The sequence below is a fragment of the Xyrauchen texanus genome, chromosome 1 (assembly GCF_025860055.1).
Source record: "Xyrauchen texanus isolate HMW12.3.18 chromosome 1, RBS_HiC_50CHRs, whole genome shotgun sequence".
Classification (NCBI taxonomy): Eukaryota; Metazoa; Chordata; class Actinopteri; order Cypriniformes; family Catostomidae; genus Xyrauchen; species Xyrauchen texanus.
In genome coordinates, this window is record NC_068276.1 from 46,173,528 (window position 1) to 46,245,616 (window position 72,089).

The window sequence follows — 72,089 nt, forward strand, 5'->3', positions numbered from 1 at the left end:
TGTCTCAGTGTCGTAAATCACTATATCATGAACATGAATTCAGACACTAGCAAGGGTGTTGTTCCACTGATGACTCAATTACCTGCAACACGATTATGAGGTTTTGCTTTTAAATCCAGCTGGTGTTAATCAGCAACTTTGCTGTAATGTTTTGTTGTAGATATTAAAACGTACAGTGATATTATGAAAGAAAAATGAAATAAATCAAAAACAAATATACAAAGGAGTGTATTTTAAATTTGTTATCAACTCTCAATAAAAAGATTATTTCCATTTCATGAACATTTATGGATGACAGCTAAGTCTCTTTTAAGAAAAATAAGACTTTGACACATTATATTTGCACTTGCACATATTTAGACGTCCACAGGAGAAAGTTTCCGATAAATGAACATAGTGAGCAGTGATGCTGCCTGGTTTTTATGGTGCATTCTGGGATTTTTTTGTAGTGAGCAAACGTATCAGTGCACTGTCTAGAACAATTTTGTGATTGGGACAGCTATATAAATGGATAACTTGCTGACCAGTGATCTGAGTACTGAGCTAGGGAGCTGATTGAGGTACACCCTCAAGTTCTCTCCCCGCTTTAAAACCAGGAAGCAATTGCGTTCCCATAATCAATGACGAGCGAGAGTTGGTGGCTCCATTTTCCCTATAAGGATACATTTTTACTCCACTGATGGTTGGGGTTTGGGGGTAAAGTTAATAAAAAATGCATTTGTCTTCACTGTATTACATCCTTTACAACTAAAAACAACTCACTTTACAACTTGCTTCTGGACCCCATCTGTGGATATTCCACCCAGACACTGGAGTTCACATGTGACTATATGTTCAAAAACACTTCTTGCTTTGGCCAATGTGGGCAGCGCTTTGAATATCGGAAAGGCAACTTATTGGGTGTAAATCAAACTTCACTTGCGCAAATATATATGAAACGCTTGAATATGCACATGTAAATAACTCAGACGAACGTGTATACTATGGAATGCTCTAACAAATGCATAAGAAATGCTTGCACTCAGCATTGTGAAATGCAGATCGATAAACCTATACATTACACTCACTAATACATACAAACTAGATGCATACACATTCACTTATGAAACGCTTAGGCTTATCTACAAACTCAGCACATGCCTACACTTATGAAAAGCTCATGCATATATTGTAATTCTATGCATGCACATCCGCTTATTAAACACTCACATTTTAAATGTTCATATCCACTTGACATAGAAATATAAAAAGGACATAAATAGTTAAGATGCATGTTTGCAAGAAACTTTGCAGGTTACATATATCAGTATTCAATCATTAGCATCAAGGATACAAATAACAATGCCTCCTCCACACACTGCGACTACCAATAAAGGCTTATACAGAACAGTAACTGGCCAGATGTTTGGCCTTCCATTTGAACATACCTGTAACCTGTAACCTCCTCACTACAAGCCTGTGGATATGGCCTAGGCTCCCACAAATAAAGATTAAGAGTTGACACTTATACCCAATGTTATTAATACACTGAACAAATGATTGATATTTAAATAGTTTCATGAAAAAGACCTCCTCTAGACTATGATCAAACACACATCCTACTTCATCTCGTTTACAATGATGACATCTGGGGTGTTTGCTGTTAAGTTTGAGAGTACATCAGGATTTATACCCATTTTAAACATGTCATATTTAACAGTTGAGTGTTTAAATATGCCAGAAGCAGAGGTAGCACAAGGTGCATTTTCAGTCAACAAATCTACAATTATGTTGAGTAGGGCGATGTAAAGGACCTTATATGCTGGACACTTAATACATGCCTCAAGGATTCAATTACTTCTTCATAACTGTGGTGATTGTAAACAGCTGGAGAAATGTCTGTCTGTAAACCATACAGATAGATTCAACATTGTTGACAAGACTTGTAGTCTTGCTTTTATTTTTAATCTAATAATGTCCTCATCAATTACAGAAGTTCTCAATATTGAGTGAGTGATCAGCTGAAGAGAGATATGCCAGTTTACCCTACAATTTCAGTTCAGTCCAGTTGAGCTTTTGCTGATGTTTGTGCAAGTCTAAAAGATGTCTACGTGCATTAATGTCTGGAAGCTGGTACAATTTTCCATTCTGGCTCACTGTTGCCCTGACAGAAGCCAATTGGTCAGTTATCAAGTCCTCTAAGACTTTCAACGTTTCCACTCCAAACTAACACCTGTCCAGCAGCAAATATCATTCATGTCAGGCCAGTCAGACCAGACTCCAGAGCCAGCAAAGTGTGTGTGTCTAGTTTACCACTTGGTTTTCTCATACACCCCAAAATGGTGGAATCAGGATCTCTAGTAAATGGGATTTCAAGGTGCTTATACGCTAATTTATCATGCATGCATACACATACTCTACGTATATAGTGTATGTGCATGTGATTTCATATGGGAATGGGCGTTAAATTCTCAGTGTAAACTGAAGGCTTTTCAGTGTAAAAGGAAGTCTTCATCAAAATTGTAAGGCAGGGTGCCAATGTGTTTGTTTACAAAATCAACATGAATTTAAGGGTGATCTTACTATTTTTAAAGATTATTAGTGCATTTTTGCATTTACAGGCTGTAAGGAGGATGATTAATATAGACTTCTTTATTGAGATTTAGATGACCACTGTTGAATTCCATTTTCGTTGGATATTCGCCCAGGGATCGAAAGGGATTGTCTGAAAACTCCACACACTGCTCTAAAACGACACTGGGATGTGAGCATTCATTAAATTAAATTGTATGTTATACCTATCCTAACAAACACTGTTATTTTAAATAAATACATAAATAACTAGCTGCCTGTGTGATGGCTGAACAAATGAATATACAGTTTTACATTTTTTTTTAATATTACACTGCTGGCTGGAAATTTGGAATAATACAAAGAAATTGGTACTTTTATTCACCAAAGTGGCATTCAACTGATCACAAAGTATAGTCAGGACATTACTGATGTAAAAAACAGCTCCATCACTGTTTAATAAATCTAGACAGGGCCCATTTCCAGCAGCTAAACACTTTATCCTTGAGTAATCATACTAAATTGCTAATTTGGTACTAGAAAATCACTTGCCATTATATCAAAGACAGTTGAAAGCTATTTGGTTCATTAAATTAAGCTTAACATTGTTTTTGTGATTGTTTTTGTGTTGCCAATTTATGCAATAGACTGGCATATCTTAAGGTCAATATTAGGTCAAAATAGCAAAAAAAATACAGCTTTCTCTAAAAACTTGTCAGTCAAAAGTTGTTTTGAGGAATGAATGCCATGCAATGCTTGCGAATGGACAAAAAAAATGAAGATTTCATACAAAGGTGTACACTATAGTCTTCAAAGGACACTGTTTCTAACAAGGACAGAAGAGACGTGGAAGGCCAGATGTACAACTAAACAAGAGCTTAAACTGAACTAAACTGACAGCTTCATTAAATTCTACCCGCTCAACACAAGTTTCATGTACAACAGTACAAAGAAGACTCAGGGGTGCAGGCCTCATGGAAAGAATCGCAAACAAAAATCCACTTTTGAAACAGAAAAACAAAGAGAAAAGGTTAGAGCGGGCAAAGAATCATGCATGCATGATAAATTAGTGTATAAGCATGTGTTTTTGTATGTGTGTGTTATATAAGCGTATGTACATGCCGCTTCTCTGCCATTATAAACAGTATTTCCTCTCCAATGTCTGATAAGAGGTAAGCGCCTTGAGTTTGTGTATTTAATCAGTCTGTTGTGTCTCTGTGCTGTGATGAGCCTTAATGCTGAAGTTGTTTAAAGCTATTTCCTAGCTTTAGTAGTGTAGTAGTAATACAAGAGATCATGGAGTGCTGTAGTATATAAACACTGACTGACGCAAATTCACGTCACCTAACTGGCTCATATTACACACTAAAATTTTCTTTTGCCACCACCTGCTGGCTAGGGTTAGGGTTATATAGGGTTATAAATACATTACTGTGCAAAATTATTGCGACCAAAAGTTGTTGGTACTTATGAAAAATGTTTTATAGTGAGGATGTCTTCAAAAATAATGAAATAGTTTTTATTTATCACTCAATGTCAAAGAAAATCCTGTAAACATAAAAAAAAAAGCTAAATCAATATATGATGTGACCACCTTTGCCTTTAAAACAGCTCCAATTCTTACTCCTGGTTTTCTTTGTTGTTGGCATATAGGATGTTCCAAGCTTTTGGATAATTTGCCACAGTTCTTCTATAAATTTAGGCTGTCTCAACTGCTTCTGCCTCTTTAAGTAATCTCAGACAGATATGTTCAGTGGGGGGCTTTGTGGGGGCCATGACATGCGTTTGTGAGTGTGACATTCATATTTCCTATTGACACAATAAAGCTGAAGATATAAATAGCCATCTTAAGACAAATGCTTTTGTGAAATATCTTATGTGCCTAAGACTTTTGCACAGTACTATATATATATATATCTTTTAAATGTATTTCTCTGCCTTCAGAGAACAACAAATTGTGTTTAATCATTACATCCAAGGTATATAGCTACTTCTTGTTTTTACTGAAAATAAGTGAAATAACACAGACCTATGGCTGACTGAACAGCCATAGTTGCATAGTGTGTGTTGCATGTCTTGGCTGTTTAATAATATTTATCATTTATTATAATTATATTTCACTTTCTCTTGCACATTTGTACTGGTGCTGAATGAAAATATTGTGAACTTCGAATGTACAACACACATCATGTTCATTACATGTTTGCATGTAATGCATGCGTGATCATTACACAAGCCAAACCTTAAATGTCTGTTTTTTCATCCTCACATTGGGATTAAAACACACACACACACACACACACACACACACACACACACACACACACACACACACACACACACACACACACACACACACACACGTTGGTCTACCTATCATTATGAGGACTTTCCATAGACATAATGACTTTTATACTGTATAAACTATAGATTCTATCCTCTAAACCTAACACAACCCCTAAACCTAATCCTCACAGAAAACCTTCTGCATTTTTACATTTTCAATAAAACATTGTTTAGTATGATTTTTAAGCGATTTGAATTATGGGGACACTAGAAATGTCCTCATAAATCACATTTATAGCATAATAACCTTGTAATTACCAGTTTGTAACTTACAAAATTGTCCTCGTAAATCACAAAAACACGCACACACACACACACACACACACACACACACACACACACACACACACACACACACACACACACACACACACACACACACACACACACACACACACACACACACACATACACACAATAATATTAATACCAAGGCCTATAAAGTATTCTTTGTCATTTCCTGTAGCTATTATTCATCAGGTTTTATTATTATATACATTTCCTATACACTCAATTCGTGCATATACCAAAAAAATTATAATTCACGCTAATGCATGAGCATATTGACCTGTTACATGTGACATCACTGTATGATCGCTCTATCTTTGTGACCAAAATTCCATTTACTTTCAGACTGTGTGCTGCGCTGTGGGATGCAACAAAAGCCAGCACATTTTTTGTTTCTATTTATAAATCTTGAAAGTGTTACTGCAGTTTACTTACCTGAGCCAACAATTTTAGTAATTACAAAATTACTGATAAAGTAAATGCGTGAGTTTATAAAATTATAAATACCATTTTCTCTTTCATTATGATGCCAAACTGAACATTGATCATATTGGGCATGTTGTAAAAACCAACAATTAATAGATAAGCATTTACTTTTTGCCCTCCATACATTTCTTAACATTGTACATACTTTAGTAATGTGCATTGGCTAGTAATATATTGCCTTATTTTATCAGGTTTAATCTTTCTGGAGCCAAAAGAACTCTGAGCCAAGTCAAAATGAAACATAAAAACATTCTTAAACTTCTTAAATTAATGTAACCTAAGTACTAATTGGCCAACCTTTTATAGGAAGTTTTCTTTCTGTTCTATGTAGCCAATAGGAAGAAGGCTGATGCCAAAAAAATCAGGTGGCGGACCACCACTACCTTCACTCACTCCAGCGAATCTGTGGTCGATGGGATTCCAGGGGTCAGTTCATCAGAGTCAGCTACCTCCCATAATACAAGTGGCTTAGTAAAATGTAGGTGTAGCATATTATTACTTACAATCTAAGTATTCAGTGTTTTTTATCCTTAGACCATCAACACTGTCAATATTTAAAAAACAAAGCATTCTGAATGCATTTACTGTTTCCCCTGTGCATTTTGCATAATTTATTTTACTGCGTATGGTATATACTGTAATATTCTTAATTGTTTATTAGTTGTATTTGTTTGATAATATACATTAAGTATCTTACTGGTTTAAATTTCTTGCAGTTGCTGATGGACACCTTGTATCCTCCTTGGACTCTCCTGCAACAGCACAGCCTGCCACAGTTGTAAGTGATAATTGTCTTTAGGTATTTGTTTGTTAGACCAAACATCCTTAGTAAATCGTGTCTGTGGTCCAGACTCAGGTTCAGTGTAAGGGGTCATCATATAGGGCAGGTAGGGGTACCCTCTGTCCCCCAGCAAGTAACCACTGACGTTTCCTATAATAGTGGTTTGTTAATACAAATATTTTTAAAAATACTAGAATTACAAAAAACAAACTATATATATATATATATATATATATATATATATATATATATATATATATATATATATATATATATATAGTATTGTGTAAGGCAAAACATACCTTGTTCAAATTTGTAGCACAGTAATGAATCCTGGAAAATTATGGCATCGTGCACCGACCCTGGCCATTTGGCTTCAACATTTGTGATGAGGTGGGATGCATCACATATTACCTAGTTAGTGTGGACCAGTAATGAGTGGCATTTAACGGTTTAAATATTGATTTAGCACCCAATATTCTATTGTTACCTGTACATTGATGCTATGGAATGACTTCCTATTAACATAGTCTCATTCATTGACTGAAGGAGCTTTAATAGGAATGTGGGATCCATCAATGCATCCAATGACATTTGGCAACCCTGAAATTGAAAGTTAGATGATTAGATACATTTAAAAATGATTGTGGATGTGTACATATGTAGAGTATGGATGGATAGATGAAGTAGTGCTATATGTAACTAAAAAGGTCTCTCATAGAATGTCATAGAAAGGATGAACCTGACACTCTTTGGGGTTCCTCTTTAAGGACTTTCAAAGGTTTGAGGCCAGGGAACTGCACAAAAGTGTGTAGGAACCGTTTGAGTGCAAGACATACTGTACAATCGGCCCTACACACAGTTGACTTTCCCACATGCTCTACATATTATACATAAAAACTCCCCATGGCCAGAAAAAAAAAAGAAGGGCAATGCTCAAAATGTGCTCTGTGTTAAGCGCCGATTTGCAATGTGTCATGTTGGATATGAAAGGTTTCAAAAGATTTGTTAAATAAAGAAACGATTCACGTGAAAAATATATATGTATATACGTGGCCTTATCACCCTCTCACTGTGGAAAAGATGTAATATAATCTGTTCTTCCAATTCCACTGGATCTTCTTCAAAAGATCTCTCTGAAACTGTGGCTGTGGCCACTAATTGCATGGTTGGTGGTTCGATTCCCAGCCCAAATGACTCCACATGCCAAAGTGTCCTTGGAAAAGACACTGAACCTCAAGTTGCTCCCAATGGCAGGCTAGTGCCTTGCATGGCAGCTCTACCATCATTGGTGTGTGAATGGGAGAATGTGATGCAATGTAAAGTATTTGGATACCGCCAAGGTTAAAAAGGCACTATATATGTGTAGACCATTGACCACTTTAGGGTTCGTATGTAGCGTGGGCCATTATTGTCTCAGTTATACTGATATAATGATACTTTAACAAATCTGTGTGGACTAATTAGGATGACTAAAATTTCATGCAAAATATCAATGCATCTTGATGCTGGGCGTCTCCTTTGAAACTAGAGTTGTGTTCCATTTTCATGCTCTATGTCGTGTGTCTGAAAATAGAGGGTGTAGAAGCTTGCTAATCTGTTACTACTTATGACCTGCAGGGTAGGTTCCTGACCCTGTGTCTGTGCACACGACAGCTTGTACGTGTGCTTGTGTGCAAGTATTAGGAAGTATTGTATTTACAGAGTCTGTTTCATGTTAACAGTGAAAGGGGGTTATAAAACACTTCTCTTGAAGTTGATCAAGTCTAGGCAAAGCTGCATGTCTATGCCTGAGGTATCTAGGCCTGTCTGTTCAAATAAAAAAAATACTCATGATATAATCTGAGGAACAATCAAACAGGATTCGTTTTTTTTGTTTAGTTTTTTTGTTTTATAACAGTGATATTTTGCTTCCTCCAAAAGATTAAACTTGAAAAGGCCTTTCTGTACACCTGGATTCTGTACAATTGCACTTCCAGCTCTAAGATGAGTCACTAATTTGCATTATAATAATGAGTTAAGGTTGCATCAGTCATTGCTTACTCTTTTGTAAAATAACACTGTAGGTTGCATTAATGTGTTCTCATGCAATTTTGTACTCAGCTGATTGGGATGTGGGAATGGTTTCACTTAAATAACCTAATTCACCTAAACAAGTAAGGGCTGAAAGTAAAATGATTATTATTAATATAATTAAATGATTTAGAATGTACAACAGTTAGCATAATGCATTGAAAAACATATTAAATTACACACTTAACATTTTTGCATCATTGGCTTCTGTAACATAAGCCAAGTCTTATTCAAGTTCTTGAATTTGCATGTAGTTTACTTTTTGATTATGCCCACTTGATGCATCACCCCTTTGCAATCCATGACTGAGCCAGTTTCACATTTTCGACCACTGACCTTTGTGTTGCTGTCAAGGATTTTATACAGTATGTTTACTCGTTCCCATAAGTGATCCACTATTAGGTCCTCTGATACAGTGTGGCAAAAGAGGAAGCCCAATCAATTTGGATTTGAATTGAAACCACCTACATATTTTGACTTAGAATATTTGAATGATATACAGTACTTTTTTACCAAAATGAAATGTATTCAAGTGTTAAAAAAGTGTTCAAATCCTTTCACTATAAGGTGTAAAATATCTGTATCAGGTGGACAACACACTAACATCACCCATGTGAGCCACCACATGCTTGTGTTGTAACTTACAGTATTCATGCTATATAAGTATTGGGAGTTACACTCTTGGTAAACTTTAGTGTTTTTGTCCTTTCGATCGCAATATTTTGATAATTTGTTTAAGTTCCTGTATTTACAATTCTTGCATTTTTGCATTTAAAATAGTTTCAGAGTATGCATGTCATTGCATGAACACAAGGTCACATAATCAATGTGATTTTAAAACCATAGATTTCCTATCCAATGATGTGTACCGTATAGGAATGTACATTTTGTCTGTATATGATAAGACATGTAAAGCTTGAAAGTGAAAGTGTGTGTACATTATGTACTCTCATCTGAGTATGTATGTGTACAATATTTGTGTGTGTAAACAATGTCTATGTATGTGGGATTAGGGAGGCTCAGAACAGATTAGTTAATTATAGACACCTGTCTGCTAAGCATGGAGACTGGAGTCAGGTGGATGAGCTTGAAGAGTGTGCTGGACAGCAGATGTGACACCATGTGCCTATGCACATTCCCTGCATGTGGCTACGCACCACACTCTTGGCTTTCACAAAACACATTTTTAGAACTCTGGTAGGCAAGTGGCTAACCAGCAGGTTTACTACAGATAGATTTCTACTAAGAATGCAGTGTTAGTATCTTGTGTGGTTGGATACAACTGTATAGCCATTGTTTTGTCATCACCAATTATTGAACATTTATAAGTGCATGTCTGGTTTTATGAAAATAGATTATTTGCTGCATCATAAACATGAAACATCTCTTAGAAGGCCTTGGTTCTCGTGCCACTGTTTGTTCTCTGTTCTGATTGGATGGACATGAACGAAAGCCTGAAGTGTCAGTGCTTAGAGGCCATGAGAATCCATGCCTATTTCTGTCATGTTGGACCTGCGTTTGCATGCAACTGGAAGGTCATCACAGGGCAAGATTGTGTTTCCCTTCAATGACGCAACATGTACACTAGTATGAAACCATGATATAATTTCAAAGAAAAGATTCACAAAGGCTATATTAATTACAACAATTTTGAATTTGTTGTAATTAACTGGTCACATATAAATTAATTCACCATATATGCACATGGGTTGAAAAAGTTTCTGAACTCTTCAATAATTGATTTAATCATTCGTTTTGAGTATCTACATATCAACAGCTTTGTAAACCCATCTTCTTTGAATGACTGCTTCCCCCGATTCTGTATTTTATGTCATGTATCACTCTTTGATTGCATTCCTTCATTCCAGAGGTCAATAGAGAAGGGGGGGATGAGTGAGAGAGAGAGAGAGAGAGAGAGAGAGAGAGAGAGAGAGAGAGAGAGAGAAAGAGAGAAGATGAGAAGTTTCAAACATATAAGATACTACTTACACATACTAATCTGTGTGCTAGACTCCTCCCTTCTGTTGCCCAGGGGAGCCCTTAGCAGCATCTCTTCATTCATTTCACTAGCACTAATGGTGGGATAAGACCAATTCATATAGAGAGGATTGAAACTGGAATGTTTTGTCTGTCAGTGTGATTGAATACATCTTGCAAGGAAGTTTTGGTGATTGCATTAGAGCCATCACTTTTTATACTGCTGTCCATCTGGTGCTTGGAGTTTTTATTGAAATTTCTAATAACCAGGACCAGATTCCCTGATGGATAAATTGTAGATTGACTGTCTATTATTCAAAGCTATTTGTATTGCTCATGGCTGTATAGGAAACTGTTGTGAAGCCATTCCCTGTCAATAACTGCTCTACAACAGGTAAGGTGGATTGATGAAAAGCCTCTCAGGATATTTTTCTCAAGATCTTCTTGATTGCTCTTGTATTGTTGCTGTTTTTGTTTTGTAAATTTTGAATAGCTTTGATGTAATGGGGATTTGAGCTTGATTATTACATTTGGTTTGCAAAGCTGTTTGTTTATTTAACTTTCTTTGGTTTGTGATAAGAATGTGGATTCTGCAGGTGGTTGCAGCAAATGCCTGTATATTTCTTTAATATCATTGCTTCAGTTAATTAAATAACATGAATGAACTGATTTCTAAAGTGATCCAAGTACCAAGCACTTAATATAGAAATAATTTACAACTCATTTTGTCACTCGCCAGTTCATGTCAATGAGATTTACTTTGTAATAGATACAAAGGACCTTGGTAATTGATCTAATGACATTGGTATCAAGTTTGTTTTATTCAGTGCTTTGCCCTTTTACCTTTATAATATCTGCAGCATTTTCACACAATAATATAATGTTTAGGTCTAAGCAATATATTTGTTGTCAGAACTAAGCAATTACCAATCAAATCTTTTTGGAGAGTCATATATGCTATTATTTACCATGTCAAACACAAACATGAATTGAAACCTTGAATTTTCCAGCATACTCGCTACTGTTGTGCAACTCAATTAGTTGCTCGAATGGCTAAAATTATCCAGTTACCAGGCTTATATCGCATTAGGGCTGAATCTGTTACTCTGAGAGTTCACAATGTACACAAACAATACAGGACATTATTTTATGTCATTATAAAAGATTGTGATTCTTTTCAAAGTATTTTGTTTTGAAAGATGGGGATGTAGTATTTTAAATCTAATTTATTTAATATTTCCATGCCGGTAATGATCATTGGACAGTACTGGTCAAAAATGGGAATAGTTAATTAATTTGTAATAGACTGCCTTTTCCATACATACTGTAAATTACTAGTCATCTGTGTAAACCATTGTTAGACAAGACATGCAACTTGGTTGATACTCAACTGGACATAAAACATTCTGCTGGACAGTTGCATGCATGTGCTTAATTACTGCTAGCCTAGAGGTTATGCAACCAAACAAGGTTATCTCTGTTGGGGAGGGAAGAATGACTTCTAAGAACCTTATAATCCAGACCACAAACAGTAAAGCTAAGCGACTGTAATATCATGTGACATGAGATGACTACCTGTACTAGTTGGTGGACAGCTGGTATAAGACAGTAAAGGTAATGGCAGAGTGTCAGATGTGTTAAAACCATGGAATTCCTGGAAAAATTATTCACAGTACTGCTGATGTAAACACACTGTATACTCAAACTTCTGCATGATCAATACAAATTGTCTTAAGGCCATTACTTGGAAGCTGATATCTGATATTATAACGCAGTATAAAAAAAAATCTCCAAACTCATGATTACACTCAAGTCCTCTTGCCTGTGCAAATAAATAAATAAAATGCTTTGATAACATGATTACAATATTCATGTACCATGGTATTTACATGGTACTCCAAGGTACTTGAATATCATGGTAGCCTAATGCCATGCTGTGACAGTAAATGTCTAACATTGTTAGTGAATTTACTATTTTATAGAACACACATTACTATCTAGAAAACCCAACCAGACATGCTTTTCTATTTTGTTCAGTTAGAAGTGTGCATTTGCTTTCTTGATTGATTGCATCTGTAAAATCAATGTAGATAAAAACGTTAGATCTAAATACAAGTTATTTGAACATCATTATCATGCTGTGTCAAAATGTCGACAGGACATACCATACGCAAACACATCTTGGTCACACATGCTGACAGCACCAACAATTTCTTTTTTGAACATGATTTATGAATTAATTTTGTTTGAAATGGTAATTCTCAGAAGGACATGTGGAAACACAAGCTAGTACCATACTGTACTGATGATGATCCTCAATCAGATCATTTATATACAGACAGCTCATGCGGCAATTGTTTTCTTCACCAGTGGCAACAAAATGCAGAGGCAAGTGGAGGTCAAAATGCATGAGAGTCATTTGGATCCCCTTCCACCACCTGAGGAATCCATGTGTGGAAGCATTTGTGACAAAATCACGAAGAACATGCTACTAACACTCACCATTCTCGGCAAGTTACTTTAGAGTGTGTGTCTAAGTGTGTGAGGCATTTATACATTGAGACACCCTGTAGTTTTTGCTATACTATTGTTGAATGGTACTGCTTGGTAAAAGTCTGCTAATGAAACAGCAGTCATTAGTGACTTTGTTAAAATAGGCATAGCTATAAGTTATTGAATTTTATGAAAGATTTTACATGTCACATTTGTCAGCAATACATAAATTTAACAACATGATGGTTCCAAGCTATCCAAGCTAACAGTAAGCCCTTTGTTCGGTTAGATGCGTATTGCTGTTTTTATGGATGTTTGCATTAATGTCTGATTTGATGAATATTTATGTGGAGATGTGCCATAAGATAGTGGCACAAAAAAACATGCAATAAAGCATATCCATTTATTGCACTCTGTTACTGTATTAAAGCACTGAATTCACTAGTTAATAAGCTGACAATGTTTTTTTCATTGCATTTTACTCCATGCAACTGGCATTTGACACCTAGCAGGCAATATTTGTTGTAGACATTTTAGCATATGTGGCATGTGCATCTGAAGAAATAGACCACCATTTGTTAATCAAGGTTATTTTTGCTTCCGTATTTGGCTATAAGAAATGAGCATCAAGGCCTTAAATTGTTATTTTAATAGTAGTAAAAGACATTGTTTATTTATCTATTTTACACTGATATTTACTCAGTTGGCTATTCATTTCTGATCCAAACAACATGACCTAAAGACAGATATCTAAGTTGTGCTCAAAAAGTGGAACATTGCCATTGGTTGTTTGTATTTACTTCTTATAGTGGTTTAGAGTGATTATGAACCCCTTAACAAGAAGTCCATAAATAAATCAAAATATGCTATATACACAGAAATAGATTTGCTTTTGTTTATTTGTAATTTACCACATGTTCTCTCATAGTAAATTAGAGTACACTACTTCTAGCAAAGCTCCATGGAACAACCTAAAATGCATCGCTCAAGGGCATAACAGTGACATGGGCACTCTTTGTAAATGTCCTATGGTTTAGAGACTTACCCACCAAGCAATAACCATTCAACTAAACTACATTTGTCAATGTTACAGAAATGGCAACACATTAATGCCGTTAAAGTTCATGTCTAAGTCAAATTTAAAAAAATTAGCATTTTGTTTCTTGTGGCAACAATGCATTTCTATACCAAGATGTTAATGGCTATTCTCTGTCTGTACTTCAGGTGTGATTACAGGCTCAGTAGCTGGTACTCTACTGCGGTATGCATCCCCACTTCCCGCCGATGTCATTATGGTTATTTCCTTCCCTGGTGATATTCTCATGAGGATGTTAAAAATGGTGATTTTGCCTCTGATCATCTCAAGTTTGATCACAGGTACTGCTACACAATTTGCTTAACACCTCCAATAGTGAGAGCAAATCAATGGCATTATTTTTACCCAGTTATACTGATAATATATGCTGGACAGGGCCGTTTCTGAACATATGGGGGCCCTAAGCGAAATCCTACTTGGAGGCCTTCAGGTCACAGAAAAATATGCATCTAAATTTTAATTCTCAGTAACAGTAATTTTCTAATGACTTAAAAATTTAAAAAAATAAAATAAAATTCCCTAGCAATTCAGTGAGAGGTATTTTCCAAAAAGCATGCCTGAAAATGTTGTTCAGTGGTTCATTTGAAGATTTTTAAACATTCAAGTTAAAAACAAACAAACATATGAAAGCTGAAAAATGTAAAGCACGTGATGTATCGAAGATGCAAAATTACATATTTCCAACTCATAACTGAGATTAAGAAATTTTGTAACAGAAATAACTTGCATGCAAAGTTTGATACATTTTCATTATACATCAGCTATATACATTATATATACAGCTAAAAAGTTATAGTTGCTTAAATAAGAAAATTGTAAAAAGAAAGAATAACAACAGAATTAAAGAAAAAGCTTTGCTGTGTGAAACCACAAATATACATTTTATATAACTACATTTCTTATTTACAAGTGTAGACAAACATTTATGTGAAAATACAGGGGTATTGCATGTTAGTACAAAATTTTAAATAAAAAATAAATGTTTTCTGTGTTTGTAGGTTTAGCAGGGTTGGATGCCAAGTCCAGTGGCCGCTTGGGTACAAGAGCCATGGTGTACTATATGTCTACCACCATCATCGCAGCTGTGCTGGGGGTGGTCTTGGTGCTGCTCATCCACCCTGGTAACCCCAAGTTAAAGGCAAACCTCGGCGAAGGGAAAAAAAATGATGAAGTCTCCAGTTTAGATGCCTTCTTTGATCTAATCAGAAATCTTTTTCCAGAGAATCTTGTACAGGCTTGCTTTCAACAGGTGTGTACTTAAGTATTCTTTTTATTTCAAATGTTTGTACCCCAGAGGATTCAGTTTCATATCTAATATAATGAAAATAATTTCAACTACTATAATAATAACCTGTATTTGTAAAGCACTCATTAGTCTTTCATTAATATTAAAAATACTTCTTTCACTCTTTATGTAGATCCAAACTGTTACTAACAAGGTAGAAGTAGCTCCTCCTCCTCCAACACGATTTGGACGAAATGCCACCAAGACTGCAACAAAATATGTGATCAAGAAATCTCTTCAATTCAAGAGCGGCATGAATGTGTTAGGTACTGTATTAGATGCCTTTTGATTTTTATGATATATGAAAACAATATATATCCTCAGTGACCACTTTATAAGGTAGACCTGTACACCTACTTATTATAGCGATTATCTTATCAGCCAATTGTGTAGCAGCAATGCATAAAACAATTTATATATGGGCCAGGAGCTTCAGTTAACTTTCACATTAACCATCCTAATGGGGAAAAATGCCATCTCAGTGATTTTGACCATGGCATGACTATTAGTGCCAGATGGGCTGGTTTGAGTATTTCTGTAACTGCTGATCTCATGGGATTTTTTTTTTACGCTCAAATTTACTGAGTACCAAGTGGAATGCAGAAAGCATAACATATTGAACATTGGGGCAGATAGTCTAAAAAAGCAGAAGACCATGTTGGGTTCCACTTTTGTCATCCAAGAACAGAAAGCTGAGGCTTTTTTTTTTTTTTTGGCACCATTATGAGTAAAATCTAGAGACTGTTGAGCGTAAAAATCCCAGGAGATCAGCAGTTACAGAAATACTCATATCAACCTGTCTGGCACCAATAGTCATGCCATGGTCGAAATCACTGAGATCAAATTTTTCCCCCATTCTGATGGTTGATGTGAACATTAACTGAAGATCATGACCTGTATGTGCAGGATTTTATGCATTGCACTGCTGCCACATGATTGGCCGATTATATAATCTCATGAATAAGTAGGTGTACCTAATAAAGTGCTCACTGAGTGTATAAATATCTGGTTAAAAACTGCATGTAAACTTGATGACCATGTGTGTTTTTATAGGTATCATTGGCTTCTTTGTGGCATTTGGGATTTGCATGGGAAAGATGGGCGAAAAGGCCAAACTCATGGTTGACTTTTTCAACGTTCTAAACGAGATCGTCATGAAGCTTGTCGGCATGATCATGTGGTAAGCTTTCTTCATTATTAATGACAAGAGTAGTTTACATAAGTTCCATTTTCCTCTTTTAGTAATGTATTTGTAAGTGGACAATCCAACCATTGACCGGATTTATTAACTGTAACATATATAAATTATGGTGATTGTAACTGTCTGCCTCAACCTGTATATAACTGGCTTGCTAATCAATTGTCTGTTGCATTTATTACCTGTCGTTCAATTACTGATTATTACCAACTGTTAGTTTCGCTTGACCTGAACATCTCTGTTATTTAACAGGTTTTCCCCCATTGGTATAGCATGTCTGATCTGCGGAAAAATTATTTCCATCAATGATCTGGAGGTGGTGGCAAGGCAACTTGGAATGTACATGGTCACTGTTATCGTTGGACTTATCATTCACGGAGCCATATTCCTTCCGTTAATATATTTTGTATTTGTTCGGAAAAACCCATTCACATTCTTTATGGGAATGTTCCAGGCTTGGGTTACTGCTTTAGGAACAGCCTCTAGGTAAATAATATATTTTTTCTACTTAATCATTGCACATTATTTTTGGACCTTTGGATTTAAAAAAAAAAATTGTCATGTGGGCCTTGAAATATAAGTTTGCTTTTAAGTTGGGTTATGTATAATGACAAGAGCTTGTCTTAATATCATTCTTTTGCAGTGCTGGCACATTACCTGTTACTTTTCGCTGTCTGGAAGAAAACTTGGGGATTGACAAGAGAGTGACCCGATTTGTACTACCTGTTGGAGCAACAATCAACATGGATGGTACAGCACTTTATGAGGCTGTAGCGGCCATCTTTATTGCGCAGATGAATGGAATAGAACTTGATCCTGGTCAGATTGCTACTGTCAGGTAAGCCCAAAACATTGGAATACATGGAGTACATGTATTTGAAATACAAAGAAATTATAGAATTCTGATGTATTTGCTGTATTCACGTATTTGCTGATTCACTTACCACTTGACAAATACTAACATAGAGCAGGCAGTTGCCAAGTGACTGCATAAACCCTGTTGAAAAAATAGCTTAAACCAGCCTAAGCTGGTATTAATCGTCCTGATTGATGGTTTTAGAGAGGTTTTGGCAATTTTTTAGCTGGACAGGCTGGTAGATCTGCTGGTCTCCCAGCTAAACCAACTGAACACCAGCTTGGCCAAGCTAGGAGACCAGCTTTAAGCAGCTAAGAATGGCAAGCAAACTTAAAAAAATTGGAAATTATTGAAACTTTTTTTTAACAAAAGTATCTAATAATAATTATTTATTTTATAAATTGAAAAAAAAAAATTATAAAAAAAAATAAATAAAAATATATATATATATATATATATATATATATATATATATATATATATATATATATATATATATATATAAAATAATAAAATATATCACACTATACCCTTTTCAAAGTAATAATGGGAATCTAATGTAATCAAATAATTTTTTGCTGCTGTGTTTTTACATAGTCTTACAGCTACCCTTGCCAGCGTAGGAGCAGCCAGTATTCCCAGTGCTGGTCTGGTGACTATGCTTCTGATCTTGACTGCGGTGGGATTACCGACTTCAGACATCAGTTTACTGGTAGCAGTCGACTGGCTACTGTAAGTAAAGTCCACCTCTTCTTTTAATTGCTGTTTCAATGGTCCACAATTTTTAGTTCAAGTAATGTTTTCAATCAAGAGCATAAATGGTCACAGCTTTAGAATTCTGCTGTAAAGTAAATTTCATAACATGTTTGGCCATTTAATGCACAAGCCCTAATGGTATATACATTAAAGTTGAGAGAGGTGGCACCTGTCTTTGTTTCCTTTTACCTTATCAAACAGGGATCGTTTCCGAACATCGGTCAATGTTATTGGTGATTCGTATGGGGCAGGCATTGTGTACCACCTCTCCAAAGATGAGCTTGACTCATTTGATGCCCAGCAAATGAGGCCCGAAGAAGACTTTGAGATGGCCAAGACACAATCCTTTTTTGAGAATAACAGTAACCATGGTGTATATTCATCTCGCAACTCCTGTCACCAAATCCAAATAGATGACTGCAAGGTACATTTCACTCTCACAGACATAGAGACTTGTATGTAGATGCTTTCTTTTCGTTCCCTATTATTGAATGTACCATTATGATTTTTTTTTATCCTTTTTGTATTATGGACATTTCTTATGTGAATGCATAAGATATCACAGAGATGAAACCAAATGAAGGAATAAATAAATATGATCTTATTTATTTGTTCTGGTTGTAGGTGAAATAGCAGTTTTTGTGCAGGATTTAAAAGTATCCATATCCACCTCAACGTTTGGAGATGGAACAAATTGGCATTATATACAGAGCTGTTCTATGTCTAAAGTTTCAAAATGTTTGTATTAGTATTAAGTCCAAGCTGGCTTTGGCTGATCTCATATTAAAATGAAAAGTGAGACCATATTACAGTGTATTAATGTGCACCCAATTTTTGTTTACCATCTTCTTCATTTGGGTGACAAAGGCTGCTATTTCTTTATGCTTGACAGAAAAGTGATTGTTCCATCAGTAGGAAACAAATCTCGAACATTTCATCAACCGCAGTTGTTGTTAAGACGTTTCTCTTTTTTTGTGAATTTTATACCTTTTTTTCACTGCAATCGAGTAGACTTTTTGACCCTGTGTTTCAAAAATGCATAGGTCCGTGTGGTAGCAAGCATGACACTTTTTCACAACCCCTTTAGAAGATCAGCTTTGGGCAGAGAAGTAGGAAAATGTCAAAGAAAATATACTTATATATAATATATAATCAAAATGATTTTTTCTATCTGTATTCAGTCTTTCAGCATTCTGTAAGGAATCCCGCTGCAGCTAATTAGTTGATCTTGTGGTGGGTACATTTCTGTAAATTTGGATATAAATTGTGCTGTTATTTCAAACTACCTGGATTCTCTGCTCCAAACCATAGACAGTTTAGTTAGCACCGGTAAATGCATTTTTACTGTGCCTTGGTCCAACAGTTAGTTGTTCCTGATAATTGCTTTCAGGTAACCTTGGCCTCAAATGGCTCCCCTGCGGACTTCTCACTTGTTGAGGAGGAACCATGGATACGCGGCTAACACAGCACACAGATCCAGCTCCGCCTTATCCTGAGTCCCACAAGCTTATCCTTTCGGGTGAAAACCAAAGCATATTGTCCGTCAGAAGTAAAAAAAAACTTTTCACATGCACAAGCACTGATTTAAAAAAAAAACATTAGAATCTCAGTACACTTGATTCACGCGGGGGGTTAGCTTGAGGTAGTTGGTGCTCTTAGGGTTCATCTGGCATAGTGTATAGAAAATGGTCAGCATTTTGAAAGTTTTATTTTGGGTGAGCGTGTTCTCAGCATGAAAGCACATTAACAAGCTCAATACTTGTAGTATCAAAGTGGCTTGCCCCAGCCTGGAATGCCAAACTGATTGTAGAGCACTACTAGTTGCAGGAGGAGAGAAGTGCAATTTGTTTGCTAAAGATACCTTTGACTGGTTTGGCTTAGATGGATTAACCCTTGGTGGCGGCACTCCAGATCAGCCTCTTATAAGAGCTTACCAAAGTACTTAAAGGTTCTGAAGTGGTTTGCCTCCAAATGCTGGCACTTATTTTTAGAGGCTGCTCGACGTAAATGCCACGTCACCAATTACATGGAGCGATTAGACATGCAGTATGACACTGAGGAGAGTGGCGTTTCTATCTGCAAGGACTGTTGGGTTACATTGATATCTTGGGGCTATAAAATCCTATATAGTGGACTGAATAAGGGGAAACACATTTTTCATAATCATTTATGTGTCCATGCGTGTTTTGGGGCATGTGTACTTGTTTATAATTGAAATAAGTTTTTGTGTTTGAGTGAGGGGACTTCCCTATGTGTCCGCATGCTTAAGCATACATTTAGGTTATGTCTGTATTCTGTGTGCTTTGATAAGTTGTTGATTTATGTATTTATTTGTTAAATTTCAATCTTGCCTTGAAGACAAAATGCAGACTGTGCAGACAGAATGTACATCGCAGCAGACTGTATGGCTCTAACATCAGATGCAATCACATTTTCTGTAATCATAGATTGCTAATCTTTGATTCCCTGTGGAGCCTTCTTGGAAACTCTGATATGAAGTCCAGTTGAATGGATTGTTAAATATTTATATTTTCATGCTGATAAGTGAGGCCCTCACATTGTTTGGCGCTGAGGTTGTTAAATGTAACTAACAGAAAAGAGATGAAATTATTGAGATCCTTAATTAAATCTGCAATATGTATTTGGTAGTTTTTGATTACGTTCATAGCAACATGATCAACATTCCACTTTTTGCACCACAATTTTCTCATTAAAGTGCCTCCTTGCACTTTGTGTAAATAAATACATATACTGTGTCATATTTTAGGTATTCATACAAACTAAAGTGTAGTATGAAAATTATACAAATTATGTTTTTATTTCACTTGGTTATATAGATTATAACAGGTTGTAGCTATCACTAAAATATACTGTACACATCACATGAAACTGTGAGAAATGTAAGATTGAGAAGTAAACATATATGTATATAAATCTAAGAATATGTTTCACGTGGAATCCACGATGGTTTTGTGTTCAGTTATTTTGTTTTGTTGAAGATTTTTGTGAGGGTTTAATACATTAGTGGGAGAAAAAAAAAAAATACTAAAAATTATGAACCAGCCTTGCTACAGATTAAACAGTCTTGCGGAGTGCAGAGAAAATAGTGTATGTGTATGAGTGTATGAAGTATCTTAAGAAAATTATACACAACCTAGATAACTATAATGTGAATGTGAGCACTATATTGGAATAGGACAGGCAGGGCCTGACAAAACTTTTATGTTAGTTGTGAGTATGATTTAGAAGAATATGGGTGTATATTAAATTAAACCATCCAGCTCTTTTTATTTGTGCAACCCTGTTTGGTTTCAAAGACATTGTACAACTTGCTTACCAAACTTGAATTTGTGTATACTTTTTCAATTTGTATTTTTCCTCTATTTTTCTATGAATGTCTTTAACAAGTTGTAAATAAAGGCAATGTTTCTTGTCTCATTAGTATGTTTCTTTTTGTCTTCCAAAGTCTTTGGGCAGTGGGTCTAAACCATATGTATATACACCTGTACATAATTTACATCAATAATTGTATTAAATATTTAATTGTTTAAATAATGTAAAAATACATATATATATATATATATATATATATATATATATATATATATATATATATATATATATATATATATATATATATCATTCACAAATTTTATTGAAAGACTCATCCCTCTATAACTGTGCTCGAGTGTTGACAAAATACATCTTTATTGGTACTTTAATAAATGTTTTTCAAATGCAAATATTCGCAACTGCTTCATTGCAAGATTGGAAATTATTTATGTGATTCTTGAAGATATTGCAGCTTCTTCTTACATTCAAAAAGTGTATCTTATCTCACACAGACAGTACATAGTACTTACGAATGGATGTTGGCAACCAGTTCAAAAATGTTTTCTCACCATATAATTCTTAAAAATGTGTCTATAAGCGATAAAAAAAGGCTGAAAATGATTCTGTGGCGACATAATGGAAGCAAATTGCACTAAAAATCTGACTAAACAGAAAAAGCATCCTAATATCAGTGTATTAAGCAGAGCAGCAGAGTTTACCAAAATCAGAATGCACTAAAGTTCTTGTAAAAGTATTTTGGTTTCAATACATTTTCAGTCAAAGCTTGAGCATTTCATGTCCATATTCTTTCCACTTTTTAGCCTCACTTGTGCTGCATCAAATATTCTCTCTCATGCTCATCCACACAGGTAATGGTAATGTCCTCCTTTGTATCATTCTTCAGATTCCCAACGCTCATCAATGTCACCATCTCCTGCTCTTTCTCTGACAGTGGCAGTGTTGCTGCTTTACTGTACTCTTCAGACGTGATGTTTTTGCTCTGTCTTGGTCCGTACCACCTAATGATGGAGTTACATTTAATAAACTGAAGCTGGAGTGCAAAACCAGATGAAAGAAGTGAAAAAACCCAACTTACATGTCTTTTGTGGCAATAGCAGCAAATAGGCACAGTATGGCTCCAACAACCACACAGAATGCAAAGATTATCAGCCAAGCTGCAGAGGATAGAAGGTGGTGAGATTAATATAAATAAACAGATTTATATTATATTAGTCAAATTAAGAACAGAGAAAGTGATGGCATCTGTCATACTGTTACATTAACTTACTTGGTGTACCTTCCCCCACTTGACCAGTTGGTGTTGAAGGTGAATCTGCACCAAGGACATCTTGCTTTCGGCTTTTAGGTGGGACTGGAGATACATTTGACGTAAAGCGTGATTAAACAAATTCAACAACATTCAAGTTATGTACCACATTATATAATAAATAACAATGATATTGATTACTTATTTACATGACTACAATGACTGAGAAAACAGATCATCATGATAATAAGTAGAAGTACTGTAAAGTGAGATATCTCTGGAATTAAATGGGCAAAGATCTGAATTCAGACTCAACTCTGTCCACACAATTTTCTCTCTGATAACATGTTGCCATTTATTACCCCAACTCTGACAATATCTAATGAAAGCAATGTTGGGACCTATACCTTTTGAATTGGTATCCTGTTTTGGAGCATCCTCACGAACCTCCTCATTCTTTTTTTGGATGGTTTCTTTATCAGCTGCCCCTGTAGTAACTGGCCTTGTAGTGAAATGAGTAAGCTCGGTTTCCTCTGACAATATCCCAGTATATGATCCTGATCCACTGCCCTCTGTCTCAGGGAGCAAGAAATTGGGGATGATAGAGGATGAGCTCTTTCCAAAGTGGGGCTTGTTTGTAGGACCTTTGGTGTCTTCTGTGTCTGTTCCTGTAGGGGAGAGTATAAGGTTTCATGTTCATATTGTCTATATCAGGGACAGTTGTCTGTGTCACACTGTTGTCCCCAAGTATATGAGTGGCATTTTGCATATGAACTGTTTCTGGGGCCTCCATGTCAATCGGTTCTTCATCTGATTTTGCAGTGGAGAAATCTTCAGAGCCCATAAGGTTTATTCTGATCAGTTCACCTGGGGTGGGGATTACATCATCATTCATAGGTGAAATTGCTCTTTTTTTGTTTTGTTTTGTCTTTTCCTCATCTACTAGGAAGCCTTCAGTCTCGGCCTCCTTAAGAATGTCGTCATTTGGTTTTCTGTCTTTTAGGGGGAAAAATAAAAAACATTACTGCAAGCCAGTGCCTAAAAGGGATAATTCACCCAAAATATACTCTCGTGTTGTTCCAAACCTGTCTGACTTGCTTTCTTCAAAATGAGAATTTAGGCAGAAATTCACGATTCACTTTCTTTGCATCATTTTGGAATACAATAAGAGTAAAAGGTAACTCAGTCCTTACCATTTTACCTAACATCCCCTTTTGTGTTCCACTGAAAATAATATGATTAAGAACGACATAAGGGGATTAAATTATGACATTTTTAATTTTTGGGTGAACTATTCCTAAATAATTCATACATTAATAATGCATTATTGTCCTGATGCCAAAGGAAGAAATATAAAGGAATGTTGAGTTTTTAATTAAAGGCTGCACATATATTGCATAGTCTATTAGTTATTATTGCATTAGAGTCTTCTTTAAAAACAGAATATTCAAATCAAATCAGCAACTTCCTTTTTTTACCTGCTTCACAGTATTTTTTGTACATAAAGGAGAAGGTGTGTAATAAAAAGTCACATCAAATATTCATTGTGACTAATCTTCTGGTTTAGGTGTGGTGAATAATGAACAATGAAGTCTATGTCTGGTGCATGTCTTGCTTCTTCGCAATACACACCCCTCAACTCATTATGAGCCTTTACCAAGTAAAAATAAAACACAAAATGTCTAAGTGATTGTTGCTTTTTCAGTTCATCAATATGTCAAGCTAGGTACTGGAGAAATTAAAATAGACAGAACTTACTTGTTGTGACTGTGTTTCCATTAGTATAGGTTTCAGGTTCAGACTTAATGGAATCTTTACAGTTTTGATCAAATGAATCTATGCCAGGGGTAAATGAAATGTCAATGAGAAACCTGAAAACTTCTTAAAGCATATTTGTTTTTATTCTGTTTCTGAATGAGACTTTTAACTCTCCACTCACCTGACGGGTTAAAGCAGTAGACATCAGAAAGATATTCTGTCTCTTCAGCATGGAAAGTTACCTCAGTAGAACTGGAGTCACAATTTGGATCATTGATATGTGGGAGGAACGTGACTTTCTGGCCATCAATCCAGCCATATCTAAACAAAGGAGTGGAGTTCATTTAAAAGTACTTCCATGAGGCAATTTCAAATGCTTTTATTTCAGATCATGCTCTGGGCCAAGACTATCATATAGCCTTTTTCCCTACCTGCATGTTCTCAAGCCATTTTTAAAAGCTTCAATGACCTGCTCCACTGTTGCCAGTTTGTAGCCTGAATTCTGACACAATTCCAAAGCCTGATGGAAAGTCAGAGAATAATGGCTGGTCCCTTCCACATAGAGAACACTAGCAATGCTGCATCTGCCACTGTTTCCTATCAAAAGATAAATTAATGTTAATATTTAAAGATGAAAATCTTCAAGATGCAGGCGAGATGCAGGCTTTGTGTGTACGGAAGAACAATTTAGCAATTTAATAACTTAAGTATCATTAGATGAACCATGTTAGATGAATAGGGTTAATGATTCATTGCATTTACAGACATGAGAACAACTGTAACTCATCTAGGACATCCGCAAGCCTCAGATATTTTAAATGACCTCCTTTTATCTCACAACAACATGCTTTGACTAACACAATTTTTAAGAGATCTATTCCTAAAGCTAAAGGCAAAACTCATGGTTATGCACTGATTAGAAATTTACATTACTGTATTGTTTTGACTTTATTGTCTTTTCAGATTTCATGGACAGAAACTCATCTTTGACACTAGCATAAAAAATACATCTTATCAGACAATAACAAACAGACACAAACACGCCAGCGTCTGGGTCAGCACTTGCGCATGCACCCCAAAAACTTTACAGGAATACTTGCAAAGCTTTTCCAAACTAAACCTAACCCAATTTTGGTTTTAACTCAGTTTACTGTATTAGAGCATTTTTTAAAAGTTGTAGCAAATGTCATAGTCTCAGAAAGGAGGATTGTGAGATAAATGTCCAGAAGAACTGATTGACGGTTTTATATGAACTCTAAACTTAACAAGTCATGACTTAAGCTATCATAACATCTCAAATGTATTTAAAAATAGGATAAATATGGGTGCACTGAAAGCGCAATTGTAAATTGCAGTTATCTTTACCAAGACTACAAACTGTAAAGACAGATCAAAGGAGGACTTTGCCTCACTAGACACACCACAAAGACAAAAAAGGTAATACATTCAGCATCACTCACCCTGAGCTGGTGCTGCTTGAAGTAGAGCTGGCAGCCCAGTAGCAACAAATACAAGTATCAAAGTCCACATGGTCACCGCTGAGAAAAAATGCAACAGTACCTGCTGGTTGGCCCTGAACCAGTTTGAAAAAGCTTTGATTCTGTTTGAGTCTTTGTGGTTCTATGAGCCCTCTAGACATGTACCTCACCTCTTTTATATACTGCGACTTAAGTACTGACACACTCTGGGCTATGATGGATGGTACTATGAAGTACACACCCTCTCCATTGTCTCCCTTACTTCCTTGATCTGTGTGTCTGTGAAGTCACCATTAACTTTCCATACACCTTCAGATAAATAACTATAGATGAATCCACCTACATGATGACAAAACTCAAATTTGCATAGTGAATAATCAGTTTGCTTATACTTTAATGTCAGTATTGCCTGTAACTGTAAGCATTGGGTGCCACTATTTGTAGGCTAACGGGACTATGATCTATAAAATAGAGACAGTTACTTACAGAGAAGGCATTGTGTGAAATACTGTTTTGGTGTTGTTCCTTGCTTATATATATATATATATAAGCAAGGAACAACACTAAAACAGTATTTCACACATGCCTTCTCTGTAAGTATATATACTGTATATATATTCAACATAACATTAAAAAGCTAAGCAGTGGGAGAAGCTAATTTGTGTTGAGAAGAATGGCCTCAGGGATAATGAGTCAACGTATTTTAAGTGGAGTGGCTGACTCAGGGTAAGTTTCCTCCCCCTCATGTGTGTTCATACATGCTCACTTCCTGCTTCACAGGGAAAGCACTGGTGGCTGAAGAGGTGGGAGGTTATTACAAATCAGAAAATTGAGTGCTTTGGTTTTCATGTCTGATCATGTAGAAACAAAACAAGGAAATTTAAATTCATGAGACGATTCCTTAAAAATCTAATTAGATAATGAAATATAAATAAATAAATACTAATGGATTACCTGATAATAATGTGGTTGAAACTAATATGAAGCAGTCTTGGGGTTATTTAAATGAAAGTCAGTACGTATCTATTGATTGTTTATTGATATACAGTATATTTGTTTTTTGGAGCAGAGTTATGACCATAAGAGAAATTAATAAAAAGTTGTCAGTTCATTATCAGTTCATTAATAAAAGTTCTACAAGTCAACAGCCAAGTAGGCCTGAAAATGAACACACGCAAGTATGCACAAAAACATGAACTTAACAAATCAGAGGTAAAGCTGGGGGCATAAAAACGTCTCGGGTTACATGTGTAACCCTTGCTCCCTGAAAAAAGCGGAACGAGATGCTGCGCTTTTCTAAGCGTTTTTGGGAACAATCCTGCATTGTGACCAGCTGTGAATATGTGTGTAACACGTCAATGAACATTGACCGGAATTTATAGCCTTGGCTGGTGAGATCATTAGATGCACCTGTGGCCAGGCTATAAATAGACGCGTCACCAGCGTGTCGTCAGATATCTTTTTCTGAAGAGCAGTCCTGGGACGTCTCAGTGCGGCAAAGAAGCGCAGCATCTCGTTCTGCTTTTTTCAGGGAACAAGGGTTACACATGTAACCCGAGATGTTCCCTTTACAAAAAGCTTCACTATGATGCTGCGCTTTGCTAAGTGCTTTTGGGAACGCAATACCCACGCCGCCGCACTGGGGCTGTCCGGACCCCTACGGTTGTGAAGTGTGATCACAAGAACTCAAGAGGTCTCAGACATGAGCTTGAGATGTCGACTCAAGGACGTAAGAGCCCGGAGTAGCATAAACATCTAAACCATAAAATTTGACGAATGTGTGCGAAGAGGACCAGCCTGCCGCATCACAAACTTGTTCAGGCATGAGCTTGAGATGTCGACTCAAGGACGTAAGAGTCCGGAGTAGCATGAACATCCAAACTATAAAATCTGATGAATGTGTGCGGAGAGGACCAGCCTGCCGTATCACAAACCTGCTGCAGAGGGACCCCTCTAGCCAAGGCTTTAGAGGAGGTGACCCCTCTGGTGGAGTGAGCCCTGACACCTACTGGCGAACCTTGACCGCGCGCCTCATAGGCCAGGGCAATAGCATCCCTCACCCAGTGTGACATAGTCTGCTTGGTAGCGGCCGCCCCCCTGTTGCGGCACCCATAGCAGACAAATAATTGCCCTGACTTACGCCACTGGCTAGTGCGGTGGATTCTGAAGGGCACGGACTGGGCAGAGTCCGAGAAGTCTTTCCTGCTCCGGCGTTAAAAATGGCGGGGAGCAGAAGGCTTCCAGAGTGACAGGACGTAGTGTCGAAAAAGGCACCTTAGGAAGGTAGTCAGGATGAGGATGCAGAATAGCTTTGGCCATACCTGGGGCAAATTCTAAACAGGCCGGCAAAACAGACAGAGCCTGTAGATCCCCAATCCTCTTAAAAGAGGTAATCGCCATTTCTTGAGAGTCAGAAGTCTGTCAGACGCTGACACTAGAGGTTCAAAAGGGGGTCTCAACCAGACCCTCTAGGACAATTGCTAAGTCCCATGAAGGTTCTGGTCCTAACAGGAGAACTCAGTCGCCTGGCTCCACGAATGAAGCGAGCGAGTAGAGGATGCCTCCCCAAAGGCACCCCGTCCATCAAGACATGGCAAGCCGAAATGGCGGCCAAATAAACCCTGAGAGTAGCGGGGCATATGCCAGCAAATTCAGGTGGCGAGAACGTAGATCTCCTTGATGGTTTATGTAGGAGACTGCTGCTGTGTTGTCCACCTGCACAAGGACATGGCAGCCTCTCAGATGTCGGAGGAAATATTTCACGACCAGAAATACCACCATCAGCTCGAGGCAGTTGATGTGCCAATCGAGCTGATGAACCTCCCATTCCCTTTGGGCTGGATGACCACTTAAGACTGCACCCCAACCCGTCAGAGAGGCGTCTGTCGTTAGCATCCTGCGACAACATGACACACCAAGAGTTGGACCCAAGGTAAGAAACCGGGATCTGAACCACATAGAAAGGGAATGAAGCGCTCGGCGCATAACCCTTATTTGGATGAAATCCCCTGGATTTTAGCCACAGCTGAAACGGTCTCATATGGAGAAGGCCCAAAGGAATCACCGTGGACGCAGACGCCATGAGACCTAGTATTCGTTGATACTGACGAACAGTGCAACCTTGACCTAGCCTGAGATTGCTCAGGGAGTTCTGGATGGACCTGACACGAGCGGGAGACAACAGTGCCCACATCATGATCGAGTTCCATATAATCCCTAGATAGGTCATTTCCTGGGTCGGAGAAAGAAAGCTCTTTTTGATGTTGAGTATCAGACCCAGAGAACCTAGATGAGCCAAGACGATATCTCTGTGCTGAACTGCCAGTTCTTGAGACTGTACTAGTATCAGCCAGTCATCTAGATAATTCAGAATGCGGATGCCCTGGAGTCGCAAATGAGCCAGTGCTGAATCCATGCATTTCATGAATGTGCGGGGTGATAGGGCTAGGCCAAATGGAAGAACCCGATATTGAAGGCTTCATCCCCGAAAGCGAACCTCAGGAACTTCCTGTGCTGTGGCAGAATTCCAATATGGAAATATGCGTCCATGAGATCGATCGTGTCCAGCCAATCGTGATGTTGGATCTGAGACACGACCGACTTGATAGTTAGCATCTTGAACTTGAACACCCTGACCAAGCCTCGAAGATCTAGAATCGGACGCAACCCCCACCCTTCTTGGGAACCAGGAAGTATCTGCTGTAATAGCCTGACTCTTTCTCTGGAAGGGGAACATGTTCTATGGCCCCTTTTACCAAGAGATTTTGCAGTTCTTTCCACAGTAGACATGCCTGCTCCGGTCTTACAGTAGTGGGAACCATGCCGTTGAAACGCGGAGGGCGGCGAGCGAATTGAATTCTGTAGCCTCTTTCTACTGTCTTTAGAACCCACATAGAAATACCTGGCAGAAGTTTCCACGCTGCCAGGTTCTCTGAGATGGGTACTAATTTAAACACTTCCTGTTGAGGGGGTGTTGAGTGTTCCATGTCCTGGATTAAGGGATGAAGAAACGGTACACCCAACTCTTTGTTGGAAGCCTCTATCACCCTAAACACCAAAGGGAGTGAAGTGATTTCGTGAGGGTATCGGGAGGGCCGAAGTGGATGATACATGCGCCCCGTCCCCAAGGGAACTACCCTCACAAGGTTGGGTACAAGACTGTCAGGGTTTCTTTCTTTTAGAAATCACAGACCTGAGGTCCCCCAGTCTTTACGAGGGGGAGCACGACTCGCCACGCTCTGCCTAGCAGAGTCAGTGCGGGACTGGGTGGCCGACGGCCCTGCCCCCCTGAGTGCGGCAAGGAAAAAACTGCCTGAAGGCTTCCTCGTGGCTTTTCGCCTCCTGGAATCTGGAGATAACCGTATTCATGGCATCTCCGAAGAGACCGGAAGGCGAAACCGGGGCATCGAGTGGGAAAACTCTGTCCTTATCCTTGATGCCCGAAAGGTTATGCCATAAATGCCTCTCCGTGCTGACTAAAGTGGACATAGACCGACCAATGTCATGGGCTGTCTGCTTGGTCGCACAGAGAGATAAATATGTGGCCAGACGAAGTTCAGAAAAGGCTTCTTCGTCGAGCGTTGCACCCGCACTCAGGTCTTTCAGTAGGTCAGCCTGGTACACCTGTAACACAGCCATGGTGTGCAGCGCAGCACCAACCTGACCTGCCGCTTGATAAGCCCTCCCCTCTAGCATGGAGGTAGTCCTGCATGGCTTAGTGTGGAGTGCGGGTTTCTTGAGTGATGCTGCCGAACCCAGTGAGAGATAGCCCGCAGGCATCTCTTCAACTGGCAGCATCATTGAATACCCCCGTGTCTCAGTACCGACATTAGTCGAGTATAAAGACGCCGAGGGTACGTGAACACAGGAAGTATATGGGTTCCTCCATGAGTGAGAAAGCTCGTTATGGAGGTCATCAAAGAAAGGAAGGGACTAATATAGCTTTCCATTTTTCTTTTTTTTTTTCTTTTTTTTATTATATTATTTATTTATTTTTTTTAATTTTTGGGCCACCAGACAGAAATCTGTGGCCAGTCTAGCTGTAGTCTGGCCACAGCCTGAGTAACAACCTCTAGTAATTTCTCAGCCGCTTTATTATTACACGTGAAATGTACAGAGGTTCAGCGCCCCCCTTGTGAAATGAAGAGGCGCCGAGGCGCGCTTCAGATTACGAAAAGGATCATCTGGATCTGGGGAGAGAGCGAGCGATAGGGACAGACCCGTCTCTTGCTCCTCAGCAAAATATATGCGAGAGCCCCACAATGAAAGAGTGGGCGCTGACTCCCGGAAGTAAGCGAGGCGAGCACGAAGCATTTCACCCGAAAGTAGGTCGCAATGCGCGCACTTGCCCTGCCCCAACGCGAGAGCAGCATGCTCTTCCCCCAAACAAACAAAACAAAATTGATGCATGTCCCTGACAGTCATAGAACGCTGACAGGGAAACACGCATTGTTTGCTTTGCTTCTCCGACATTTTTCCACCTTTTTCTTTTCTATTTTATATATATATATATATATATATATATATATATATATATATATATAAGGGAAAGGAGAAAAGGTTCACTGTGCACTGCCTAACAAATTCTAAATCCTAGCAGAGGAAAGAAAGTTTCTGACAGGCTTGTAAGTTTTGCTCTGAAGAAAACGGTCTATTTATAGCCTGGCCACAGGTGCATCTAATGATCTCACCAGCCGAGGCTATAAATTCCAGTCAATGTTCATTGACGTGTTCATTGATAGCATCATAGTGAAGCTTTTTGTAAAGGGAACAGACACTTAATTTCTTTTGACAAATTTCATAGATACCTCCACTGAAATTCCCTTCGATTACTCTCCAGTTTATGTCCACATGGCAAACTTTTAACTCACATGTCTGCCTGTAGGCTACATGTCTTCCATAATAATTTCAAAGACATTGAATTATCATGGGGATAAATTAAAAATACATACTCTTCTCTTAAATGTATTATTTTTTGGTATGCATTCATTATATAATTAGCTATTTAAATCAAGCCAATGATAATGATGTTCTCACGTTACACTGCAGATACAGCTCCCAGGTACCCAGAATATGTGATCCATCAATTTTAGCATCCAAGCAACAACATTTATTTTTTAATTATTTATTTATTATTTAATTTTAAAATCTATTTTTAAGTCATTCACAATCTTATGATATATATAACACCCAATAGAAAGACACAAACTCTATTATATTGTAATATTGTTTTTAATTCATAGTAGTGACACATATTAGCATGCTACTCTAAAGTAATCCAACCTGGCACCAAATAAAATGCAGCAGATCCATTAAATTGCAAAATGCAATATAAAATTTTAACAAAACTATATGCAGTCCACATGTCATTCTTACACACTGATATACTGGAATATTAGGCTATAGAATATTAGAATATTATAATCTATCTGCTACCGTTTCATACTGTTCAATATGTCAAATGTTTTTTTCTTTCTTTTTTCTTATTCTCTCTCTCTCTCTCTCTCTCTCTCTCTCTCTCTCTCTCTCTCTCTCTCTCTCTCTCTCTCTTATTTATTTATTTTTGCACCCATGACCCGTCTTTAAGGAGGACTCTTATTATGACATAAAGAATTGCATTCTTCACTTCCGCCTTCCGCTCCTGCGTATGCGTACTGGGTCGCTGCTGAAACCCTTTCAACTTTACATTTGATCATAATAATATAAATATATAGCAAATATATATATATTACATCACTAGTCGTGTTTAAATGCTTTAGATATGTCGTCGGTCGTGAGCTCTGGTAACGGGGAGTGCAACGCAAAACAAATAGGGGTAAAACTCACAACAAAATATAATATTCTTGTCCTGTCAGTTTTATAATGCAACCAAGTGCCTAAAATAATCTATGTAATATAATACTCACTGTATGTGTCTGATAAGCCTACAATGATCTTCCTTATCGAGACAACAACATTGCACATATTATAATAATGTATTCAATGTTATGTGGTTGTTAGTACAGTAACAAATAATATATTATTATTATTATTATTATTTATAGGATCAGGAACATCCCCGCGTGCTGATCCCAGAGCTCTGCAGGCTCTTCTATGAGCTGGGTTGGGTGACAGGTACAGGGGGAGGAGTAACCCTGCGGCATGGGTTAGTCAATAATGAAATCGAGTTATGCAATGTTCAGTTTATTTTAACTCCTACTTACTATGTAATTTCCTCTTACAGAGACCACATTTATATAGCTCCCTCAGGCGTTCAGAAGGAGAGAATACAAGTAAGACATTTTGTAATTTTAAAATGGACCACAATCCACGTTGTGTAGCTGAGAACATGGTAATCTCTTTATGAAATAACACCAAAGAAGTATCATTCCACCCTTGTCCATAGCCAGAGGACTTGTTTGTGTGTGACATAGATGAGAGGGACATCAGCTGTCCACCTCCACAGAAGAAGTTGAAGAAAAGCCAATGCATGCCCCTCTTCATGAACGCCTACACTATGAGAGGTACGCATCTGTCCGCACACAAAGTTTTGTTCCTGTTTTATTAATGTATTTGTTCTAAGTTTACATTTTTCACAGGAGCTCAGGCAGTTATCCATACACACTCAAAGGCTGCTGTCATGGCAACTCTCCTGTTTCCTGGGAAGGAATTCCAGATCACGCATCAAGAGATGATCAAGGGGATTCGAAAAGGAAACTCGGGCACAAATTACAGGTTGGACTTCCTTCTGAGATGCTTCACTTGTCTGTTTTCCCACTTATGCCATTTCACATTACTAATGCCTAGTGTGTTCTTGTCAAATTAAGTATTACATCCAAACAAAAAAAGAACAGCTGTCATGGTCAAAGAAAGGGTTTTTCAAACTTTTGGTGCCAAGGACACCCAAGTATGATGATCCCCTTTTGTATGGACCCCCTACTTAAAATACTTTATAAAGGCAGCTATGTATTTTCATGTTAGAAATCCTATTTGTATGGTGCAAGAAAAATAGTGAGCATGATGTTGTAAAGACTACATGTTGTTTGCAAAATTAAATAATTGGCCATTTAAGAAATAATTAAAATGTTATCTGAAAAATATTTACTCCGTAGTCAGGGTTCCCACATGTCCTGAAAAATCTGGAATTTTGCAATTAAGATTTCCAGTCATGGAGGGGAAAAAAAAAATGGCTATGTCCAGGAAAATAATTGTAAGTATAATACGTTTGTTTGACTGTGTCGCTAAGAAGGTTTTTGTTACATATACAAAACATGGTAACGATCGGGACTCCGAATAGGAGTCAAATACATATTTGTATAGTTTTGTCACTGTCGCTGGCGGCACATTGTGAAACAACATCAACGGTTAACTATCATGAACAAATCCCTATCACATACTTTCTCTGCTCATCTGCTGTCATCTCTGAATTGCTTCAACAAATAGTTTAAGCAATGATATAGTACAAAATAAGATTTTGTTTTTTGTTCCAACATTGCTTTGGTGTTACCCACAAAAAGATTGAGTTAATAACTTTAGACAACGATTCATTTTCAATGATCAGTGTCTGCTTATACTGTGGTTACCACATGTAGTATTGCAGAACACATGGACAGAATCACGGAATCTAGTCATAAAAATGACATTAGCTATAAAACGCAGAATGTCATGGAATATAACACATTTGTGATGAAAATTAATGTTTGAATGTGCGTGCGTGTGTGTGAGAGATGACTGAGAACAGAACACTCTGAAGTGTGCAGAACATAAAGACTGTGTATTTATTTAATTAACTCACAGCTTTTCAGGGATTAATAATCACGCTGGGCCATTTCTGCTTAAACTTTTGTAAAAAAGAACACAAACATCAAAATAAAAGATCGATTTAAAAGGATGCATGTGCTTTTGCTTAAATATGACACTTTTTAGGCATATAAAATGTCCTGGAAATGTCCTTAAAAATTATGGCTTGAAAAGAGTTGGATCCCTGGTATTAGGTTGACTGTGTATCTTATTTATACACAATATTAAAGTAATATTAGATGTATAACCCTGAGAAACATTTTCAGTTAATTTAAGATGTATTTTTATCCTGCTTTTCACTACTGCATAAATATTGTTCCTTTGCAGCTTTACAAAAATATTCCTCTACAACTCTTAGTGAGCAAGTTAAAAGTGACCTTGTCGAGTCACAAACTATTCTCGAAATTATGTATGTTGCAAGGAGAGATGAACACTTAAATTAGAAATATTTTTTCACCAAACTATATGTACATTTGTATATACTGTATGTACAGTATAACTGTTGAAAATAAACTCATGACTTTCGACCAGTCTTTAGAAAACAGAATGAAACTGTAATAATGTCAAATTAAAAACATTTAGCATTTTTTTTTCTCTAAAAATTTTTTTGCAGACCCTGTAACACACCCTGGACCCCAGTTTGAAAACCCCTGCTCAAATAAATTTGTGTGTCAGCACCTAGAATAAAGCAATAAGCCACAAGAGGCTGTGCATGGCAAACATATTATATGGTTAATTAACGGTAGACTGTTAACAGTGCTTTTAATATATTAATATACATTTTTATATTCATTTTACAATGGCTTTGAATGAACAGTTCAAGTCAGAAGTTTAGGACATCTAGTTTGTGCATGACACAAGTAATTTTTCCAACAATTGTTTACAGACAGATTGTTTCACTTTTAATTGACCATATCACAATTCCAGTGGGTCAGAAATGTACATACACTAAGTTAACTGTGCCTTTAAGCAGCTTAGATAATTCCTGAAAATGATGTCAAGCCTTTAGCCAGTTAGCTTCTAATAGGAGGTGTAATGAATTGGAGGTGTACTTGTGGATGTACTTTAAGGTCTATCTTCAAACTCTGTGCCTCTTTCTTTGACATCATGGGAAAATCAATAGAAATCAGCTAAAACCTCAGAAAGAAAATTCTGGACCTCCACAAGTCTGGTTCATCATTGGGAGCAATTTCCAAATGCATGAAGGTACCACGTTCATCTGTACGAACAATAGTACGCAAGTATAAACAACATGGGACCACGTAGCCATCATACAGCTCAGGAAGGAGATGAACGGCGTTTTTGTGCGAAAAGTGCAAATCAATCCCAGAACAACAGCAAAGGACCTTGTGAAGATGCTGGAGGAAACGGGTAGACAAGTTTCTATATCCACAGTAAATCAAGTCCTATATTGACATAACCTGAAAGGCTGCTCAGCAAGGAAGAAGTCACTGCTCCAAAACTAAAAATGAGACAAAATAATGAAACAAAAATGTAACTGTTTGGCCAGAATGACCATCGTTATGTTTGGGGGAATGGTGAGGCTTAGGGTTAACGTCAAGCATGGGAGTAGCAGCATCATGTTGTGGGGGTGCTTTGCTGCAGGAGAGACTGGTGCACTTCACAAAATAGATGGCATCATGAGGAAGGAAAGTTATGTGGATCTATTGACTCAAGTCATCAGCCAGGAAGTTAAAGCTCAGTTGCAAATGGGTCTTCCAAATGGACAATGAACCCAAGCATACATCCAGAGTTGTGGCAAAATAGCTTAAGTGCAACAAAGGCAAGGTATTTGAGTGGCCATCACAAAGACCTGACCTCAGTCCAATAGAAAATTTGTGGGCCGCACTGAAAAAATATGTGCGAGCAATGAGGCCTACAAACCTGACTCGGTTACACCAGTTCTGTCTGGAGGAATGGGCCAAAATTCCAGCAATGTATTGTGAGAAGTGTGTGGAAGGCTACCCAAAACATTTGACCCATGTTAAGCAATTTAAAGGCAATGCTACCAAAAACTAACAAAGTGTATGTAAACTTCTGACCTACTGAGAATATGCTGAAAGAAGTAAAAGCTGAAATAATTCTCTTTTCTACTATTCTGACATTTCACATTCTAAAAATATAAAGTGTAAGTAAACTTCTGACTTCAACTGTAGCTCATCTAAACAGAATTTATTGTCATAACGTTCAATTGTTATAATGATGCTTTTATATTTACTGTCTGTATGTGTTATGATCCAGGTATGATGACACACTAGTTGTTCCAATTATTGAGAACACCCCAGAGGAGAGAGACCTGAAAGAGCGCATGGCCCGAGCCATGGAAATGTACCCTGACTCCTGCGCTGTACTTGTCCGCAGACATGGGGTGTACGTTTGGGGAGAGACCTGGGAAAAAGCAAAAACCATGTGAGTTAAGAAGTGAAATGCACACATTGTGGCTGTGTTTTGTTTACGTATACATTGTTTTTAATCTGTATTATTTTTCAGGTGTGAGTGTTATGATTATTTATTTGACATCGCTGTTCAGATGAAACAATGTGGCCTGGATCCCTCAGCTGTTCCCACTGAAGCTAAAGGCATTGTTTGACATAACTGAATATCTACAATCAACAACTGTAATATTCATGTTTATTAAATATTAAATGGTCCTTTCACATTGTTTTTAAAAATTTAAAATCAGTTTTTGTAATTTAAAATTAAACATTTGCAAACTGATGAAACTGTTTTTAATGACCTTCATAACAATATTTTGTATTTTTACAATCAAAGTTACATGTGAATTACCTGCAAACAGAACAAAACGTTAAGAATGCAGCCATGTAAAATGCCAGTCCAGAACATTATGAAGCTGATGAATGTAATTCTATTGTTTAAATATTTTAATTTAACAAGCTGAACATCAGTGAAGCTAGCATTGCAGTTATATTTTAGTGGCTTATTTGTAACTTTAGATTCTTTATTAGTAGCACAATTTGCCTAAATTGGCAGCTAATTGTGTCATAATATACGTTGCAATGTTTTTTAACTAGTAGTGATTGGAAGATCGGATCATTTGACAGACTTGGACCTTTGAGTCTCTTTCAACAAAATTAACAAATCTTTTTCAAGTCATTTCGTTCATCATGTGACGTAGGCCCTACAGGAAGCAGAATTGATTAGTTCACCTCCCGAATAAGTCTTCGGAGTTCAAATCTGAGTCTTTGTTTATTTGACACTTGACCTCCAGACTCAGCAATCATTCACGAATGACTGGTCTATTTTTCATATTTTTTTTCTTTACAGCTCACTGTCAGTGTGCTGCAGTAGTTTGTATCGTGATCATTACATGTCAGTATCGCAATAAATTACTTTTTAAAATCATATGAATTGTCATGATGAAATAGTTTCATGTATTTATTGCAGGAACTTTTGAGACTACATTTTATCCCAAGTGTTTAAAATTAGTCGGAGTACTGGGCCAAAATTCCAGCATCTTTTTGTGAGAAGTTTGTGGAAGGCTACCCAAAACGTTTGACCCAAGTTAAACAATTTAAAGGCAATGCTACCAAATACTAACAAAGTGTATGTAAACTTCTGACCCTCTGAGAATGTGATGAAAAAAAAAAATAATAAAAATAGAAGCTGAAATAAATAATTCTCTGTACTATTATTCTGACATTTCACATTCATAAAATAAAGTAGTGATCCTAACTGACCTAAGACTGGAAACATTTTCTATGATTAAATGTCAGGAATTGTGAAAACCTCCGTTTAAATGTATTTGTCCATGTATGGCAATAAATTACTTTTCATGAATTTTCATGATTAATTATTTTCATGCAGGAAGTTAAGGCACTATTTTAAATTGTAAATGTAGTGTAAATTTACACTAATTTTCAAGTATAAATTTAGTTAATAAATAATTAATGCTTGATTTGGGTCTGCTCCCAACAAGAACCTAAGAAAGAAAGAATATAATGAGGGGATGCATCATGAAGGAAAAATAAATTACAGTTTATTTAAAATCAACTCAATGGGGTTTCCATATAGCTCTTGTAGTCTATAATATTTTCTGAGAGAAGATAAAAGTCATACAAAGTTTAAAACATTACTCTTTATTACCAGATTCAATGGGATGAGAAAAAACATGACAGAAATATTCACAAAGTTATGAATTGCAAGAAAAACAGAAGCTTGTTTGTTATGGAGCCAGAAATATGCCAAAACAATTTGAATTGTCTAAATCTGAATTATAGACTTTTGAATTTGAATTATAATTGTGATTTTGCCAAATTTATTTAAACATTGGAGTTTAAAAAATTCAAATTCAAACCCATTTAAAATACAACGTAATATTAAATTTGGCAAAATCACACTTATAATTCAAATTCAAATGTCTGTAATTCAGATTTACACAATTCAAATTCAAATTGTTTTGGCATATTTCTGGCTACATAGTTCGAGCGACTGTAGGGGCATCTCAAACTGCTTGTTGGGAGCATTAAGAAGTGTTAAGTAACTTCTGTTTGCAATACAGATACTTTACGTCTGTCAGTGGACGACGTGTACCTGAAGACCGTCTCGGGAGGTTCTGTTTCCTGAATCTGATTTCGCATGGAGTTCAAGTTTGATGAACTTTGACAGGCGAATTCGCCGAAGTTGCTTGATTTGACGGTGGCCTCTTTGTGTGCGGAGCTTCTTTTTTTTTTTTACTTAACTCTTTTTAACCTAAGTGTCAGTGAGTATAAAGTGCAGCATTATAAAAGGCTGCTTGACAATTATATTTTTGCTGGTTTCACGCGGACTCAACGTACACTCAAGTCATCTTCGCATGCGAAATTTCGCTGTGACTGCACTTTTATTGGTTGTTTTGCCATATGGAAAATATGAATCAGTGTTTGTTATTCCAAATAATTATTTCATCAAAATGTAATAACTTGCACCGCCTCTGAAAACACTTAATTGTTACTTCATAGAAACTGCACAATCCGTCATTACTAGTTCTAAAGCAGCACTTTTGGCTTCTGTTAAAAACTATACAACAGCTTCTCATGTTTTTCGCTGTGAAAAGTGTCTCCCCGTTTTCATCATATCGTTGAATGAGTAACCATGGCAACAGAACTCTCGCACTCACCGCGATGACATAGCGTCATAGTGTTGTTTGTGACGTCGGCGGCTGAGGGTTATAAATAACGTAAGCAATAACTGTGCAAAAGTTCAGCGCTTTTGCACAGATGATTATCTATTACTGCACATATCAAACACGAAGATGATGATGATGAGGCGGATGATGATGATCCACTCTGAAGTGCGGCGTGACGGTGAACAGGTGATATAACACGTGTCAATGTAGATGTATAATCTTTGAGTTCATGATGTTTTAAAAATTGTTTGAAAAACATAGCATTTTTTTTTTTTTTTACAGAAAAATAAACAAATAATAATATTTAATGATTTTAAAAATGTCATATGGTGCAACCATCAATTAAAAGTTATTAAATGTTTCCTTGCAACTTGAAGACGTGTTCATGAGTGTACACAAATGTATTTGTTTCAACAGCAGTTTTCAAACGTACGATTCAAGGTAAAAAATATTTTATTACAGATATCATGAGATTTTAAGTCACGAATACCTAGAAGTTTTCTCGTGGTTGCACCAAATGACCTGAACCACATGGGCTTTTTCATGAAAATGTCAATATTGATATTTAATGATTTGACAAAATAATTATGTATTTTTTAATCTTCACACACAGTCTTGTGGGTCTAAAGAGATCCTCTCTGTTTTATGATTTTATGATTTTTGTCACATGACAATAACATTTCTACCTATTTTTTGGTTGCACCACATGACTTTGATTTGGTGGACAAACGTTTTTGTAAATATTAGTCAAATTTTAAAATCAAATAGTTTCAAAGAGATAATAATAAAAGATTATTTAGCACAACTCATGCCAAAATATAATCTTTTAATGAGATTTTTTTTACTGCCTCTGGACGGTTACACCACATGACATTTTTGACTTTAGGCCCCATAAAAAAATATCAAAATGACTTTGAACTCAGTAATTGAAAACATGTTCATCATAGAAGAGGTATATTGCATTTGTAATGTATTTATGAATAATTTATTAGACACTGAATAATAATGAGCATCACGTCATTGACCCATATGTCAAATTAAAATGATTTATTTATTATTATATTTAACTATATTTTAAAACGTGAATTAAACGAACTGTTTTACATCTATTAATTTGTCCATTTAAAAAAGGGATTTAATAATTCATATTTTTGATGTTAGGAGCAGCATGACTGTGAGGATCAGGTGAGCAGCCTGCTCGATGAGAAGAACCAGCTTGAAGATGCTCTGATGAAAGCAAAAATGGTTATTCAGCGGCTGCAAGAAATGCTACGTCGAAAGGATTACAAAATCTTGGGCTTAAAAGATGTGATAAAGGAGATGAAAGACTCCTCAGATGACCAGGTCAAAGCTTTACAGGAGCAAATTCACACCCTCAAACATTTGCAAATACAGTGCAAAGTCAAGGCTCAGCAAAGGGCAGAGTTAAAGATGGCTGAAGCTCGGCAAAAGGAAGAGAGACAGAGGGCCAGAGATGATTTGAAGATGGCCGAAGCCCAGCATAAATTGGAGGTGAAGAGAGCTGACGCTGAGCAAAAGGCACAGAAACAGAGGGAAAAAGATGAGTTGAAGATGGCCGAAGCCCTGCATAAATTGGAGGTGAAGAGAGCTGATGCTGAGCAAAAGGCACAGAAACAGAGGGAAAAAGAAGAGTTGAAGATGATTGAAACCCTGCATAAATTGGAGGTGAAGAGAGCTGAAGATGAGCTAAAGGCACAGAAACGGAGGGAAAAAGAGGAGTTGAAGATGGCCGAAACCCTGCATAAGTTGGAGGTGAAAATAGCTGAAGATGAGCTAAAGGAACAGAAACAGAGGGCCAAAGAGGAGTTGAAGAGGTCTGAAGCCCAGATCAAGTTAGAGATAAAAGGCACTGCAAAAGGTCGAAGAAAAGCGACATAAAGCAGAGCAAAGTTTTAAGGAGAAAAGTGTGAAAGCCCAGCTGAAAAGAGAAGAAGCCCAGCTTAAGCTGGAAATGTTTAAAGCCAAAGACCAGAAAGAATTAGATGAACAGAGAGCCAACGTTCAGCTACAAGCAGAAAAGAGAGTGGTAACTGAGCAAACGCTCGAAGAAATGCCACTGAAAGTTGAGCAAAAGGCAGCTGAAGAAGTTAAGGAAAGAGGTCTGAAGCGCAGACTTGATGAGGCAGATGAGACCTAAAGGCAGCCGTATTGAGGGAACCTAAAGTCAAGCACAAGTCCAAGCAGGCCACTTTGAGCACATGGAGATGTCTCCAGTCGGGTGATGTAAAGTGCTAAAAACAGCATCAACAAATTTATCATTAAAAAGACAATGAGTCACGCACGTGCTCATTCTGTTTCATTGAACTAAAGAAAAAAACATCTCAACATTTATTTATTGGACATGTGAAGCCAGAGATCTCTCAGTCTCTAAAGAGTCTACAAGGGAAAATGCTTCTATTTTGCACTCTTTTATAATTGAATACAAATTTTTTCATGTCAAATTATATTTTTCACTTTTCAATATTTGTATATTCCATACCGTAATATACTGTATGCTATAGAATATATTTACTGTGCATTTCTACTGTTGTCATCTACACTACATGTTCATCAGCATAATATATAGATTATAACTGATTTATACATAGATTACTATTTGCACTTCTGTTTGGACGCAAACACATTGGCTCTATATTCTGCACAATGACAATAAAGCTGACTCTAATTAGCAGAATAACAAATTGAGTAAGAGGTTGAAGAATGTGCACAATTCAAAATAATCTGGTACATTTAATTATTGGTTCATTTAATATTTGGGTACTTTGATGATTCATATTCAGCAGCAGTCCAGAAGTGAAATAACTTACCTTTTGCACTCTTTTATGCTATTTGCATAAACATTTTCAGCATAACAATGTGAGAAAAGGTTTATAAATGTAAATCTTTTTCAGAATTTTTGGATTTGGCTTTTTGAAATGGTGGACTCAGTATTGTAAATGGAGGGAAAATTTGCACAGGAATGTATATGCAAGGTTTTACATTCAAGTATCCAAATATTGATTTATTTTTAATTACAACAATTGCATTCAGGGAGGGAGTTTTAGTTTATTCATGACTGCAATTATAATGATAAACTAGATGTTGTGTCGATTTAGTGACATTAGTGGCACTCTTGAGAGCCCCGAACACCTCCCATTCTTTGAGGAAAGGCCAATGAGAATTGGCGAGTGGAATATGCATGCCACTCCCTGGACATAGGGGTATAAAAGGAGCTGGAATGCCGACTCCATTCAGGTTTTATGCTGAGGAGCCGAGACAAGTTCCAGCCATTTTAGCAGCTAGTACAGTGTTGTGGCAAGAGGGACACAACGTCTCATTTCCTCCATCAGAGAATGGAGGTTACGACAGTAACCATGACATTCCCTTTCTGTCACGCACCAGCCGTGGCCTTTTCTCTCTATGTTTTTTTCTCCAGAGAGTGTTAGATTCGTCCGGGGCCAGTTAACAATATTGAATGTGCTGGGGAATGTGTACTTTTCCTTTCCTATTATTTCAGGGTAAAAGACCCCAAGGAGACCACACCCTGCCCAGAGGGGATGTTAACATGTGGCAATACGTCATGTGGGCTCAAGACTGAGGTCCTTCCCTGAAGGGCTCTGCCCAAGGGAGACACGGGTCCGCCGACAGGGAGACCGTGCCGTGGAAAATACATCACAGGTGGTTACCGGAGTAATAGGCACCTGTGGAGCACCTATCCCAGTACAGGGCATATTAGACCCCATAGTGGGGCTGGCTGTGAACTCCTCCATAGTGTTCGCGAGCCACAGGGCTAGGAGGAAGGATATCCAGGGTCCACGACTTCTTTGTGAACTCGACTGGGGGTAAAAGCGCATGTTTTCATCTCGGGGGAGCGGAAAAGCCACTGTACAGAAGCGATACAGCCAGCTGTTCCGTATTACTGAAGTCTATCTGTTCATACCTGAAAGAACACGGTACGAAACCGGCTCAACCCAGAGATTGTAAAATCTTGCAAAGGTATTGGGTGTTGCCCAGCCCGCTGCTCTGCAGATGTCTGCTAGAGAGATGCCATTGGCCAGTGCCCACGAGGACGCCACACTCCTTGTAGAGTGTGCTTGAACTCGCAAGGGGGCTGGCATGTCCTGGGTCTGGTAGCCCAATGAAATGACATCCACGATCCAGTGCGAAAGCTTCTGTTTAGAGACGGTGTTCCCTTTCTGCTGTCCACCAAAGCAGACAAAGAGCTGCTCAGAGCATCAAAAGCTCTGTGTGTGATCCAAGTAGGTGCGCAAAGCGCAACCTCCTCCTGGGGCAGCGTTTGCAGGTTCACCACCTGATCTCTGAAGGATGTCATGGGAACCTTGGGCTTATAGCCTGGTCGGAGTCTCAGGATCACGCGAGAATCTGACAGACCAAACTCCAAGCAAGAGTCGCTGACAGAGAAAGCTTGCAGGTCCTCCACCCTCTTGATTGTCCCCCACCTCCACGACTGCTTGTGTTAGGCCACCTAGATCTTCCGTGTCCCGTCCAGATGTGCAGGTTCCAGAGGTCTGAGCACGGATGCCAGACGGTGCCCCGTCCCTAAAAGAAGGTCCTTCCACAGGGGAATCTGCCTGGGAGGTGCTGTCACGAGGAGCGTAAGGTCCAAGAGCCAAGTCTGGGTGGGCCAATATGGGGCCATGAGGGTGACTTGTTCCTAGTCCTCCCTGACTTTGCACAGGTTCTGTGCAAGAAGTCTCACTGGGGGGAATGGGTATTTTCTTAGCCCCTGGGGTCAGCTTTGTCCCAGCGCGTTTGTCCCGAGGGGGGCTCCCATCAGGGAATACCAGAGTGGGCAGTGGGAGGATTCCCATTCTGAGTGTTCAATCCTACCTGTTCAATGCTACTGAGATAGCATTGTAAGGGTCATTAACGACGAGAGCGTATGCCGCCTTGGCGATTTATATGTGCTACTGTCGCTGTGTTGTCAGACTGGACCAACACATGCTTGCCTTGGATCAAAGGCAATAGCCTCCGCAGTGGGAGTAGTATAGCCAGTAAATCTAGGCAGTTGATGTGCCAACCCAGTCATGGTCTTGATCAGGAACCAGTGGCTGTGTGCCCGTTGCGCACAGCACCCCAGCCCAGTTTGGAGGCGTCTGTGGTGACCACAACACGTTTGGACACTTGCTGTAGAACGGCGTGATACCTACGCGATTTGTGCCATGGCGCCATTCCCATCTCGAGACTCAAGTCTGAAGCCGTCTCATAGTTCGAACATCACTTGGATCAGATGTGCTACTGTCTCTCTGACCTGTTCTGCTGCTGCTGCTTTCTGAGTCGGATCAGGCTTTCTCTGCATTTTCACTTTGATTTTGATCAGAGCGCGAGGGGTCCTAAATCCACGCTGGATGTCATCATGCTGCTTGTCTCTGACTCATCTTCCTTCTATCAGGGAATTAAGCAAAGAAGTGGATTAAACAAGTGGATCTCACTATGATAAGGTACTCCTTCTCCAAACTTCTCTCCCGGCTACATCATGCCCGTCCTGTTGACAATCTGAATTGTGTTAATGCTGTAAATCTTTTGGAAATTATTGATGGTTTGAATTTTACCCAACATGTCAACTTTCCTACTCATAGGTTAGGACACACATTAGATTTTCTTTGCTCCGCTGGTGTTGCTCTTCAGTCGCTGGACAGCACTGAAATGAGTATAAGTGACCATAAGCTCACTACTTTTGAACTCAACACTTCAACTTCAAAGTCTTCGATTGAATGTGTTATCACATTTAGAAATATCAAGCACGTGGACTATGACCTTTCTCTAATTCTGTTTCTGTGCTTCCAATTTTCAATTTAGTCGAGGACTATAATTCTGTTTTGTCTACTATGTTAGGAGTTTGCACCTCTGAGAGAGTGTGTTGTCACCTTTAGGAAACCATGTGATATCCAACTGAGTTACATATACTGAAGGCCAGAGGTAGGCAACTAGAATAGCTATATAAAAAGTCTGGACTAACAGTTAATAAGTATATGTTTGTTCAACACTTAACTGATTATCATTACTCTCTCAATGCTGCATGTAAGGATTACTACTCTAAAATCATTAGTGATGGGGTAGATAATGCAAATGTATTATTTAAGATAGTTAATAGACCAATGTTTTTACTTCATCTGTTGAACAATGTTAAATCAATTATTTCATTGGTAAGATTGAGAATATAAACAACTCAATAGCTTTTGTCCATCTATCTGAGCTGCCTCAGACTGTACCAACAAATCCAGTGACTCGTGATTTTTCAAGTTTTGCAATGGATCGATATTGATTTAATTGTCAGAACCACTATGTCCATGAACTCAACTAACTGTATACTTACATTTACATTTACATTTATATTTATGCATTTGGCAGACGCTTTTATCCAAAGCGACTTACAGTGCACTTATTACAGGGACAATCCCCCCGGAGCAACCTGGAGTTAAGTGCCTTGCTCAAGGGCCCAACAGTGGCATCTTGGTGGTGCTGGGGCTTGAACCCCCGACCTTCTGGTCAGTAACCCTGAGCCTCAACCACTGAGCCACCACTGCCCCAGTGTATACTTGATCCCCTTCCATCATCTGTTCTCAAGGACTTTCTTCTATCTATTTGTCCTCATATCACCTCAATAGTGAACTCTTCATTAATTTCTGGACTGGTTCCCCTACACTCAAAAGAGCAGCAATCACACCATTCCCAAAAGAGCCTAGATGTGATGCCTCCGAGTTGTCAAATTATAGGCCCATATCCAATCTTCCTTTTTTGGCAAAGGTTCTATTGGAAAATAAATGATTTTGAGATAAGTGATTATGTAATTGTACTGCAATAGCATGTGCTATTGCAGTACAATAACATAATCATTTATCTCAAAATCATTTATTTGAACAATTTCAATTGGGTTTTAGAACTGGGCATAGCACTGAGATAGCATTGGTGATAGCGCAGGAGGTGGCTGGAGTGGCTTTCACCCATTTGAAGGAGGAAAGCCGCGACCACAACATTGCCATGGTCATATTCTTGCAATGAGAACATGAACCATCCACAAACGCTGCCTCAGTGTGATCGCGGCCCAGACATATGAGGCTGCGCCCGTGGCAGTCGGAAGCAGAGAGATAACGATCGCATCCAGGAATCACACAAAGACGGAAAGGCATCTTTATAAAGATGTGTCTTTAAAAAAACATTCAACGTCAATGTGTGTGCTCTAATTGAGAAAATATACTGTTTAGCAGGAATATACACTCTTTTAGCGCTGTCGAAGCAGCCAGGGGCGAAATCTGCACTCATTGCATTACAGTGATGAAAATTTAGGGGGGAATTGAATATGATTATTTGTCATAAAGATTCTTTGCTTTGTGACATTTTTATGACCCTAAAAATAGACTTGTGTTTAGTCATGCAAGAAAACAAAACAGTCATTTATTTTCTTCATTAACTGGTAATGATGTGGTTTTAACTAAACAGTTAAGACTTCATTTTTGTTTTATTATTGTACATATGTTCATGGTTTGCAAAGACACAGATAAGCAGCTGATATAAACAACAAACTCAATTGACCATCCACCTTAAAAACCATTCTGACCAATCCGACCCAGATTACTGTGACCGTCCTCCATATAATCTGACAAGCTGTTTCTCTAATGTCAGTCTGTGTATTTGGAGAGTTTTAAACAGAAATTCACAGAAATGAATACGGTAAAATGTTGTAACTGTGACATTTCTGTTCTGAATCACGGTCTCTTGATTTTCAGTAATGTTGCCACATAATTGAACAATTTCTTAAAAATAAGACAACACAGAAAATGCATTAAATTTCACCTAATGTTTTTACCTCTTTATGAGCACTTTGTACTCAACTGTATGATCAAAAGTGTATGTGTGTGTGTGTTGGGGGGGGGTGGGGGGCGGTTCAGCTCGTTTTCTTCATCAGATCATTTCAGTTCAACACAGAACATGCGTCGATGATGCTTTGGGAACGCCTTTGCGTGTTTACCCCTGAAGCACGTATGTCAACTAGTCAATGGAATGAATGAACGCCACGGGCGGGTGACGTCATGACCAGGAAAGGATATAAGCACATCCGGTGCATTACTCGCGTTAGCTTTTGTGCCTCAGCAAAGCGCTCTGTGTCAAAACTGTCTGTCTTATTTATTGTTGTCTGTCTCTCTTTATATTGGATATTATGGCGAAACAACTATTTAAAGCCTGTGCTTCTCCTTGCCCTCGTTATATCACGGGTGGAGATACACATGAGCTTTGTGTAGTTTGTTTGGGAGTGGAGCATGCGATGTCAGCCTTCGAGAGGTCTGACTGTCAGCATTGTGAGCGTCTGCTGCTCCGCGTGCTCCGCTCCCGTCTGTCCGCATTTGAGGATGATGGACAGGCTCGCGAACCTCAGGGTTCTGGACCCGCGGCTGCCGAGGCAGCGCGGAGAAAACTCACTTGGGGTTCGCAAATGGATCTCTCGGCAGGGTTGGAGGTGGGGTCTGCCTTATCTCCTCCTTTACCCGAGGGATCCATTGCTCTCTTGCCGGTGTCGGAAGCCCGCGCTGCGGCTTCTTCCACCGGGAAGAGAGCCCGACGCTTCGGTGCTCTAGCTCTGAGGAGGTAGAGTTACTGAGCATTTATGAGAGTGACACAAACACTAACACAATAAGGGGAGAGGATTCGCCATCCCTCTCCCCAGCATATGAGGAGCTTATTGAGGTGATAACTCGTGCTGTTAATAAATTAAATATTGACTGGCCAGCAGAAAAAAGAGATACTCATCCTAAAAGCAAATTAGACGAGCGTTTTCTCACATCTAATGTTTCATCTCAACCACGGGCCCTTCCATTTTTTTTCCTGATCTACATAGTGAGCTATGTAGATCATGGAATAAACCATATTCGTCATTTAGTCCCCATGTTCACACATATTCAAATATAAAGGGGCTGAAAGATTTTGGTTATGGGTCGATGCCCCCTGCGGAACAGACGCTCGTGAGCTATCTGTCCCCTGGGTCAGCATCGTCCCTGAAGGATCCCGTGTTGCCGAATAACCACTAAAAACCACATCCAATTTAGTGGGTAAGGCTTATACGGTATTGGGCGGTCTATGGCAGCCCTCGTAGCTACTGAGAGACATCTTTGGTTAAATCTTGCAGAGATTAAAGATAAAGAGCGGGCTTTTCTTTTAGATGCCCTTATGTCTCCCTCTGGTCTTTTCGGTGACTCTGTGAATACGGTTGTTGAAAGGTTTCAAGAAAATAAAAAACAATCTGAGGCTTTTAAAAAAAACAAAAAAACAAATTCTTTCCTTGCCGAGTCCATCCCCCTGTTGATGCTGGGCGTGAGCATCCCCAGCCAAGTTCCTCGCACCGTGTGCAACAGAAAATAAGTGTTACGTCTCGTGCTCCCCCGAATAAATCTTGGGGACCGAGCCAACGCTCTCAGCCGAAGTCGGCTAAGTCTAAGCCGGATCTGAGGACCGTACTTACGGCTAAGAAGGCTTCGGCTCAGAAAAGGTCCTGACGCTATGCACGTCAGACCATTGAGGACAGCCCCAACCGGGGTGGAGCGGTGTACACCTCAGAATACGGTGCCCGCTCCACTTCGGGGTCCTCATGGGACCGGTCTGCCAACCCCGCCACCCTTGGTGCTTCGGGGCGCAGTGGTATCCAGCGAAAGTCGACTCGACGAAATGTCGACTCGACGTTGCGTCGGACGTGAGCCCTCTGAGGGGGGTTCAAAAACAGTCAGTTCGGTCGTTTCCTGCCAATATGCTTCAGGTCGCCGAAGTGGCTGTTCCTTTAACACCAGAGGCCAGTCTCGAGAGACTGGTACCCTTAGTAGATTTTCTGACAGAGTGGAAGAATCTGACGAATATATCTCCTTGGGTCCTGCAGGTAATAGAGGAAGGTTACAGAATCCAATTCGGTTCTCCTCCGCCTCGTTACAACGGGGTGTTACTCACGGTAGTACATCCCGAGCAGGCTCTGGTAATGGAGCAAGAAGTAGAGTCTCTCTTAGCAAAGGGAGCTATAGAACAGGTGTACTCCCCCGACAGAGAATCGGGGTTTTACAGCCGATACTTCATTGTTCCAAAAAGGATGGGGGTTAGCGTCCAGTTTTAGATCTCCTTTTGCTGAATCGTGCAGTCATGAAATTGAAATTCAAGATGCTCACACTCAAACAGATAGTGACTCAAATCAGATCCGAGGACTGGTTTGTCATGATAGATTTGAAGGACGCTTACTTCCATGTCTCCATCCTCCCTCAACACAGGAAGTTCCTGGGGTTTTCTTTTGGGGGCAAAGAATACCAATATCGGGTGCTTCCATTCGGTCTAGCTCTGTCACCCCGCACGTTCACGAAGTGCATAGATGCAGCTCTGGCCCCGCTCAGGCTGCAGGGCATACGCATTCTGAACTACATCGACGACTGGCTGATTCTGGCGGAATCAGAGCAGTCAGCGGGTCGGCATCGAGATCGTCGTTCTCGCTCATATGAAGAAATTGGGGTTGAGACTCAATGCCAAGAAGAGTGTGCTTTCTCCATTACAGAGAACCACTTTCCTTGGTGTGGTATGGGATTCAGTCACGATGCGGGCCACACTATCGCCCGTTCGTGGAGCTGCTATCATCACAGCCACAAAAGAGTTGAAGCTAGGCCAGTCACGCACTGTGAAACAGTTCGAGAGACTGTTAGGCCTCACGGCAGCAGCGTCCAATGTGATCCCCTTTGGCCTGCTGTACATGAGACCTTTGCAGTGGTGGCTCAGGACCAGAGGGTTCTCCCCGAGGGGGAACCCGCTTCATACGATCAAGATCATGCGGCTGTGCATCCGCGCCTTGATTATATGGAGGAAATATTGGTTCCTGTCCCAGGGTCCGGTGTTGGGAGCTCTTTGCCATCAAGTTGCTATCTCGACAGACGCTTCTCTCACCGGCTGGGGAGCGGTAATGGAAGGCTGCTCAGCTCAGGGTCTGTGGAGGAACCATCATCTCTCTTGGCACATAAATTGCCTGGAGATGATGGCCGTCTTCAATGCATTGAGACATTTCCTCTCAGATCTAAGGGGCTATCATGTGCTTGTCCGTACAGACAACACATCGGTGGTCTCTTATTTAAATCGACAGGGGTTCTGCGCTTGCGTCCACTCTGTAAACTGGCGCACCAGATCCTCTTGTAGAAAAAAAAAAAAAGGGGAACCCACTTCGTATGATCAAGATCACGTGGCGGTGCATCCGCGCCTTGATTATATGGAGGAAACATTGGTCCCTGTCCCAGGGTCCGGTGTTGGGAGCTCTTTGCCATCGAGTTGCTATCTTGACAGACGCTCCTCTCACCGGCTGGGGAGAGGTAATGGAAGGCCGCTCAGCTCAGGGTCTGTGGAGGAACCATCATCGCTCTTGGCACATAAATTGCCTGGGGATGATGGCCATCTTCAATGCATTGAGACATTTCCTCCCAGATCTGAGGGGCCATCATGTGCTTGTCCGTACAGACAACACATCGGTGGTCTCTTATTTAAATCGACAGGGGGGTCTGCGCTCGCGCCCACTCTGCAACTGGCGCACCAGATCCTCTTGTGGTCCCTGGGGAAAATACTCTCCCTGAGGGCAGTGTATATCCCAGGGTACCAGAATATAGGAGCAGACACCCTGTCGAGGCAGGTGCTGAGGCCAGGGGAATGGAGACTCCACCCTGAGGCGGTGAAGCTCATTTGGGAATTTTACAGCCAAGCAGAAGTGGATCTGTTTGCGTCTCAGCTTACGACGCACTGTCCACTTTGGTTCTCCCTCACGCAACCAGCCCCCTTGGGGTTGGACGCTATGGTACAGACGTGGCCGAGGCTACATCTGTACGCATTTCCCCCTGTTGCTCTGCTCCCAGGAGTTCTGGAGAGAGTCCGCCAGGACGGAGTAAGTCTATTATTAGTAGCTCCACGCTGGCCGAGTCGAATTTGGTTTACGGACCTAATTCATCTCCTCGACGGCCCTCCTTTCGAGGTACCTGTCAGGAGAGACCTTCTGTCTCAGGCAGGGGGCACAATATTTCACCCCCGACTGGAGATTTGGAACTTATGGGTTTGGCCTCTTAGGGGGCCCAACTTTTACAGAGTGGTCTCTCGACTGAGGTCGTTGAGACCATTCTTAGCTCCAGAGCTCCAGCCACGAGGAAATTATATACACTTAAGTGGAAAGTTTTCACATCTTGGTGTCACACATCTTGATTTAGTTAACTGTTCAGTCACACAGTACTTGAGTTTCTCCAGTATCGTTTTACATCAGGTTCATGTCCTTCTACCTTAAAGGTTTACATGGCGGCCATTGCGGCTTTCCGCGCCCCTGTGGGTAGTAAATCTTTGGGTCGAGACCCCCTGGTTATTCGTTTCCTTCGTGGCACCTTGAGGTTGAGGCCTGCGGTTCGAACTAGGGTACCGGCATAACCAATATTCCAAGAACTATTGTACTGGACTGCGAGCACTGGACACTTATGTCCACAGGGCTGCCCCGTGGAGGAGATCTGATCAGTTGTTTGTCTGTTTTGGTTCACCTAAGAAAGGTCTTCCTGCTTCTAAACAGACAATCAGTAAGTGGATAGTTGAGGCTATTTCTCTTGCATATGAGTCCTCTGGCCAGCCGTGCCCTTGGGTGGTCAGAGCTCACTCTACTCGAAGTATGGCGGCCTCTAAAGCCCTCCAGGAGGTGTGTGATGCGGCAGGTTGGTCCATAACTTTTGTGAGGTTTTATAGCCTGGACCTGGAAGCTGCCCCAGGATCCCAGGTTCTTTTTACTTAATTTGCCGACAGTTTTTATCATCTGGCATTTTGTAATTATGGCGGATTGGGTATTATCGTTCCCAAAGCGTCATCGACGCATCGCGAGTTCCCTCGTAAGGGAACGTCTCAGGTTACGACTGTAACCCTAGTTCCCTGAGAAGGGAACGAGACGATGCGTCGCCCTGCCATACTTCCTGCATCCCTGCGATCGACTTTGCTTCGGCTCTAAAAGCTAACGCGAGTAACGCACCGGATGTGCTTATATCCTTTCCTGGTCATGACGTCACCTGCCCGTGGCGTTCATTCATTCCATTGACTAGTTGACATACGTGCTTCAGGGGTAAACACGCAAAGGTGTTCCCAAAGCGTCATCGACGCATCGTCTCGTTCCCTTCTCAGGGAACTAGGGTTACAGTCGTAACCTGAGACGTTTTACAGTCGTTGAGTTTTGAGATGAGCCAATCACAAAGTTTCTTCTGTTTATTCTCTCCTGTGCCAACAGAACAAACCCTGTTTTCACTGTAAATTTCCCATTTATCTTTACAGTTCTCAAATGTAATGTAATGTAATGATGATATTAGACATTAAAAATGGTTATGTGTGACATTCTGTAAATACTGACTTCATCTTAAAGATTTTAGAAAGATGCTATAGAGGTTAATGTCACATTAAAAAATAAAAAATATTTGATCGATATTATAATATATAATATAATATATAATTTTTGTATGTGGTTATATTGTCAATGTATACCAAAAGTGTAGCTTGTTTTTTTTACATTATTTACCCCCTAATCTTAAAAGATGTTATTAATAGCATCATAATAAAATGTTTTATAGTAATTCTGTACTGTTTTAAGTTCTGTTTATTAAACGTGTAATGTGGAATATTTTTATTAAGTTAAATATAAATTAATTAAGTGTAATATAGTAAATATAGCCATTTCTAACTATTTTAAATATAGAATTGTTTCTGATGGTCATATGTGTCTTTTTGTGTATGTGAGTGGTTCAGCATAAAGGTCTGGGAATGGAATGTCAGAGGTACATGGACATTCACACATAAATGACTTGCAGATTTTTCCTATTCACTTCTTTTGAAGCTGAAGAAAATATATGATGAGACCCCCTCTTAGTAGAGGGTTTTTACATAGTGTGAAATTGAAGAAACTGAAGCCTTCTGGTTTGGAGATGGAGAAGATTTATTGTGGGGCCCCAAAGATGTTTTTCTGCTCAAAACACTACAGATTGAAGAAACAGTATGGAATGTTTTAGTCACGCCTTGGAAGACCTATATAAGCACGTGTAAACTCAAGACACAGGAGTAGCTCTGCAGACTGACTCGGCTTGTTATTTCTAATAATAAAGTCTAATTTTCTGGCATTAAAACCTTTGAGAGTGATTCTTCACAGAGCGAGGCAGAAACCACAACAGTAATTGCTTCAACATGATTTGTAACATCAGCAGAAAACACTTCGGTAAATGCTGGATATTGCTACAGAAGCTGCTGAAGATGAGACACATTCTGCTGTTAACAGATCGTTTTTACAACATGTAAAAATAACATACTGTATATGCTTTTAATTATTACTTCCGCGTCGAAATAAACTCATCTGAAAGGGAATATGTGCGTTAATTCCGAGTGATTGACTTCCTGTGTGAAGAATTTTCTCAACCTGTACAGAGCTGTATCGAGCCAAATGAACGAAACACGTGCACGGATTTTGCACATGCCTGTCTGACAAAATGAACGAATCACTCCCTGAGACAACTCGTTCTTCCGAATCATTGAAAAGATCCGTTCAAAATGAACGACCCATCACTATTACCTAGAAACTTTTAAAAACTGTATGAATCTTTTTAATAGATTGTTTTTCTTTATTTAATCCCTTTACACTCTGCACACTAAACACACTTTACACTTCATGTCCGCTTAAATACTTTAAATACTTTTTAGTTTTTTTAATCACTTTGCTACTATTTTCATATATAAGAGGTACATTTTCAAAACTCTTCGTACAAAACACCAAACTGATCACACTTGTAATAAAGTTAGTCATTCTTTCAAAACCTCTTAAGTGCTATCAATAAAGCTGTACATATTTCTTTTCATATAATCACTGCTTCGGAACACAAGATTATTGTGACACGTGATGAGAATTTAATCAACCAAACTCAACAGAATGATCTTCTTTCAATTTAGTCATTTTATCAATCTGTTAATTTAGTGGCAAACAATGCAAGATACATGTTTCAAATTAACCTTAAAGATGTTTTTTTCTTTTCTTCTGTAGCCTACTGTAGTCACATTGGGAAATACACTTACATTGCATGACCAAATTGACATTACTGTGAATTCATAATGTAACATCAACCTAATGTGCAATCAAAATATGTGATTAATGAACATGCAGTGTGATGCTGGACTGACGTTCTCATTCAAATCTGACAGTACAGAGTGTTTTCAATACGTGATGTGATACAATAGGAATTCTGTAACAAGTACACTGCAATGTCATGTACCATACTGTTCCATACGCAGTATAAATACAATTTGGGGTACAGATTGGGGTAATTACATTTACTCATTTAGCAGTCACTTTTATAGTAATCAAAGTGACTTACAAATTATAGAGACTAATTTGTTTTACAGTAGTTAGGCCTTTGTTTACTGAATCACATAGTGTACGTTGGTGGCCTAGATGTCATTGGTCTCACCAGCTCCAGCCCTCTTCCTCCCTCTGTGACCTCTCTGTCTGGCCTCCAGTATACATATTCATTGTTTGGTTCCTCTTCCTTGCAGTCAATCCTGCTCTTATGTTGATACATTGTAAATGCTCATACACACACTCTGAATACATATGGGACATACTGAAAACAATAGTGGTTACGTATTATATAAATTGGCAATATTGTAATTCATTATGTTTTCCTGTTCTAAAAGTGATTTACTGTAGATGTTGATATTTTACAAACAACAGTCCAACCAAAATTGTTGAAAATCTATAAATATACCAAATGATTCATTGATTAACCGTTAAGATCAGTTGAATCAAATGATAGACAAATGTATAAAACTGAATGGGAACAGATGCAAACAAAAATTTTGATGTTAATATCATTATGAAAGGCAGTTACTTTCAATGAAAGGTATATAGATGAAACACTTGTCTGGTGTGGTGAAAACGTGAATTTGTGATTTGTACTTAATCAGTTGAAAATGACTAAGGGGGGGGGTTGCATTTTTTGATTATCTGTTGTGATATTATTACTAAGAGTTTTGAAAATGTACCACTTGTGAAAGAATTTTATTTGGGTTGGTACAATTACCAACCAAAATGTAAAAAAATAAAATGTTAATGCAGGGGTTTGTAAATACAGAGTTTATAGCCAGGAGGTGGCAGTGTTGTCTCAGAAACCTTATCCTTTGCAAATATTCTTGCAGATATTCCCTCAGCAATTAGACATGTTTGTATTACCCATTTAAAGTCAGTCTGCCCTTTAACAATTTGAGTGTCATTGGAACATGAGAACAAGAGCGCTGTGAGAGTAGGGACACAGAGAAATGCTCTTTTTAAAAGATAGATAAGGAAAATCATACAGGCATGTTTTATTGCATTTCATTTTTCACTGCTTCTACTTGTTCCTTCATTTGAAAGAACATTATTCTCGTAGGTCCAGTAACTGCCTACTAGAGGCTGCAGGGCTGGTCTCAACTGAGCTTGGGAGATTCAAACCCCATCGCCAACATGGTAGATTGGTCTGATTTTATTCCATTGCTCATTTAAAACATCAAAATGGCACTAGATTGTTTGAGATATCATAAAAACAATTTAAGCAAACAGGCTCTAGTAATCAGCAGAATCTGAATTATGAGTAAAAATCAAAGGCTTTACAGCAGAGTCTGTATAAAGAAAGTGGGTTAGCATATTTATTTCTTTGAATGAAGAACAAAGTACAAACGTTATTTGAAAATAGGGAAATCTCTGATTTTATGGTTGTGTTCTTTGCCCTCAGATGTCTATAGATAATTCATATTCTGCTATTTAAGTAACACAAAGACAGACATCTTATTCCATACTATTCCATGTATATATACTGTATATGTATATAAGCAAAAAATACATATTGATGCTGCGTAATGGTTCCAAACTGTGGAGATGAAAGAAAATGTTGGGCATTTGTTGAAAACAGCAGGGCCGGGGTCAAGCGTAATTTGCTGTCTTTGTCTATAGCTCCCGCTGTGCAGCATCAAGATGGACGACTAATTTTCACTCTCTATTTCACTCACTCTCTATCTCTCTCTACAGAAAAATCGCATTGTTGAATGGATCCAAGAGAGAGCAATGTGGCTAATGACCTAAATATCCTGGCTAGGATGTTATGAGACAACCAAACCTGTTTATAAAAAGGCAGAAAATGTCTGCTGTGGGCTGAAATGAAATGGTGAAATCTCTCAATGGTGAGCAGGGGCACACTGAACCAAAGCCAGTTAAAATGTTCTGTTATTTTCAAACTGAATTTGTGTGTGTTCAGATACTTTGGATTTAAGTTGCTCTTATTGATTTCAATCACATAACCTTCTCTGGCAGTTTTTAGAGGCTTTAGAGTGGGCACTCTATGGAGAGTGAGATAACTGATGGTATAAAAACAGGCATAGATGAAGCTCTGTAAGCCCTAAAACTGTTTGACGTTCAATTTTGTTTAAAACTGATGTGTACAAAAACAAAAATCCAGTTAAATATGTACTAATTCCCCAGCTTAATATGCAGAGATTACTAAATAAACCATTTGTAAATTTATTTCAGAAAAAATGCAAACATTTCACTGTTGGCTTGAATATACCGACGAGCCAGACATGACAACAATGACTTAACCAATAGCATGAGTTTAGTTCTATCTATTTGTCGACCATTGAGAGATGGATGAAATATTTTGGAAAACAGTTTAAAAACAATGTTTATTTTTGCAATTCAGTTTGGTGATGCTAGTGGCACAGAAATGTCATACTTCAGCTTTAAACTCTTTAAAACACTGTTAATTGGCTCTTTGAAACAAATTGTTATATGTAATCTGATTTCACAGTAAATTGTTAATGTAATACATTAACAATTAACACATTCATTAAATTAGCATTATTTGGTTACACATTTGAATTATTTATGTACTATAGAATTTAAAATATAAATTATGTTCATATGTACATCTGTTTGTGTTTCTGTGACAGCCAAATGGCCTACACCCCATGTGTCATTGTATTGGAGAAAAGAGTATATGACATGAATCCAACAATGAACAAGGAAATATAGCAAAAAGAATTGCCCTTTTTCTCACTCTGGAGGTGTACAGTTCTTGGAGGGTGGGAAGGTTAGAACCAATATTCCACTCAGCAGTCTGGACTATCCATTGAAGTCTTCTATGTCTGAATTGGTAGCTGAAACAAAACCAGACAGTTATTGAAGAACAGAGGACAGACTCAATGACTGCTCAATAGAACTTGATATGCAGTGCCTGTGGCAGCTTGAACTTCAATGTTGGTCTCCCACTTCTGGTCCTGTGAAAGGGTGGTTTCCAAGAACCTGAATGACTCCACTGGTACAACAGTGCTGTTCAGAATGGTAAGAGGGGTCAATGTTGGGGTGTTCCTCCTAAAGTCCACTATCATCTCCACTGTTTTGAGTGTGTTCAGCTCCAGGTTGTTTTGACTGCACCAGTGAGCCAGCAATTCAACCTCCCTTCTGCATACAGAATCAACATCTTGGATGAGCCCAATGACTTTAGTGTTGTCTGCAGACTTCAGGAACTTGACAGTGGAATCCTTGGTGGTGCAGTCATTGGTATACAGGGAGAAGTGTAGTGGGGAGAGCACACATCCCTGGGGGGTGCAGTGGTGATTGTACATGTGCTGGAAGTGAATTTCCCCAGTCTCACTAATTGCTGCCTGTTTGTCAGAAAGCTGGTGTTCCACTGACAGTTAGCATTAGGAACCGAGAGCTAGGTTAATTTATTCCATAGGAGAGCAGGGATAATGGTGATAAAAGCCGAATTGAAGTCCACAAGTAGGATCCTTCCATAAGTCCCTGGTCTGTCTAAAATGTTGCAGTATGTAATGCAGTCCCATATTGACTGCATCATCCACAGACCAGTTAGCTTGATAGGAAAAGTGCAGGGGATCCAGAAAGGGTACAGTGATGTCCTTCACGTGGGCCAGGGTCAATAGCTGAAATCTTGTTTTCCAGCTTTTCAGAGTAGCTTCTTTTAGCCACTCAAATTTCACTGGTCTCCCACTTTACACTCTTAACTACAGGTTTAGATTATTTTAATTTCTGCCAGTAGGTTGAAAGAAGATGAACCAGACAGTGATCAGAAAGTCCCAAATCTCCTCTAAAATTTAGATCAGTTGGATCAAATGATGAATGCTTCTGTACAGTTTCACAACATTCAGCAATACATTTCCATTTTAGTCATGATTGGATTTTAAATTGACTGTTTAAAACTGAAACAAACGGTTTAATGCCTTGAACTAGGCTACATGTTGCGCACCCACAATAACCTTACATTTACACACTTTTGAAGCACTCTGTTTAAGGCGGGTGCACACTGTACGATTTATAATAGTCCTTTACGAATGTTGCTTGTCAGACTGTACAGCATGAACGCATTGATTTCACCATTTCACACTGTGTGACGTTATGTCAGCCTGCCCGATATACACTATTGTCCCGATCAGTGAAAGTGACTCAAGTTTTACGGGAGTGTTACGGAATAGAAGCATCTCTTATTATCTCCTATTTTTAGGAGGGCAAGCAGCGAATCTGCTGGAAACCTATTTGTTGTATTTGTACTGAAAAATCCCCCTCACTATTTAGGTTATCAAAAGAATTTTGATACATAAAAACGCTCAGAAGATTTTAACAATACAATTCCTTTGGTTTATTGCGATTTGAGTAATTGATCAATATCTACTCAATTGCAAACTCCAAAAGTAACCAAACTCAGTGCACATGCAAGGTAAACAGGACGTTTAGAAGACGTCAGCAAAGCGTAATACAATTCTGCCCTTGGGGGGGGCGCTACAACAAAAAAACTGTCATAACTTTGCAGCCATTTGAGCGACAAAATTAAAATTAAATATTCCTCTTATTTGGTTCAAATGCTAAAATATACTTAAACAATAGATTTGACAAATTAACAAAAATTGTTGCCACCAGCCAATCAAATTTCAGCATCTCATAACTCTGGGAATGGCTGAGGAGTATGGAAATTACTATACACAAGCAGGGTTTCAACTCAAAGTCGCATATCACATTTTGGAACAATCGGCTACACGGTGGCAGTATAATTAGCTAATTAGCATTTTTGCTCATAACTCATAAGACCCGTATAGGCTGCAATACAAATTTGTAGCTTCTCTGAATCCACCGCAATGATGCCCCACAATGATATGATCAGTTTATTTTCCATTTCTGCAAGAAATTTTTTTACAATTTCGATTTATTCGAAAAACCTGCTTTTTTTAACTCGTCCTTGGCCGTTTGTCCGATTCTCACAAAACTTAGTATATATCATCTACAGGCCCTCCTAACAAAACTTTGTAAAAAAAATGTTATGCATCCAATCGTTCTAGAGATTTGTATTTCCCTTAAAAACCCTTTTCCCCTTTTTTCACTCTTCAAAAACATGTTTTTAATTCTCTCTTCAAAATGTTTTTTTTTTTCTCTTCAAAAAAAATTTAACAACATTTCCAGAGGGAGCTACATAATTATAAATCATTTAAAGGGTCTTCGAAAAGTAATTAAATGTAGTCAAAGTGTGGGTTGCACCAACCAAGATTAATCTTAAATTTTGATTAAATCAAGGTTTATTTTATAATTCTATTGCACCAAACTTTGAACTTTGTTTAAAAATAATCAGGGTTACATTTAAATCATCGTTTTGATCCTAATTTAAATTTCACAGTAAATTTTAATGAACTTTAATCCTGTTGCTCCATCACTTTAAACTATTATTTAAATCTCAGTTATGGATTAACTTTAAATTTGCCGCTGAGGTGGTTTAAATATTAAATTGACCTACAATATAATATGAATGACTTTGTAAGAGAACAATGAATATTCCATCAGCCCTCTGAAGGCAGTGAGGGTTTGAGTTAGCGTTAGGGTTCCGCAGGATCTTTCCTGTCAAATCAGATTATTTTTGTAATTTTTCCATATGTGCTCGGCCACCGATAATTGCCGCTTGCGGCTATTTATTTATTTATTTATTGTGTGTGTGTGACTTTATTTATCTGTGCATTCATTTAAACTGTTATTATGCATCGTGTGATGTATTGTAATGAAACATTACAACACTTCCCAAACCATGAGTACATATGATCAAGGAACAATACTCTTCTGAAGAAAAGTCGCATAAACTGTAATATTGCACTACAATATTTATAATTAAACAACAGTAATGATACAATAACACAATTTAATCGTAATCTATTGCCAAATTCCTGTTTCATTGTTAATCACCTTTTTCTTTTTTCTTTTTTGCTTTTGTGCTAATAAACGGAAAAAAGGGAGATTAAAAACTAGTACCCATCACAATGGCTCTCTTTAGTCCAGCAGAGCCCTGCCCACAAGCATGACAAATCTCTCCGAAATGGGACATGATTTTAACATAAATGACAGATATACTGAAAGCGAAAATTGTATTATATACTGCTGAATACAATGAAATATAGGAAATCTTGTTGATACTTTTTTCCAGTCTTGCTTACTAGGGGGTGCTTTAGCACCATCAGCACCCCCCTTCCCACGCCTTTGCTCTATCCCAGATGTGTTTGATGTCTGCTGAACACATACAAAGACTTTTAGATGGATATATCAGCTCTGTAGGCCCATTCAATGCAATTGAATGGTAGCAAGAACTTTGAAGCTCCAAAAAGCACAAAGGCAGGAGAAAATAATCCATATGACTAAATCTGTGTCTTCAGAAGCAATATTAGGTGTGGGTAAGAAACAGATCAACATTTAAGTCCTTTTTTACTGTAAATCTCCACTTACACTTTCAATTGCACATTCTTCTTTTTGTTTTTGATGATTTACATTCTTTGGGCATATCACCCCCTACTGGGCAGGAAGGCAGATTAATACTTAAAAAATGAAGACTTAAATATAGATTTGTTTCTTACACTCACCTAATATAACTTCTGAAGACATTGCTTTAACCACTGGAGTTGTATAGATTACTTTTATGCTGACTTTATTTGATTTTCAAAGTTCTGGACACCATTAACTTGTATTGAACGGACCAACAGAGCTGAGATATTTTTTTAAAACAAATTGTTTGTGTTCATCATAAGAAAGAAGTCATACACATCTGGGATGGCATGAGAGTAAATTATGAATTTTCATTTTTTGGGAGAACTAACCCTTTAATGTGCGATCGATAATATGAATGACTCTTTTTTTTATAAGATTTACATCAAAACTTTAAATAAAACTCTACATTTCAGCCACATTGAAAAGCTTTCAAATATGTGTATCACACAAAATAAGGTAGACAATAAATAAACAGCAGGATATGTGATTTCTTTTTGTTTGTAATGAAGGTCTACTGAGGTCATAAGAATGGGAATCTGGTGGAATGGGCAAGGGCACTGGGATACATTAAGGGGGTAATAATGGTGCTTTTTCAGCTATACACCCTAGTAGTGGAAAACTGGAGTATTCAGCTCTCGCTGAGCTGCGTCTCTAGAGACATTAATCATCCCAGGTCCTTTCCACAGGCTTTGCTTGTTTTGCACACATGCTCATTTCCAAATTGATTCAGGCCCCATCGATTCAAAGTTTTGAATCAACCAGCTATGTTCGCACAATTACAAGAGAGACATAATTTTTCCCTCATCATCTCTTAATTAAAATACAAACTAAAGCACTGATGATTATAGCTGCTGTGACAAGTGAATTTACAGTCTGAAATGATGTGTTGTTTTGATGTTTATTTATTTATTACCAACAGGCATCGTATTAGCAGATACGCTATTAGAGGTGTGTGCAAATAAAAGGTATGGTGATTTCTTTAGGGAAAATCTATACAGACACTTAAATTCCAAGAGACATGTGTGTCTCAGAGTTAGTCAAATTGCAAGTACAAATGCTCACATTGCTTTATAGAGGCAGCTATAGCAACAGAGAAGTTTGAGTGGCAAATATGACACATTTCACAACAGTACTCTATAAAAAATACCTGAACAATACCTGAACATTGGAGCATATATATTGATATGTACAGCACACTAAACAATTAATGATTTTGTTCATACAGTATGATACACTTTTGAAAATGTTTTGGACTGGTCACGTTCACTTTCATTGTAAGTGCCATAACCAAGATTTAGCTTTTTCTTTAAATAAATGAAGGACAATTCTAAATTATTTTTTGTGGTAATCAACATTATGCCACAAATGCTGTTGATTGAGTTTGTTGATTGTATTAAGCATGGAACATTCCTTTAATATTACTTATAGCTTTTTAACCCATTTTTCGTAACTATTATTTCTGAGGAGTTACTGGCTGAAACCATCCAACCCATGCAACATGTGACACTGTATAGTCAAGAAGTTTAAAATTGGTTCCGTCAAGCAGAATTGCTCAGGTGTTGTGTTTATTAACACACTAAATACAGTTATTATCTCCATACCTTGTTTTTTATACACATGATTTGATAACTAATCTAACATCTTGACTACTAAGCTATTCTCTCTCCCTCTCCTTTTTTCTTTCCCCCCGTCTTTTACCGGCCCACTCCTCCTCTCTCTGCTCCCTTTGTATTACTTTTTTTTTAATTGCTGGCTATTTCTGGGAGATTCCTATCAGAACAAGTTTTGAACTGAGGGGAGACACAGAGCACTGCTAGAATAACAATGAGGCCTTGGCTCCAGCTATAATATTAACTTATGGAAAGAGTCCATGGGAATTGTCTCGCCATTGCTTTCTTAAGCGTATGTCAGCATGAATATTATTCTTTTGATTTTGAACCTATTAATTAAGGGCATCTAGAAAGGTTAGTCCATCAGAGAGGAGGAAATGAGTAACATTCAAGAGTCTCTGATGTTTAAATCCCTAATATCCATGCGAGGAAGATAATGTCTAAAACCAAACTCCGCATTTGATTTATTTATTCTTTACAGAACTCAATATTGCACAAATTCTATGAAGGTATTTTATTATCCTTTGTGTTATTCAATAAATTGCCATTGCATCACACAGTACAGAACTGCAGGGAATCATAGTTTGTGTTCATATGGTGTTCTGTACTCTGGTGCTTAGATACACCACTCTCATTGTACAGAGACCATTTCCAGACACAAAAATAAACCAGGATTGAAATAAACCCAGTGTTACATAACATCAGACAAATTATTCTTGCAGTCTCCAAGTCTGTGCCTACCTTCCAATTTGTTGCTCATGATGTTCTGTTAGTTTTGCTATCCAGTTCCTAACAAGGGTTACAGTGAGGCACTTACAATGGAAATTAATGGGGGCCAATTTTTGAATGTTACATAAACAATATGCATGTAAACATGATTTCAGTGTGCTAGAATCACTTACTAACCTTTTCTGTGTAAAGTTAAAGCCAATTGTACATCTTTGTTGCCATGGTGATATCTTAAGATGATGACTTAACTGCTCAAATAATACATGAGTTTTAAAAGAACTCAAGAACTCAAGAGAAGAATGTAAGTGCTTTTATAAAATGATAAGCTTCACATTTCTGCCTTTAAATGCTCCAGAAATTGGCCACATTCACTTCCATTGTAAGTGCCTCAATGTAATTTAGATTGTTTCTTTTTTTATATAAAGGAAAAGGTAGTGACAAATCAAAATTAATATTTGTGGTAATCAACATTATGCCACAAATGCTGTCGATTGTGCTTAATTTGTATTGAACCCGGAATATTCCTTTACGGCTGTCTACACGACACGTTGAAGGGAACATTCTAAATGATGTGAAGTAAACATGGACCAATCAGCTGTGTGGTTGAGTTGACAAGTAATGTTAATGTTGCTAAAACTACATACATGTGGCTGAAAACAAAGAAATTAAATTAGTAGATCAAAGACTAGAAACATCACAAGCTGGCTTTAAATGAATAGTTCGCCCAAAAATGAAAATTATCGTATGATTTACTCAACCTCATGCCACCCTGATGCATATGACATACACAAAGATTTTTAGAAGAATATCTCAGCTTTGTAGGTCCATACAATGCAAGTCAATGGTGACCAGTAATCAGAAGCTCCAAAAATGACATAAAGGCAGCATAAAAGTAATCCATACAACTCACAGTGGTTAAATCCATGTCTTCTGAAGCGATATGATAGGTGTGGTTGAGAAACAGATCAATATTTCAATCCTTTTTACTATAAATATCCACCTATGATCCTGACCAGTAGGTGGTTGAATGTGAAGAGAGAAAATCACTTCCACACCTGAATGTGGAAGTTAAAGTGTAGATTTATAGCAGATAATAACATAAATACTGATCTCATTCTCACCCACACCTATCATTTTGCTTCTGAAGTCATGGATTTAACATGTAGTTCTGGTCGCCATTCACTTGCATTGAGAGGACCAACAGAGCTTAAATATTCTTCTACAAATCTTCATCTGTGTTCTGCAGAAGAAGAAGAAAAGTCATACACATCTGGGATGACATGAGGGTGAGTATATGATGAAAATAAATTTCATATTTTGGGGAACTATCCTTTTAATGTAACAGCAGTTGTGTCCATTGGTTTAGTCCTGTGGTGCATTAAGGTAACAGATTTGAAATGTGATCCATAATGGAGAGGCTCAAGTACGGGACTGGTCTTGAGCTGCAGCATGAGATCCCCCATCACACATATGATATATGCTAGGTAAAATCATTTCATTTGGACAGATTAATAAAGTCCCTGAAAGCACACTTACATCACTCAGATGTATTTGTAGGTGGTTTGCTCATTCCTAATATATCTAGAAGACATTTCCTCTCTGATGTCAATAACACATTTAGCAGATTACTTTGAGATTACTTTAAGGTTGTAAATCTGATCTTTTTAAGGTTTTCAGCAGATGTTAATTACAATGTGATGCTTTCCAGATGAAACCCTCTTAAACTGACATTTTGGAGATGTTTGTGTGCTACGAAGGATTAGCTGTTGATGTGAAAGACAAATCCAGTGTAGATGGCATCATTGTTTGAAAAGTGAGCGATTTGCTTGACACCAATGCTTGTGTCTGGTGTAGACTGGGTTAAGCCTTCTAGTTAGTGATGGTCTTGTGTGATTTTAATCCTATTAAACCTAGTTTCTTATGTGTATTTGGACTTAATCCTGGAATTTAGATGATTTGAAAGGTCTGGTAATTTATTGATTTGAAAGCTGCATACTGATGTTTTTAATTTTGTTCACTTCAAATCAACCTCTCTGGCGGAAAACTCAAGGGGACCTATGCAAACACTACATCACGTACCACTACTTTATTGCTAATAATGGAATTCTGACAACATACCATGAAGTCAAATCATTATACTACTACTGGATTACTGAGAACTTGGTAGCAACAGAGATGAAGGCATTGTGACTTTGCTCCTTGTGACAATGTTTGCCAAATATAGTCATTGCCTGTGGCACACAGCACCAGCAGGTTGTGAAGATGGAGAGCTCATTGAGTGATAGCAGGGTGAAATCAATGTGTTATTCTATTGGGAGCTGTCCACCAAAGCTCCTTCTTTTTAAAAACATTCCATATAGTGCCATAAGTCTTCTGATGGTTTGGTTTGTTCTTGTTTCGAGAGGCAAAGCTTGTGTGGGAAGTCAGGCGATAGAGAGATTAATTCACTATGCTAAGCAGATACAGCGTGATGTTACCGGCCCCTTTTATCTGTGGCACAAGACTTTCTCCCTTATGCAATATTTGAAGTAAAACAGAAGGATAGATTGTCCTAATAAGTCTTAATCAGACTAAACAGAGATAACTTGGGAAGTCATTACCCTTCTATTTTTTGAGAGGACATGAAGGATTGGCTTCATGGGCAAAGATCCTGCAGAGAGCTCTTCTATTCAGCCTTGCAAATAAGACAATTCAGTGGAAGTGACAAAGAGCAGTGAGATAATCACTGATTGTAAATGGTTTGCACTTTTATAGCACCTTTTTAATCTTAGCGGTGTTCAAAGTACTTTACACTGCGTCTCATTCATCCATTCACACACACATTCATACACCAATGATGGCAGAGCTGCCATGCAAAACACTAGCCTGCCATTGGGAGCAACTTGGGGTTCAGTGTCTTGCCATGTGGATTCGAGTGGGCCAGGAATCAAACCACCAACCCTGCGATTAGTGGACAACCCGCTCTACCACCTGAGCCACAGCCATTATTTTACACTACTTCTTGATTGCAAGATGATGCTTATAGATTCAAAGGTATAGTTCACCCATAGTTCTGTAATCCCGCACTCACTCTTATGTTGTTCCAAACCCACATGGTTTTCTTTCTTTCATGGAACACAAAGGAAATGTTAGTCAGAATGTTAGCTTTAGTCACCATTCACTTTCACTGTATGGAAAATAGATGCAATGAAAGTTAATGTTGAATAAGGCTAACATTCATGTGGGTTTAGAATAAATGTATATGAGTCAATGATCATTGTTTGGGGAAGTATTCCTTTAAAGATGAGGGTGCAAACACAGAAATGCTCTGATCAGCAGTGATGGCACAGGGTAAATAGTAGCGATAGGGTGGTAGCATTGTCTGAGGCACCCTAATGAGCCAGCCTAGCCCCGATATCATCAGTGTTGGGAAGGAATGACTAAAGGCAGCTACTAACTTAATTGCATTATGCAGTTACATGACAGTAACATGACAAAACACTACATTACATTTTGTCTTATCGTATTGGACTAGCAAACCAAGGCAAACTTGCTTACCTACACTATTCTCTCTCTCTCTCTCACACACACACACACACACACACACACACACACACACACACACACACACACACACACACACACACACACACACACCCAAAACATTGAATCAATTTGTTCAGATAGTCCATTTAAATGATGAATCAATTCACCACTTAACTTAGAGCTAGCTTTGGGAAGTACAATTAATTTGAGTGAGTTGATTCCTTCAGATTACCTGCATAAAAGCCACTATAGTATAATAATAAAAATAGGCTAATAATAATAATAACTTTATTTTAAAGCTCCTTTTAGAAATGTAGCACAAAGTGCTTCACAAAACATACAAATATATTTTTCAATTGCAGCTATTTATCACTGTTTATGCTGTTTTAGCTATTTATGTTTTATTTAGTTTACTTTGTACAAGTGTAAATTAAGTTTTTTAAGAATTAATTTATTTGTTCAATTTAATGTTTTCACACTAGTTGAAAGCTTCAATGTTTTTCTGACATTTTCATTTGTTAGCCAGTAGAATTAAGTAATATAAATTAATTTGCTATATTATTAAAAATAATTTATATTTTAATAACATTTGTGTATTCTAACAAATATTTTCTTTCTTTGATAGTGTTACGAATGAGCAGCGAAGGCAGACGAGGAGATGCAGATCCAAGTGCAGTTCAACTTTATTAATTAAACATACAAGGCAGGTACACGGAAAACACGGGAACAAAGGAAAAACCCTCAATGGGGAAATAAACACAAGACTGAGAAAACGGGCAGGGAACACATACCAGGCTAACAACATTCAACGATAGACACCGATTGAACAAACAGACAGGTTTAAATACACTGACAAGGGAAGACAGGAACAAATGAACAACAGAACTCAAAACAAGATAACAAGGTGAATAAACAGAAACCAATGGTAGACTAATGAGGACAGGTGAAAACAATGAATGAGAACATGAAGGCTAACAAGGAGACTATGGAGTTAAACAAGGGACAAAAGTGAAAACTAAGGAATACAAAAGTGACAAAAATGACAACCAAGGGGTAACAGTGAGAACAAGACGAGGTGACCCTAACAGAGCCCCCCCTCAAGGATCGGATTCCAGACAATCAACAGTAACATAACATAAAACAAAAAAAAAACAACACAAATGTGTCCATTGACTGGGGGGCACAAAGGGCAGGCAGGAAGTCCAAGGGGGCACAGAGGGCAGGCAGGAAGTCCAAGGGGGGCACAATGGGCAGGCAGGAAGTCCAAGGGGGCAACGAGGGGCAGACAGGCAGTCCAAGGGGGCAACGAGGGGCAATGAGACGGTCCACGAGGGCGCAAAGGAACAGGTTTGGGGGGCCAGGGAGGTATCGACCGGGCAGGGACAGGTTTAGATGGCCCGGGGGCTGGCCATAAGGCAAGGGCCGGCTCAGGGGGCCTAGGAGGAGGCCACAGGACAGAGGCCGGTTTAGGTGGACTGGGAGATGGCCGTGGGCCAAGGGCCGGTTCTGGTGGTCTAGGAGATGGCCATGGGGCAAGGACCGGTTCAGGAGGTCTGGGAGCTGGCCACAGGGCAAGGATAGGTTCAGGAGGCTTGGAACCTGGCCATAGGGCAAGAATAGGTTCAGGAGGCCTGGGAGCTGGCCACAGGGCAGGGACAGGTTCAGGAGGCCTGGGAGTTGACCACGTGATGTGGGTAGGCTTGGAGGACCTGGGTGGTGGCCGCAGGATAGGGGCCGGCGGAGCCGTGTGGGGCGGAGCCAAGGAGGACTTCGGAGGCGGAGCCGTAGAAGACTTGGGAGGCCCAGGAGGCAGGGCCGAGGGAGGCCCAGGAGGTGTTGGAAGCGGAGCCATTGGATGCTCTAGAGGCGGAGCCCTAGAAGGCTCTGGAGTCTCTGGGAGCAGAGCCGTAGGAGGCTCTGAAGGCGGAGCCGAAGGGGGCTTGAGAGGCGGAGCCGAAGGAGGCTTGAGAGGCGGAGCCGTAGGAGGCTCGAGAGGCGGAGCCGTAGGAGGCTCGAGAGACTCTGGAGGCGGAGCCCTGGGTGGCTCGAGAGACTTGAGGGGTGGAGCCCTGGGAGGCTCGAGAGGCTCGGGAGGCAGAGCTCTGGGAAGCTCGAGAGGAGCCCTGGAGGACTCGGTAGGCGAAGCTCTGGAAAGCTCGGTAGGCGAAGCTCTGGAAAGCTCGGAAGGCGGAGCTCTGGAAAGCTCGGGAGGCTCGGAAGGCGGAGCTCTGGGAAGCTCGGAAGGCTACAGGCGCTGGCTCAGGAACGGTCGAGGCTACAGGCGCTGGCTCAGGGACGGTCGAGGCTACAGGCGCTGGCTCAGGGACGGTCGAGGCTACAGGCGCTGGCTCAGGGACGGTCGAGGCTACAGGCGCTGGCTCGCTGACTGTGGCAGGCGTGGGCCGGAATGCGGAAGCCCGTCTTCTCTCCCTCCTCCGGGCAGATGAAGATGGCCACGTTGGCTCGCTGACCAAGGCAGGCGTGAAGGGACGAACCACCGGCGAATGGAGGGTTACCACTGTGGGAGGAGTGGCAGGATTCTCCTCGATGACGCCCACAGTGAACGGTGAAGCGCAGACCAGCAGAGTCTCTTCAATAAACTCGCGGAGCGTCCAGCCGCGCATCGACGGTGGTAACCGCTCCTGGAGTGCACAATTCAGGTTGGCCTGAAAAAACACCACCAGGTCGGAGTCAGGGAATTCGGTGGCACTCGCAAACACGAGGAAATCGCGGATGTGGTCCTCCACCGGACGGTTTCCCTGCCTAAGGCTGAGCAGACGGCAGCTTGCTCGCAGAACCGCTGGATCCATTGTTTTGGTCTATCGTTCTGTTACGAATGAGCAGCGAAGGCAGACGAGGAGATGCGGATCCAAGTGCAGTTCAACTTTATTAATGAAACAAACAAGGCAGGTACACGGAAAACACGGGAACAAAGGGAGCTCACATTTTAAGGAGCGCAAGGTTGATGCGCTCGCACGGATGGTGTCAATGGAGCTCGCATTTCGCTGGAAGCCCGGTTGAAGTGTGCGCACACTGAACGAATAGCAGAGCACAACTAGGCCTCATAGACCCTGCACACATCCTTGTCCCACATGAAAAGCAAATTTAGCGCTAAAGTCAAATTAATGTAATAAGGTTACTTCATCGCCTGACGGAAATGCCTATGGACGTGGCTGACATGAGAGTAGGCTATTAAATAAAAGTTCATCTTAAAAACAATTCAATATTGATATTTACACGTTGTATCGATAACGTTGGATCATTGTTATTGGATCAATGCATCAATCCAAATCGATGAATCGTTACACCCCTAGTAGCCTATACTAATAATATTAATGTTTGAAATTTTATCTGATTTTAATTTCTAAAATGACTTAATTGTAGGAAGATAGAGGATTAGAGTAAATAGTACAGAAGCGGTTTTAACCACCACGAAAACCACACAATTGCTTGGGGCCCCGGACGTCAAGGGGGCCCCCACCCCGGTAGAAAAGCATTGTACCTTGGTGTAGTGTGTTCTTGGTGTAGTGGTGGTGGTGTAGTAGGCTTAATCACATAACTGTTAATCAGAAGCATGCTGGTTCGAGCCCCACAGCCACCACCATTGTGTCCTTGAGCAAGGCACTTAATCCAGGTTGCTCCAGGGGGATTGTCCCTGTAATAAATGCACTGTAAGTCGCTTTGGATAAAAGCGTCTGCCAAATGCATAAATGTAAATGGGTACATACGCAAGCATGCCGTTGTCATGTAAGAAGCTGCTAGGTTCAGGTCAGTAGGACTTTGGGTTAATCATTTATGAAAAAATATATAGGCCTTCCGAACTTGTTTCACTCACATGCTCAGATACATGCGAACGGACACGCGCTGGATGAACATCCTTGACTGCTGCAACGCCTCTCACTGTTTTTAGTGCATGCGTCACAAAGATTTAAATTTCAGGTTGCAAAAAGGTGACTGTTACAATGTTTAACATTATTCCAGATTGTTCAGCACCAAGCAAATTTTCAGCATTTTATTAATGGCAATGTTTTTTCCCCTTCTCTAGTGTAGTGAGGGGCCACCATGCTTGTGTGTTTACTGTTACAGTTATGATGCTAACAAAAAAATACAGCCTTTTGCAACATGGTGAAATACACTGCAGCGTCAGAATATAAGATCCAGGAGAAAGTAAAGTAAATAAGGAATATAATACTATACAAATGTATACATATAAATCCTCAAAGTAATAATAATAATATACTGTATCATGTTATAATGACAAACTGGACAACAAATACTGTAATTGATGGGTTATAATATTAATAAATACTATAAATTCCAAAATGTTACTGGGTGAAGTAGTGGGTTTTCGCAAAAAAAAAAGAAAAGTAAAAAATATGTAGGTAAATATTGCTTTTTTACCTGTGGAAAAAAACTGAAAAACATGCATTCATTATAGTTAACTAGATTTT

At 38.9% G+C, this 72,089-nt stretch overlaps 3 protein-coding genes across 6 annotated transcripts; 2 read left to right on the forward strand and 1 right to left on the reverse strand.

Moving 5' to 3' along the window:
• The first annotated feature begins 5,992 nt into the window (after positions 1 to 5,992).
• On the forward strand, positions 5,993 to 21,289 carry slc1a2a (solute carrier family 1 member 2a). Of its 4 annotated transcripts, XM_052136799.1 has the most exons (13): positions 5,994 to 6,148; positions 6,387 to 6,448; positions 12,872 to 13,011; positions 14,219 to 14,371; positions 15,089 to 15,339; positions 15,509 to 15,641; positions 16,429 to 16,555; positions 16,826 to 17,059; positions 17,217 to 17,411; positions 18,027 to 18,161; positions 18,387 to 18,609; positions 19,367 to 19,418; positions 19,576 to 21,289. In XM_052136799.1, exons 2-12 carry the CDS (start codon positions 6,393 to 6,395, stop codon positions 19,382 to 19,384), a joined length of 1,665 nt encoding a protein of 554 aa, XP_051992759.1. In that variant the 5' UTR covers positions 5,994 to 6,148; positions 6,387 to 6,392; the 3' UTR covers positions 19,385 to 19,418; positions 19,576 to 21,289. The 4 variants fall into 4 exon arrangements, with proteins under 4 accessions (XP_051992749.1, XP_051992759.1, XP_051992740.1 ...); XM_052136789.1 differs by having other exon boundaries at positions 5,993 to 6,148; positions 19,367 to 21,289; XM_052136780.1 differs by lacking the exon at positions 19,367 to 19,418 and having other exon boundaries at positions 5,995 to 6,148.
• Positions 21,290 to 21,854: 565 nt separating this feature from the next.
• cd44a (CD44 molecule (Indian blood group) a) lies at positions 21,855 to 26,286 on the reverse strand. Its single transcript, XM_052134026.1, is given in 9 exon segments — positions 21,855 to 22,537; positions 22,615 to 22,693; positions 22,807 to 22,890; positions 23,193 to 23,440; positions 23,442 to 23,781; positions 24,544 to 24,621; positions 24,725 to 24,864; positions 24,975 to 25,140; positions 26,004 to 26,286. Coding segments are annotated over 9 exon segments (1,401 nt in total). The 5' UTR covers positions 26,074 to 26,286; the 3' UTR covers positions 21,855 to 22,341.
• A 6,351-nt stretch (positions 26,287 to 32,637) lies between these two features.
• On the forward strand, positions 32,638 to 38,454 carry apip (APAF1 interacting protein). The gene is made up of 7 exons (XM_052130765.1): positions 32,638 to 32,835; positions 33,065 to 33,165; positions 33,244 to 33,292; positions 33,406 to 33,523; positions 33,599 to 33,734; positions 37,041 to 37,208; positions 37,290 to 38,454. Exons 1-7 carry the CDS (start codon positions 32,782 to 32,784, stop codon positions 37,387 to 37,389), a joined length of 726 nt encoding a protein of 241 aa, XP_051986725.1. The 5' UTR covers positions 32,638 to 32,781; the 3' UTR covers positions 37,390 to 38,454.
• The last annotated feature ends 33,635 nt before the right edge of the window (positions 38,455 to 72,089 follow it).

Coding starts and splice junctions, on each gene's coding strand:
- slc1a2a (XM_052136780.1), top strand. CDS start 6,393: ATGGACACCTTGTATCCTCCTTGGACTCTCCTGCAACAGCACAGCCTG. Junction 16,556..16,825: donor CTTGTCGGCATGATCATGTG/GTAAGCTTTCTT, acceptor GTTATTTAACAG/GTTTTCCCCCATTGGTATAG. Junction 17,412..18,026: donor GGTCAGATTGCTACTGTCAG/GTAAGCCCAAAA, acceptor GTTTTTACATAG/TCTTACAGCTACCCTTGCCA.
- apip (XM_052130765.1), top strand. CDS start 32,782: ATGTCGTCGGTCGTGAGCTCTGGTAACGGGGAGTGCAACGCAAAACAA. Junction 32,836..33,064: donor GCAACGCAAAACAAATAGGG/GTAAAACTCACA, acceptor TATTATTTATAG/GATCAGGAACATCCCCGCGT. Junction 33,735..37,040: donor AACTCGGGCACAAATTACAG/GTTGGACTTCCT, acceptor GTTATGATCCAG/GTATGATGACACACTAGTTG.